General features: G+C 35.8%; 2 protein-coding genes and 1 pseudogene across 7 annotated transcripts; 1 reads left to right on the top strand and 2 right to left on the bottom strand.

Annotated features, from left to right (window-relative positions):
* Window positions 1–35,690: 35,690 nt before the first annotated feature.
* Window positions 35,691–48,100, bottom strand: LOC132273662 (glutathione S-transferase TCHQD-like). Of its 6 annotated transcripts, none has more exons than XM_059774655.1 (5): window positions 47,929–48,100; window positions 44,307–44,434; window positions 44,176–44,233; window positions 37,006–37,316; window positions 35,691–36,533 (listed from the first exon to the last, which is right to left on the bottom strand). In XM_059774655.1, the coding sequence occupies exons 4-5, from the start codon at window positions 37,212–37,214 to the stop codon at window positions 35,939–35,941; spliced, it is 804 nt and encodes a 267-aa protein (XP_059630638.1). In that variant the 5' UTR covers window positions 37,215–37,316; window positions 44,176–44,233; window positions 44,307–44,434; window positions 47,929–48,100; the 3' UTR covers window positions 35,691–35,938. The 6 variants fall into 6 exon arrangements, with proteins under 6 accessions (XP_059630638.1, XP_059630636.1, XP_059630637.1 ...); XM_059774653.1 differs by lacking the exon at window positions 44,176–44,233 and adding an exon at window positions 42,864–43,023; XM_059774654.1 differs by lacking the exon at window positions 44,176–44,233.
* A 3,986-nt stretch (window positions 48,101–52,086) lies between these two features.
* Window positions 52,087–54,751, bottom strand: LOC132272472 (uncharacterized). The gene is made up of 2 exons (XM_059773618.1): window positions 54,380–54,751; window positions 52,087–52,287 (listed from the first exon to the last, which is right to left on the bottom strand). The coding sequence occupies exons 1-2, from the start codon at window positions 54,749–54,751 to the stop codon at window positions 52,087–52,089; spliced, it is 573 nt and encodes a 190-aa protein (XP_059629601.1).
* Window positions 54,752–68,682: 13,931 nt separating this feature from the next.
* LOC132275690 (small nucleolar RNA R71) lies at window positions 68,683–68,781 on the top strand (annotated as a pseudogene).
* The last annotated feature ends 3,308 nt before the right edge of the window (window positions 68,782–72,089 follow it).

The raw sequence follows: 72,089 nt of genomic DNA, 5'->3' as shown, positions 1-72,089 counted from the left end.
TATGATTCTTTAAACTCATACATATACATATATATTTGTATATGATGTGGGACAAAATTCTGCACAGTTCGACAAACAGTCCAACAAGTCCGTTTTTGACAAATCAATAGTGTTTATTTGGGTGAAAATGACGTATTGAGAAAAACCCACCAGTTTAAGCTTGTGGGCCATGCTGGTTGTCGGCTAAAAACCTTCGTAGGGCTCCGAAATCGCATTTATTGTGTTATAAGAGGCCTGCCGATTATTTCGGGATTTTTGTTCGATGCCTTAATGAAGTCTGAATGCTCTGAGATTTTGTATTTAGTAGTTTTATTTTATTAGGTTTCTTTCTCTATTTTTCCAGAATTTTTAGAGAAAATTTATTTTTAGACTTATTTCTAGGATTAGTTTCATTGTGTTTTTAATTTCCTTCTAGTATTGGGGTTTCTCTATTATAAATATTCATGTATTACAGTAGCAAATTATAACCTTTTATTAATCATATTTCAGAATTCTTTATGAATTTATCTCTTATTTTGTGGATTCAAAATACCTACTTTGTGGATTCAAAGTAACATGTTCCTTGTGAACAAATTTATCACTTCTGCTTACGTCAGTTAATATCAGAACCTTGTCGTACCCTAGTCTGATGACAATTGCTCGTTTTGGTAGCTCCCAGTTTGGCGACGATTATTGCAGAGTGAAGTTCCCTTGGGTAGCCACGCATACTCAAGATCGGTTCATAGCAATTGGTTTTGGAATTGGTGGCAACCAGGTTCGTGGTTCAGTTTGAGTTCGCGCTGATGATGTGTCTCACAACCAACCGAATATGGGTTATGTTCATGTTTATCCATGTAAGCCACTAGCCGATGCTGATTATTTCATTGATTCTTCTGATGATGAGGAGTTCGTATTCAGTGATCAAGTTAGATGCAATAATTGTGAATTTCGGGTAAAACTTGATCTACTTATTTTTCATGTAAGTATTATTATTGAAGATGTCTTGGACTGGCTTGAAGAAGTTGAAGAATTTTTCAAGTATTTTGATGTACCTAAAACCAAGCAAATTCCTCTTGTTGCCTTCAAGCTTAAAGGAACTTGTTGCCTTCAAGCTTAAAGGATGGGCTTCAGCTAGGTGGGAACAAACACGGATTCACCGAAGGAGGCAAGGAAAACAACTTGTAAAAACATCTTTAATAATTTTTCCAAATCAGATTTCCAAGGAATGTTATTTTATTTAAAAACAAAATGTGGTATGAATTCTTTCATACCACCTTGGACATCTAATTTGGAAAAATTATTAACCCGCTGATTATCAATTAATTCTTGTTACTTAATTTCAACATCGAACTCTGTGTCACCATCTTCTTCTTTTGTTGTACTAAAGTGCATTTCTGTATCAACCAACTCTTGCGAATGAATTAATGTTTTTACATCCTTGACTTCATTTTCTTCAACCATAATAGGTGAATCAACAACAATTTTCGTTTGATCATCCTCAATAATGCCAGCCATTGCCTCAACAAAATTATTATTATTCTTGATGCCACTATCTTTCTTGTAAAGTTTCTCTGTAAAATTTTTGACAGATGGGCTCTCTTTCTGACAATTCTGATATTTTTGAAACATCAACTCCTCATAATTTGGTGGTAGGTATTTAGCCATTACTAACCTTTTCATCTTATACCAAAACCACATAGGCTGTTTTCCTTGCCTCCTCCGGTGAATCCGTGTTTGTTCCCACCCAGCTGAAGCCCATCCTTTAAGCTTTGAAGGCAACAAGTTCCTTTAAGTTTGAAGGCAACAAGAGGAACTTGCTTGGTTTCAGGTACATCAAAATACTTGAAAAATTCTTTAACACTTCAAGCCAGTCCAAGACATCTTCAATAATAATACTTACATGAAAAGTAAGTAGATCAAGTTTTACCTGAAATTCACGATTATTGCATCTACCTTGATCACTGAATATGAACTCCTCATCATCAGAAGAATCATCGAAATAATCCGCATCAATTGGTGGCCTACATGGATAAACAGGAACATAACCCATATTCGGTTGGCTGCGAGACACATCATCAGCGCGAACTCAAACTGAACCACGAACTTGGTTGCCACCAATTCCAAAACTAATTGCTACAAACCGATCTTGAGTATGCATGGCTGCCCAAGGGACTTCACTCTGCGATAATCGTTGGCAAAGCAGGTGCTACCAAAATGAGCAATTGTCATCAAACTAGGGTACAACAAAGCTCTGATACTAACTGACATAAGCAGAAGCGATAAATTTGTTCACAAAGAATAGGTTACTTTGAATCCACAAAGTATGTGTTTTGAATCCACAAAATAACAGATAAATTCATAAAGAATTCTGAAATATTATTGATAAAAGGTTGTATTTTGCTATTGCAATACATGAATATTTATAATAGAGAAACCCCAACACTAGAAGGAAATTAAAAACACAATGAAACTAATCCTAGAAATAAGTCTAAAAATAAATTTTCTCTAAAAATTCTAGAAAAATAGAGAAAGAAACCTAATCAAATAAAACTACTAAATATAAAACCTTGGAGCATTCGGACTTCGTTAAGGTATTGAACAAAAATCCCGAAATAATCGGCACGCCACCCATAACACAATAAATGCAATTTCGGAGCCCTAAACGAAGATTTTCAGCCGACAACCAACATAGCCCACAAGCTTAAGCTAGTGCGTTTTCTCAATACGTCGTTTCCACCCAAAAAGCACTATTGATTTGTCAAAAACGGACTTGTTGGACTGCTTGTCGAATTATGCAGAATTCTGTCCCACATCATATACAGATATATATGTATATGTATGAGTTTAAAGAATCATAAAATGCAAATAAAAGAGATGAAACTCAAAATTGTAGAGAGGTCTTTATGTCATTTAAGATTAAAGATATTTTGTATTAAAAATTTGACAGTAAAAGGGTCAATTCGCATGTGTTTGAAGCCAAAAAGTAAATTGGGGTGTAAGTAAAAGTTAAAACCAAAATTTTCATCTAACTGAAAAATGACCAAACCTCAGAAGGTGTCTGTGTAATTTGCCCTAAAATATTTCATATGCCTGTTAAATCTTCTTCATTGGGTTTCTTTATACTACGGAAGGAAATGTGTTTTATTTTACGTCATTTTGTTTTGTTGCCTTTGATTTCCTTGGAAGTTGAATTCCTTTTCAATTATTTAGTTTTACTAAAGGGTAAATGTGATTGCCCTTTCTGATACACGTACCATAACTAATCAACCAAGGCCAATGTGTTACCTGTAATTTTATCCAAAAAGGTAAATTGATTAAAATAAGAGAAAGAAGAGAGTATTTAAGAGGAAAGAGAGAGAGAAGAAAAAGAGTGAAGGTATAAGTACTTGTGTGTTTCTTGAATTGGCGTTTCTAGAATTACAAATTCATTTAAATCAATGAAAATGTAAGTTTGGTTAGACAACAAAAATTATTGCTAATTGTGTTTTTTAATCAAACAAAATGTAAACTGCCTATTGGTTCTTGCAGTTGGCAGCGGTAGAGGAATACTTCCAGCTGGAAGAGGTGGGGGATTTCAGAACAAGGGTGGCAGATTTGGCCGTCAAGGTGGGATATGAAGTAGATGATTGAAATATATTTTATAGGATCTATGTGAAAGGAGTTGTTAGACTAGAAGGGAACAAAAATATGAGGTTTCAACAATATAGAAATATATATTTTATATGATTCATGTGAAAGGAGTTGTTAGACTAGAAGGGAACATAAATACGAGTTTTCAACAATATAGAAATATATATTTTGTATGATTCATGTGAAATGAGTTATTAGACTAGATGGGAACAGAATTACCAGACTTGTAACTAAAGATTTGTTTTCCCTTACAGGTGAATTGGTGATGGAACTTTTTTTTTATCTTTGTTACTCACTCCCTTTTTGCATGTGTGGGCACACACGCACAGAATCACATTTTGATGAATTGTTCATTTTGACTTGTGCATTTGTAGGCTATCAGCCAACAAATTTCTTACTGCAATTTTATTGCTTTCTTTATTTTTTTATTTTTTTTTTATTTTTTATTTTTTATTTTTTATTTTTTTATTTTTTTGTACCCTGGCAAACATAAACAAGTAGCACAAATCAAACCATACAATCTTTAGCTGCTAGAAAAAGAATCTCAGAAGGAATATGGGCAAGAGCAACATCCTTAGGCAAGTGATTTCGGGAAAGCACTGCAAGAGCATTGGCCACCTCATTGCCATGCCTAGGAACATGGCGAAGATAAGATGAGGCGAAGCGCCAGCCGAATATCAAAGGAAATGGCTTGAATATCAACAGGCCCTGGATCAAAGTCAAACACAGCCTTAACCAAAGCCAAAGAATCTGATTCAAACCAAACCATAGCAAAAGGGACAGATAACGCCCAAAAAACTGCTTTACGTAGACAGATAGCCTTAGCTGAAGTCGCACTTAAAGTAGGGAATTCATAAAAAAAACCACAGCATGTAGAATAGAGCCCGACGAATCGCGAAAAACCGCGCCACCGCCCCCCACTTGGGAAGATTGAGAAAAAGACGCATCCACATTACACTTAACAATACCTAGAGGAGGAGGCAGCCATCTGGACAAAGAAGATGAGAAAGGCTGAGGGGAGAAAGAGTGAAGCTGACCTCAGGATAGACGCAAAAACGAAACGTCTAATCCTTCCTTATACTCTTAGAATGAAGAACAGGTCAAACTAACAATCTTCACCGCATCCCAAAGCTCTCCACGAAAACCAAAATAATTTCTAGCCTTCCAAATAAACTAACAACAGAAAGCAATAAAACCCAACACATCCGATCCCCCCTACTTATGCCCCCACTGTTTAGACAAACGTAACCACTAATCCGCAAAGAAGGAATGATGATCCACAGCAAAGTCCAATCGAAACGGGGAAAGCTTCCAAACCTGCACAGAATGGGGACAGTGGAAAAGCAAATGTTTAATAGATTTCTCAGCTAAACCATACCTAGGGCATACAATATCAACATCAAGACCATGAACGCCTAAGCGTTCACGGATAGGAAGAGCACGCTTACAACATTTCCACAAGAAATCCTGTATTTTTGGCATAGTCCCACAAGACCAAATACTATTCCAAAAAGACTTACTGCCAGGTTATAACCTAGGACCCACCAAAGATCGATCCCCCCTTCCAAAAGACCATACTATCAACATCAATCCAATGGTATGTTTTCAGTTTCTTAATTTCATGGATTGTTTTTCGTACATGCTATCCTTTTGTTCTCCAAAAAAATATTCCTTTAATTAAGCACATTTCGTTGTATTGACTTGATAATTCCACCACCACTACCGCCGCCTTCCACCATTGCCACCACCGCCGCTTTCCAACACCACCACCTACACCACTACCGCTTTCCACCTCCACCACCATCATCACCACCATCCACCACCGCCACGGCCACCATTTATTTTTAAATTGTTTTAGAGAATGTCATTTTGTTAATTTTATTTATTTGTTACTAAGAGGGATATTTTGGAGAATTTAATTTAAAATTTATTCCATTCACCACCTTCCACCACCACCACCGCCACCGCCATCGCCTTCCACCACCACCACCACCCCGACCTCCACTACCTTCCACCACCACCACCACCATAGTCACCTCCATTGGCTTTCACCACTGCCACTTACACCACTATCTTCTTTCACCACCACCACCACACTACTGCCACCGCCTTCCACCAACACCAATGCCATCTTCCACCATCGCCGTCGCCGCCTTCCACCATTGCCACCATCGCCACTTTCCAACACCACCACCTAAACTACTACTGCTTTCCACCTTCACCACCATCATCTCACACCCGCCACTGCCACCATTTATTTTTAATTTTTTTTAGAGAATTTCATTTTATTTATTTGTTACTAAGAGGGATATTTTGGAGAATTCAATTTGAAATTTATTCCATTTTAAATTTTAAATTTGTCCAACCAAACACTAGAATTATTTTTATCATTTCATTCCTACACATTTTATATTTACAACCAAATAATAGAATGAGAATGGCCATTCCATTCCATTCCTATGCATTCTCATTCCATTTCTTTCCATTCCTGCACACCATACGCAGTATTAGAGAAGTCCCAACTCCTTTTAAATACATCATTAGAAAGTTGAGGGTTCAAGTTTTCGGGATAAATGAATATGTTAAATATATTTCTTGTCAAGGTATAAAAAAAAATAAAAAGGAATAATCAAACTTACCTTTCTTATAGATTGTTTAAATGAAAAAAACATGGTATATAATTTTAAAAACAACACTAACCTCCCCTGTCACTGCTAACATTAACCCAATTGTACTTTTATTCAAGACCTATGTGGATTCTACACCATACCTTCCTCTAGGAATGAATTCATCCAATGGGCAACCAGGAACATCACTAATTCTATCAACAAATTGGCCCTTTTAACAGCCATATACCGAATTTGGACTGAGAGGAACTCACGAGTCTTCAAGGGATTGTGTAACTCCCAAAACTCAATTCTCCAAAAAACCAAGAACTATGTTAGAGAGTGACTTCTCCCATTGTCAAGCAAGGACGGTTTGGCTGCTAAACGTCAAGGCTGGCCCTGGGCCTAGGTAGCCTAGGGAGTCGCTTAGGACCTCCAATTTGAAAGAGCCTCAAATTTAGCATATGGGTAAAAAAAAAAAAAAAATTATTCGTTTGGATAAATAGGAGAAAAAAGAAAAGAAATGATAACATTAGTTATGAGATAAAAAAAAAGAAAGGATAGCAATAACCTCTATACATGTTTAGATAAATTATGAAGAAAAATAAATAAAATTATAGTATCCTTATTTGGAAAAGGTAATGAGATAAAGAAAAGAAATGATAACAATCAAATTACTATCATACTATTTTTTAAGATACTATTTTTTAAGATAGGACTTGAGTGTCATAACTTGTTTATTCTTTCAATTGTTGAGGTTACTTTGGAAATTATGAAAGTATTATTTATTCAAAAAAATTTGGAAGGATAACATATGAGGGAATTGAAGGGAGAGCTATCTCTCAAAATCTCTCACAATCCTTTCTTTTCCCTCCAATTAAAACAACCCAAACACACTTTACACTATTATTTCTTTTCTTTCGTTATCCCTCCAAATCATTGAATCCAAACATAGCCAAGGTCCCAAACACCCTATGTATAAAGAGCTTTGTATTTAAAAGTTCATCTAGAACCTTCCAAAATTTTAAAAATCTCAAGACCAACCCTGCTCTAACATGCTCGTAGTGTTTGGAATCTTATTTAGTCGTTCATTAGACCCACCTCCGCGCCCTCCGCCTGCAGCCGATTGAGCTTTTATTAGCTCTTGATGGTTGCCAGAATTATGGCTTGTTCACCGAAAGAGATATTGTAATAGTTAAGGAGGTTTGAATTGCGTGGTATTTTGGGTTGGAGACTGTTTGGGCCACTGTGCCTCTTCGGGTTATGGCCCAATGGCCTTTTTTGGTTTAGGCCCAATGGTTACTTTGGTTCTTTATGAACCTGGTACAGTTTACATATATATTTAAATTGTTTAACCTTCCGAAAAAAAGAAAAAGAAAAAAGAAATTAGTGGCTCAATGTGCTTGTGAGAATAATTTACAAAAACTTCTTTCTTTTTATCATTATTTCATATTTTCATTGAATATAGTATGATTTGATTGATGGAGACTCAATTAATATTTAATAGGAAAGATGCATATATGTAGCAAATTAAAGAAAACTACTGAATTTTTTAGGTTGATTGTAAAGTCGGCCAAGACCAACGAATGTGGATTCCTTAAGGCTGGGAAGTGTCAAATATATTTAAAAAACAAATTAAAAAGAGAAATTTTAATTACATCCTTTAAAATCCATGTTTTGCAAATGTTATTGTTTCGAGAAAATTTCCTAAATCTATATATTATTTTTGTTAGATATGCTCAATAAAGTAATAATTAAAATAAAATAGGATAAGATTGATTCAATTTTCAAATAACAATTTCAAACAGTTGCTCTAAGAGAAAATTATTTTCATACTTGTTATTAGAAAACTAAAACGAAACAAGTTTTTGTGTAGTTCTTTAATTTATAATTACACAATTCTAAACCGTTGTTCTAAAAGAAAATTACCTAAAAGCATTTTCATAAACAAGTTTTTGTGTAGTTCTATAATTTCTAATTACACAATTCCAAACAGTTGTTCTAAAAGAAAATTATTAAAAAGCATTTTCATAAAAAACTACAACAAAATAAATTTTGTATAGTTCTCTCATTTTTAATTATCTAAAAGCAGAAAATTTTAGAAAACCAAACCAAGATAATTTTAGAAAATTTTAGAAAGCAGAAAATTATTTTAGAAAATTTTGTAGTCTTTCGGAATCTCGGAATTGTATGAATTATCGTAATTATGTACTGAACAATATGACTATTATTCTGTCCAAATTATGTTTATCCCAGATTCAATTATGGGTCGTCCAAAAGTCGCGTTGGAATGTTTAACCCGTTTTTGCATTAAATTGCTACATAGGGTATTGTTTCCAGTAAATCGTTGACAGACGAGTAATAGAATCTCTCTTAAGCAGAACGACGACAGAATAGTAACTTACTGTTCACTATATAATATTATAATATTTATACTATGCAGACCTTAAAGTATTAACAATAATTAACAGCCATGTTACAACCATCTTCGTCCTCCTCTTCAGGACTACAGGACAACCAGGATTCAGAACTGGTAAAAAATACTGAAGTAGTGGAATGGACCAATGTTCAAAATCAATTGAACAAATGGACTATCCCTCCAGTAAGTGCAAAAAGCATTTACAAAATCGGAATGCTTAATTTAGCTGATCTATGGACTATTAAGACCATGGAACAGACCATTCAATTAAGCACTAAGGATACAATAATTAAATTATTGTCTTCCCGTGACCTTCAGAGGCACATGCATAAATACAAGTACATCCATATAGGTTTAATTCAAATTGCTTTTAAACCTTTAACCTTGTTAGGTATGGATGCCTGTATTCAAGCAACCCTTAGGGATGCTCGATGTCTGAAATTTCACCCTTCATTGATGCGTGCACTGGAAACCAGTCTATGTCATGGACCGGTTTATTTTGATGTTTATCCTAGTCTGAATTTATCTTTAACAGATAAAAATATCCATGAGGCAGTTAGTCTTAGGGTACAGACTTATGGATATGATTACTTACCTGGATCGGAAGTGATAAGTGTGATTTATCGCATCCATTACAAAGTACTTGATACTATGTGTCCCAAGGCCATACGCAAAGACTCTAAAGGAGTAACAGCGTTATGGGATACTAACATGTACACATCAAATGTTGCCACAAAAAGGATGATCCCTTGGAGTGAGATAACATTTCCTGAACACTGGACGATTTCTAATGCCGTCCCATCACAGCCAATTGCCAATCATAGCTTAGACTGTGTGATTCAGGACCAAGATGGTGATGTTTTTCTGAACTTCAGAAAATCGATAGATCTATCCAGATCTGCATCATCTAAAGGAAGTCATCTTCCTTATCGTGTTTCTTACCCTCCTTCTCGACATTCGATCTCATCAGATTACCGAAAGGAAGGACTCCCTGAAGCAGTTGATTCCAAGCTCAAGCTGAAAGGAATACAACAATCTCCGAGTCAAATTCCAAGAGGAGTATACGAGAAAGCACCAATAGGTATGTCTCGTCGCCAATTTGGGATTGAATTCAGCCCAACTCCATCTGAAATGGGAATCGGAAATGAATCTGTCAAGGATCAGTTTGAAGATCCCACCGACATCAATGACCCTCATGAATATTAGTTTTAATGGATTTTTTCCCTGATAGAATTGCCATTAATACTGAATTTCAACAGGATCAATATAAAGAATTCAGAAATTGGTATTTCAAAAGTTTTGACCAAAATCAATTACAACTTTTTAAAACCCAATTTTATGACTTTCTACAAGAACGCAAAATGGTTATACCTTTTGTTTCTTGGTTCTACATGACCAATCATTCTCTTGTTAATATCAACATATTGGATGATTTCCTGAAACCATGGACTACATCTGAAGATAAGGTTTTCCACTCTGTCCATCCTCCCCCTGAACATTTAATTCTGAAAAGAATTGACCCTGACAGTGGTGCTAAGGTGGAAACCAAGGCTTATAGCCAACCTAGAATAATTGATTCATCCTGTAATGCTACAAAAACGAACATTACTCATGTTTACAGGCAGAACAATTATACTAATGTTTGCTTACCAACGATAGGGTCCCAGCTTGGGAGAATTGAAACAGGAATAGACACGGTATTAAATACAATTAATACTAAGTGTATTTCTGTCAAAACTTCTCCTCCAGAAGCTTCCTTATCCACAGCATTGGTGAAACCTGCAATTGAAGTTCAAGGCTTCAATCTGACACATCCTAAGAAGAATGAAGAATTTCTTACTCTTCTTACTCAGAAAATTCAAGGACTTAAAATTCAGACTTTATCCCATGATGAATCTGAAATTGGTTCTGATTCTGAGAATGTGTTACCTCATATTGAGGAAGTTCTCAAGGATCTTGCTCAGTTACCTGAGTTCAACAGAATTGTCTATGATAAGAATATCCACTCAAATACAGCCCCTGCTCCGAGTCGATATTATTATCCCAGACCCACACCTCAAGATATCTTGTATGAAGAAGATTATTTTCATACACAGAAATCTTTTCATGGCAAGACCATTTATGAATGGAACATAGATGGCAAATCTGATTATCAGATTTACGAGGTTATTCATCAAATCCTGATGTATAGCCAAGTTTGTAAAATCAACAACAATACTGACCCAACCATTGCTAAGTTTGTCGTTGCTGGTTTTACAGGAATCCTTAAAGGATGGTGGGATAATGTTCTCACTGACATTCAGAAAGCTGAAATCTTTTCTGCCACCAAGATTGTTAAAGATGAAGCTACTCAACAATCAGGCCCTGCTCCTGATGCGGTTTATACACTCATTACCACTATTATCCAACATTTTGTTGGCCCTGAAGGTGCTAATAGTGAAAGGAGTCGTGAACTTCTACAAAATCTAAGATGTCCATCTTTAACTCATTTTCGGTGGTATAAAGATGTCTTCTTGGCAAAGGTTCTCCAACTCAATGATGCAAATCATGAGCACTGGAAAGCCAAATTTGTCGATGGTTTACCAACCTTCTTTGCTGAAAGAATCAGGAAAAAGCTTAGAGATATGAATAATGGTATCTCTATCCCTTACAGAAACTATACCTATGGTGGATTAGTCAACATTGTAATCCAGGAAGGTCTAGCTCTCTGTAATGATCTGAAGTTACAATCCCAGTTAAAATCCCAAAGATTAACTGGTCGAAAGGAAGTAGGTGAATTTTGTGATCAATTTGCCTACCAGACTCCCTTATCTTATCCCAAACCAAGGAAAAGAAATAAGGTTGAAAAACCTTATAAAAGGAAGTATTCCAAACGAAAGAATTATTCAAAGGAAAAGGATAATTCTAGACAGTATACTAAGCCTAAAAGGAAATATATTCCTAAAGCAAAGGGTAAAGGAAAGCCCAAGGCTGAGGCTAAATGTTTCAAATGTGGACGTATTGGCCACTATGCGAACAAATGCAGAACTAAGGAAAAGCTCAGTAGTCTTCACATAGAAGAGGAACTGAGACTTCAATTAAGTAAATTGTTACTTAATACTAGTTCTTCTGAACCAGAATCATCAAGTGATTACGGCGATGTTGTCATGGAATTACAATCTTCTTCTTCCTCTGAAGCAGAGATTGAAAACCCTAGATGTTCCTGTAATCCTTCGCATGATGATTATTATAAGGCAATTGTTGAGATGAACGGGTTAAGCTTAAATGTTTTAACTTCAACTCAACAATCCTTATTGGATCTTATAGATCATATCCAAGATCCTCAAATCAAGATGAAAGTCTTTGAAATAGGTTCTGCTCTGGCACGATCTAATGAGGATACGGATAATCCAGATTTTCTGCGAGCAGAAAATCATTACAGTATGAAAGAAGTTCTAAGCAGATTAGAACACCAAGGACAAAATTCTCGTCCTGCTAATCTCCCTGATCTTAAAATGGAGATTAATCTTTTAAAATAAGAAATTCGTCAATTAAAGTCTCGACAGACGTCGATGGATTTGGAAATTACTCTTTTAAAAGCAAAATCTGCAATCCCATCTTCATCATCCAATAATGAAGTTCCTCAATCAGAAGGTACTAATTATCTTCAACTCTTGAATCAAGTTACTTACCAAAAATGGTACATATCTATCAATTTGGTAATTAATCAAGAGTACACAATCACTAATGCAATTGCCTTAGTTGATAGTGGTGCAGACATGAACTGCATACAGGAAGGATTGGTGCCCACTCAATATTTTGAGAAAATCACTCAAGGCCTTACCAGTGCAAGTGGCGGTAAGATGCAGATTAAGTATAAACTTAATCATGTTTTCATTTGTAAAGAAGGTATTTGTCTCCCATCTACTTTCTTACTCATCAGAAACATGGCACAACAAGTTATTTTGGGCACTCCCTTTTTAGCTTTGATTATGCCAATTGAGAAAATTGATTCTCATGGAATATGCTCTACTTTACATGGTCAGTCAATCACTTTCCAGTTCTTGACCCCACCAGTAAATAAGCATATCAATGCTCTTAAAGATAACATTATCTTTAAGGAAAAACAACTGAATTATTTGCAAAAGGAGGTATCCTCCTTAGCAATTAATCAAAGATTGGTACAGCCCACTGAGCAACAAAAAATTGAGTCACTCCGACAACACTTTCTAAAGGAAATCTGTAGTGAGATTCCTAATGCTTTTTGGTCCAGAAAGAAGCATATTGTTTCTTTACCCTATGTAAAGGGGTTTACCGATAGCATGATTCCTTCTAAAGCTAGTCCCAGCCACGTGAAGGCTGACTACTTGGAATTATGTAAGACTGAAATCAGCTCTTTAATGGCTAAGAAGCTTGTCACTACTAGCTACTCCTCCTGGAGTTGCAGAGCTTTTTATGTCAATAAAAATGCTGAAAAAGAATGAGGAATTCCTCGATTGGTTATTGATTATCGACCACTTAATCTTACTTTAAGTTGGATCCGATACCCAATTCCCAACATCAAAGATCTTCTAGATAGGTTACAATCTGCTGTGATCTTTTCTAAATTTGATCTTAAATCTGGATATTACCAGGTACAAATTGCAGAAGAAGACAGGTACAAGACAGCCTTTTGTGTACCTTTCGGACAGTATGAATGGACAGTGATGCCATTTGGGTTAAAAAATGCTCCTTCAGAATTTCAACATATTTTGAATGACATATTTAATCCTTTCACTGAATTTTCTATTGTTTATATTGATGATATTCTTATATACTCAAAATCAATTGATCAGCATTATAAACATTTGAAAATTTTCAAAGATGTCATTTACCGAAGTGGTTTAGTAGTTTCTGCTCCTAAACTCAAATTGTTTTTAACTAAGGTCAGATTTCTTGGTCATGAAATTTGTGATGGGAAAATTAGACCTATTGATCGCAGTATTGAGTTTGCTTCTAAATTTCCTGATGAAATCAAGGATAAAACTCAACTTCAAAGATTTCTGGGTAGCTTGAATTATATTCGAAGTCACTACAAAAATCTTGCACAGGATACAGCAATTTTGTACACCAGGTTAAGGAAATCTCCTTCCCCTTGGACTTTGGATCACACCAAGGCAGTCCAGAAGATTAAACTCAGAGCCAAACAAATTCCTTGCTTAGCTCTAGCCAATTCTTCATGGTTCAAAATTGTGGAAACAGATGCCTCCAATATTGGATACGGTGGTATTCTTAAACAGAAAAATCCAACTACAGGAACAGAGGAGCTTGTTCGCTTCACTTCAGGAACTTGGAAAAATGCACAATTAAATTATTCAACCATAAAAAAGGAAATTCTTTCTTTGGTTAAATGCATTTATAAATTCCAAGATGATTTACTCAATCAGAAATTCTTGTTACGCATTGATTGTAGTGCTGCTAAACAAGTACTGGAAAAAGATGTAAAAAATTTAGTTTCCAAACAGATATTTGCTGGTTGGCAAGCTGATTTATCTGCTTTTGATTTTTCTATTGAATATATTAAAGGCAGTTCTAATTCTTTACCTGATTTTCTAACTCGTGAATTTTTGCAGGGTTCATGAATCAGCCCCCCCATGGGCAGGGCCGGGGTAATACTCCAAAGGCTCGTGGCAAAAACAAGGCTAAGGCCAAAGTGGTTATACCACTCACTGATGATCAGTTTCCATATTTCGAGCATGTTGCTGATCTGCTCAAAACTCCTTCCAAAGGAAGCAGCAGTACCCAGCAAAACCAACAGAAACCAACCATGAAAGAGGTTCTTGAACAAGAAACTCCATGGATACCTAATCAAAGGTATATTCAAACAGTATTGGTACTGGATTCTCAAGATGAGCAATGGATGCCAGATCCTTGGGAAGTAAAATCCAGATATTTCCAAACTCAACAATATGCTGCACCGGATGGTCGCCATAGATATATCTATGAAGCCATTCTTACTGAAACTTCCTCTGTGGAAATCAACCACACGAAGCAATTTCCGAATTCCAAAGATAGTCCTCTTACTTATAGTAAAGCTATCTTTAAGAGGCTTATACGGCCTAGTGACTGGGGATTAAATCCCAATTTGCCAAGGAAAATATCTTATGGTCACAGTTACAATTATTGGGATTATATCTCAGCATGGACATATTCGTTCTTTTATCAAAATCCGAAGCATAGGCATTCTTGGTTCTTCAAGATATGTCCTCAATCAGTTAAGGCTGATTTCCCCAACTGGGTTATACCCTGGTGGGCTATATTTGGCCCTGATCTAGATATGTTGCCTGAAACAATTAGTCAATTATATTTGCCATGGCAACAATTTCATCCTCAATTAAGAGGACAGGATAATATTCCTGTAGGGAAATCCACCCTATTGTTCTTTACTGAATTTGGAATTCCTTGGATATGGAAATGGGATTTCCAATGTGGTTATACCACTGACAAGTTACCAGTCCTTCAGAGGATCTTTTATTACCGATGGTGGTCCGGCATGACTCAAGAACCTATCCAGGCCCTCCTCCATCAGATCAGAAAGAAAACACTGGAATATATGGATAAGATTCCAAAGTTAACTATTCCAGAACCTGAAATCTTTAACCCATTTGAACTTGTTAAAGATATGATCAGAAAACAACAACCATTAATTACCGAAGCTGATTTAATGGTTAAATGCATGGATTTCATGAGAAATAAATTTGTTAAATCTTTTGAATCCTCTACCCCTACAGTACGAGATGATGCATCCATGGTATCAGTCTCTAGCCAAACCAGTCAAGACGGCAATCAGTTTTCTTGTCTAGCAGGTTATGCTCAAGATCCCAATGAAGATCTTAATTCTGAAGATGAGATCACAATAGCAGATTATTGGGACTCTCTCACAGGACATTTGAAAGACAGGATGAATCCACCCAAAAAGTAAAGATTCCTCTTATCCTGCCGACAGAAGAAACCAAAGAACTTTTCCCAAAGTCTTTGATTCAACAGTATTTCCTTCATCAGATGTCAATTATCCATCAGATAAGGAGACAGCACTTAGTGGTGGGCCGACCGACTGCATTATTCTAGCACACGATCCCATGTACTATGCGGACTTCAAACTGATAATTTCAAGTCCATTTTATGTATAAATAGAGGGCAATGTTTCCCTTCAATGTATCTTTCAATTTTTCTTTTCTCTCTTTTGTAATATTTCTCTGTAATAGCTTGGACGATTAAATAAAGAAAGTTTTCTGTAAGTCTGTTATCTATCCATCCTTTGCACATATTATATTATTATAATATATTATTATAATAACAAACATATTATATTATTATTGTGCATATATTTGATATATTTATTGTGCATATATTTGGTATCAGAGCCATGTTGGCTTAATTTGTTATTGTTAATACTTTTTAGGTTCTGGTAGCATGATTATTATCGTAATTATGTACTGAACAATATGACTATTATTCTGTCCAAATTATGTTTATCCCAGATTCAATTATGGGTCGTCCAAAAGTCGCGTTGGAATGTTTAACCCGTTTTTGCATTAAATTGCTACATAGGGTATTGTTTCCAGTAAATCGTTGACAGACGAGTAATAGAATCTCTCTTAAGCAGAACGACGACAGAATAGTAACTTACTGTTCACTATATAATATTATAATATTTATACTATGCAGACCTTAAAGTATTAACAATAATTAACAGCCATGTTACAACCATCTTCGTCCTCCTCTTCAGGACTACAGGACAACCAGGATTCAGAACTGGTAAAAAATACTGAAGTAGTGGAATGGACCAACGTTCAAAATCAATTGAACAAATGGACTATCCCTCCAGTAAGTGCAAAAAGCATTTACAAAATCGGAATGCTTAATTTAGTTGATCTATGGACTATTAAGACCATGGAACAGACCATGCAATTAAGCACTAAGGATACAATAATTAAATTATTGTCTTCCCGTGACCTTCAGAGGCACATGCATAAATACAAGTACATCCATATAGGTTTAATTCAAATTGCTTTTAAACCTTTAACCTTGTTAGGTATGGATGCCTGTACTCAAGCAACCCTAAGGGATGCTCGATGTCTGAAATTTCACCCTTCATTGATGGGTGCACTGGAAACCAGTCTAGGTCATGGACCGGTTTATTTTGATGTTTATCCTAGTCTGAATTTATCTTTAACAGATAAAAATATCCATGAGGCAGTTAGTCTTAGGGTACAGACTTATGGATATGATTACTTACCTGGATCGGAAGTGATAAGTGTGATTTATCGCATCCATTACAAAGTACTTGATACTATGTGTCCCAAGGCCATACGCAAAGACTCTAAAGGAGTAACAGCGTTATGGGATACTAACATGTACACATCAAATGTTGCCACAAAAAGGATGATTCCTTGGAGTGAGATAACATTTCCTGAACACTGGACGATTTCTAATGTCGTCCCATCACAGCCAATTGCCAATCATAGCTTAGACTGTGTGATTCAGGACCAAGATGGTGATGTTTTTCTGAACTTCAGAAAATCGATAGATCTATCCAGATCTGCATCATCTAAAGGAAGTCATCTTCCTTATCGTGTTTCTTGCCCTCCTTCTCGACATTCGATCTCATCAGATTACCGAAAGGAAGGACTCCCTGAAGCAGTTGATTCCAAGCTCAAGCTGAAAGGAATACAACAATCTCCGAATCAAATTCCAAGAGGAGTATACGAGAAAGCACCAATAGGTATGTCTCGTCGCCAATTTGGGATTGAATTCAGCCCAACTCCATCTGAAAAGGGAATCGGAAATGAATCTGTCAAGGATCAGTTTGAAGATCCCACCGACATCAATGACCCTCATGAATATTAGTTTTAATGGATTTTTTCCCTGATAGAATTGCCATTAATACTGAATTTCAACAGGATCAATATAAAGAATTCAGAAATTGGTATTTCAAAAGTTTTGACCAAAATCAATTACAACTTTTTAAAACCCAATTTTATGACTTTCTACAAGAACGCAAAATGGTTATACCTTTTGTTTCTTGGTTCTACATGACCAATCATTCTCTTGTTAATATCAACATATTGGATGATTTCCTGAAACCATGGACTACATCTGAAGATAAGGTTTTCCACTCTGTCCATCCTCCCCCTGAACATTTAATTCTGAAAAGAATTGATCCTGACAGTGGTGCTAAGGAGGAAACCAAGGCTTATAGCCAACCTAGAATAATTGATTCATCCTGTAATGCTACAAAAAAGGACATTACTCATGTTTACAGGCAGAACAATTATACTAATGTTTGCTTACAAACGATAGGGTCCCAGCTTGGGAGAATGGAAACAGGAATAGACACGGTACTAAATACAATTAATACTAAGTGTATTTCTGTCAAAACTTCTCCTCCAGAAGCTTCCTTATCCACAGCATTGGTGAAACCTGTAATTGAAGTTCAAGGCTTCAATCTGACACATCCTAAGAAGAATGAAGAATTTCTTACTCTTCTTACTCAGAAAATTCAAGGACTTAAAATTCAGACTTTATCCCATGATGAATCTAAAATTGGTTCTGATTCTGAGAATGTGTTACCTCATATTGAGGAAGTTCTCAAGGATCTTGCTCAGTTACCTGAGTTCAACAGAATTGTCTATGATAAGAATATCCACTCAAATACAGCCCCTGCTCCGAGTCGATATTATTATCCCAGACCCACACCTCAAGATATCTTGTATGAAGAAGATTATTTTCATACACAGAAATCTTTTCATGGCAAGACCATTTATGAATGGAACATAGATGGCAAATCTGATTATCAGATTTACGAGGTTATTCATCAAATCCTGATGTATAGCCAAGTTTGTAAAATCAACAACAATACTGACCCAACCATTGCTAAGTTTGTCGTTGCTGGTTTTACAGGAATCCTTAAAGGATGGTGGGATAATGTTCTCACTGACATTCAGAAAGCTGAAATCTTTTCTGCCACCAAGATTGTTAAAGATGAAGCTACTCAACAATCAGGCCCTGCTCCTGATGCGGTTTATACACTCATTACCACTATTATCCAACATTTTGTTGGCCCTGAAGGTGCTAATAGTGAAAGGAGTCGTGAACTTCTACAAAATCTAAGATGTCCATCTTTAACTCATTTTCGGTGGTATAAAGATGTCTTCTTGGCAAAGGTTCTCCAACTCAATGATGCAAATCATGAGCACTGGAAAGCCAAATTTGTCGATGGTTTACCAACCTTCTTTGCTGAAAGAATCAGGAAAAAGCTTAGAGATATGAATAATGGTATCTCTATCCCTTACAGAAACTATACCTATGGTGGATTAGTCAACATTGTAATCCAGGAAGGTCTAGCTCTCCGTAATGATCTGAAGTTACAATCCCAGTTAAAATCCCAAAGATTAACTGGTCGAAAGGAAGTAGGTGAATTTTGTGATCAATTTGCCTACCAGACTCCCTTATCTTATGCCAAACCAAGGAAAAGAAATAAGGTTGAAAAACCTTATAAAAGGAAGTATTCCAAACGAAAGAATTATTCAAAGGAAAAGGATAATTTTAGACAGTATACTAAGCCTAAAAGGAAATATATTCCTAAAGCAAAGGGTAAAGGAAAGCCCAAGGCTGAGGCTAAATGTTTCAAATGTGGACGTATTGGCCACTATGCGAACAAATGCAGAACTAAGGAAAAGCTCAGTAGTCTTCACATAGAAGAGGAACTGAGACTTCAATTAAGTAAATTGTTACTTAATACTAGTTCTTCTGAACCAGAATCATCAAGTGATTACGGCGATGTTGTCATGGAATTACAATCTTCTTCTTCCTCTGAAGCAGAGATTGAAAACCCTAGATGTTCCTGTAATCCTTCGCATGATGATTATTATAAGGCAATTGTTGAGATGAACGGGTTAAGCTTAAATGTTTTAACTTCAACTCAACAATCCTTATTGGATCTTATAGATCATATCCAAGATCCTCAAATCAAGATGAAAGTCTTTGAAATAGGTTCTACTCTGGCACGATCTAATGAGGATACGGATAATCCAGATTTTCTGCGAGCAGAAAATCATTACAGTATGAAAGAAGTTCTAAGCAGATTAGAACACCAAGGACAAAATTCTCGTCCTGCTAATCTCCCTGATCTTAAAATGGAGATTAATCTTTTAAAAGAAGAAATTCGTCAATTAAAGTCTCGACAGACGTCGATGGATTTGGAAATTACTCTTTTAAAAGCAAAATCTGCAATCCCATCTTCATCATCCAATAATGAAGTTCCTCAATCAGAAGGTACTAATTATCTTCAACTCTTGAATCAAGTTACTTACAAAAAATGGTATATATCTATCAATTTGGTAATTAATCAAGAGTACACAATCACTAATGCAATTGCCTTAGTTGATAGTGGTGCAGACATGAACTGCATACAGGAAGGATTGGTGCCCACTCAATATTTTGAGAAAATCACTCAAGGCCTTACCAGTGCAAGTGGCGGTAAGATGCAGATTAAGTATAAACTTAATCATGTTTTCATTTGTAAAGAAGGTATTTGTCTCCCATCTACTTTCTTACTCATCAGAAACATGGCACAACAAGTTATGTTGGGCACTCCCTTTTTAGCTTTGATTATGCCAATTGAGAAAATTGATTCTCATGGAATATGCTCTACTTTACATGGTCAGTCAATCACTTTCCAGTTCTTGACCCCACCAGTAAATAAGCATATCAATGCTCTTAAAGATAACATTATCTTTAAGGAAAAACAACTGAATTATTTGCAAAAGGAGGTATCCTCCTTAGCAATTAATCAAAGATTGGTACAGCCCACTGAGCAACAAAAAATTGAGTCACTCCGACAACACTTTCTAAAGGAAATCTGTAGTGAGATTCCTAATGCTTTTTGGTCCAGAAAGAAGCATATTGTTTCTTTACCCTATGTAAAGGGGTTTACCGATAGCATGATTCCTTCTAAAGCTAGTCCCAGCCACATGAAGGCTGACTACTTGGAATTATGTAAGACTGAAATCAGCTCTTTAATGGCTAAGAAGCTTGTCACTACTAGCCACTCCTCCTGGAGTTGCAGAGCTTTTTATGTCAATAAAAATGCTGAAAAAGAACGAGGAATTCCTCGATTGGTTATTGATTATCGACCACTTAATCTTACTTTAAGTTGGATCCGATACCCAATTCCCAACATCAAAGATCTTCTAGATAGGTTACAATCTGCTGTGATCTTTTCTAAATTTGATCTTAAATCTGGATATTACCAGGTACAAATTGCAGAAGAAGACAGGTACAAGACAGCCTTTTGTGTACCTTTCGGACAGTATGAATGGACAGTGATGCCATTTGGGTTAAAAAATGCTCCTTCAGAATTTCAACATATTTTGAATGACATATTTAATCCTTTCACTGAATTTTCTATTGTTTATATTGATGATATTCTTATATACTCAAAATCAATTGATCAGCATTATAAACATTTGAAAATTTTCAAAGATGTCATTTACCGAAGTGGTTTAGTAGTTTCTGCTCCTAAACTCAAATTGTTTTTAACTAAGGTCAGATTTCTTGGTCATGAAATTTGTGATGGGAAAATTAGACCTATTGATCGCAGTATTGAGTTTGCTTCTAAATTTCCTGATGAAATCAAGGATAAAACTCAACTTCAAAGATTTCTGGGTAGCTTGAATTATATTCGAAGTCACTACAAAAATCTTGCACAGGATACAGCAATTTTGTACACCAGGTTAAGGAAATCTCCTTCCCCTTGGACTTTGGATCACACCAAGGCAGTCCAGAAGATTAAACTCAGAGCCAAACAAATTCCTTGCTTAGCTCTAGCCAATTCTTCATGGTTCAAAATTGTGGAAACAGATGCCTCCAATATTGGATACGGTGGTATTCTTAAACAGAAAAATCCAACTACAGGAACAGAGGAGCTTGTTCGCTTCACTTCAGGAACTTGGAAAAATGCACAATTAAATTATTCAACCATAAAAAAGGAAATTCTTTCTTTGGTTAAATGCATTTATAAATTCCAAGATGATTTACTCAATCAGAAATTCTTGTTACGCATTGATTGTAGTGCTGCTAAACAAGTACTGGAAAAAGATGTAAAAAATTTAGTTTCCAAACAGATATTTGCTGGTTGGCAAGCTGATTTATCTGCTTTTGATTTTTCGATTGAATATATTAAAGGCAGTTCTAATTCTTTACCTGATTTTCTAACTCGTGAATTTTTGCAGGGTTCATGAATCAGCCCCCCCATGGGCAGGGCCGGGGTAATACTCCAAAGGCTCGTGGCAAAAACAAGGCTAAGGCCAAAGTGGTTATACCACTCACTGATGATCAGTTTCCATATTTCGAGCATGTTGCTGATCTGCTCAAAACTCCTTCCAAAGGAAGCAGCAGTACCCAGCAAAACCAACAGAAACCAACCATGAAAGAGGTTCTTGAACAAGAAACTCCATGGATACCTAATCAAAGGTATATTCAAACAGTATTGGTACTGGATTCTCAAGATGAGCAATGGATGCCAGATCCTTGGAAAGTAAAATCCAGATATTTCCAAACTCAACAATATGCTGCACCGGAAATCAACCACACGAAGCAATTTCCGAATTCCAAAGATAGTCCTCTTACTTATAGTAAAGCTATCTTTAAGAGGCTTATACGGCCTAGTGACTGGGGATTAAATCCCAATTTGCCAAGGAAAATATCTTATGGTCACAGTTACAATTATTGGGATTATATCTCAGCATGGACATATTCGTTCTTTTATCAAAATCCGAAGCATAGGCATTCTTGGTTCTTCAAGATATGTCCTCAATCAGTTAAGGCTGATTTCCCCAACTGGGTTATACCCTGGTGGGCTATATTTGGCCCTGATCTGGATATGTTGCCTGAAACAATTAGTCAATTATATTTGCCATGGCAACAATTTCATCCTCAATTAAGAGGACAGGATAATATTCCTGTAGGGAAATCCACCCTATTGTTCTTTATTGAATTTGGAATTCATTGGATATGGAAATGGGATTTCCAATGTGGTTATACCACTGACAAGTTACCAGTCCTTCAGAGGATCTTTTATTACCGATGGTAGTCAGGCATGACTCAAGAACCTATCCAGGCCCTCCTCCATCAGATCAGAAAGAAAACACTGGAATATATGGATAAGATTCCAAAGTTAACTATTCCAGAACCTGAAATCTTTAACCCATTTGAACTTGTTAAAGATATGATCAGAAAACAACAACCATTAATTACCGAAGCTGATTTAATGGTTAAATGCATGGATTTCATGAGAAATAAATTTGTTAAATCTTTTGAATCCTCTACCCCTACAGTACGAGATGATGCATCCATGGTATCAGTCTCTAGCCAAACCAGTCAAGACGGCAATCAGTTTTCTTGTCTAGCAGGTTATGCTCAAGATCCCAATGAAGATCTTAATTCTGAAGATGAGATCTCAATAGCAGATTATTGGGACTCTCTCACAGGACATTTGAAAGACAGGATGAATCCACCCAAAAAGTAAAGATTCCTCTTATCCTGCCGACAGAAGAAACCAAAGAACTTTTCCCAAAGTCTTTGATTCAACAGTATTTCCTTCATCAGATGTCAATTATCCATCAGATAAGGAGACAGCACTTAGTGGTGGGCCGACCGACTGCATTATTCTAGCACACGATCCCATGTACTATGCGGACTTCAAACTGATAATTTCAAGTCCATTTTATGTATAAATAGAGGGCAATGTTTCCCTTCAATGTATCTTTCAATTTTTCTTTTCTCTCTTTTGTAATATTTCTCTGTAATAGCTTGGACGATTAAATAAAGAAAGTTTTCTGTAAGTCTGTTATCTATCCATCCTTTGCACATATTATATTATTATAATATATTATTATAATAACAAACATATTATATTATTATTTGTGCATATATTTATATTATTATTGTGCATATATTTGATATATTTATTGTGCATATATTTGGTATCAGAGCCATGTTGGCTTAATTTGTTATTGTTAATACTTTTTAGGTTCTGGTAGCATGATTATTATCGTAATTATGTACTGAACAATATGACTATTATTCTGTCCAAATTATGTTTATCCCAGATTCAATTATGGGTCGTCCAAAAGTCGCGTTGGAATGTTTAACCCGTTTTTGCATTAAATTGCTACATAGGGTATTGTTTCCAGTAAATCGTTGGCAGACGAGTAATAGAATCTCTCTTAAGCAGAACGACGACAGAATAGTAACTTACTGTTCACTATATAATATTATAATATTTATACTATGCAGACCTTAAAGTATTAACAATAATTAACAGCCATGTTACAACCATCTTCGTCCTCCTCTTCAGGACTACAGGACAACCAGGATTCAGAACTGGTAAAAAATACTGAAGTAGTGGAATGGACCAATGTTCAAAATCAATTGAACAAATGGACTATCCCTCCAGTAAGTGCAAAAAGCATTTACAAAATCGGAATGCTTAATTTAGCTGATCTATGGACTATTAAGACCATGGAACAGACCATGCAATTAAGCACTAAGGATACAATAATTAAATTATTGTCTTCCCGTGACCTTCAGAGGCACATGCATAAATACAAGTACATCCATATAGGTTTAATTCAAATTGCTTTTAAACCTTTAACCTTGTTAGGTATGGATGCCTGTATTCAAGCAACCCTTAGGGATGCTCGATGTCTGAAATTTCACCCTTCATTGATGGGTGCACTGGAAACCAGTCTATGTCATGGACCGGTTTATTTTGATGTTTATCCTAGTCTGAATTTATCTTTAACAGATAAAAATATCCATGAGGCAGTTAGTCTTAGGGTACAGACTTATGGATATGATTACTTACCTGGATCGGAAGTGATAAGTGTGATTTATCGCATCCATTACAAAGTACTTGATACTATGTGTCCCAAGGCCATACGCAAAGACTCTAAAGGAGTAACAGCGTTATGGGATACTAACATGTACACATCAAATGTTGCCACAAAAAGGATGATTCCTTGGAGTGAGATAACATTTCCTGAACACTGGACGATTTCTAATGCCGTCCCATCACAGCCAATTGCCAATCATAGCTTAGACTGTGTGATTCAGGACCAAGATGGTGATGTTTTTCTGAACTTCAGAAAATCGATAGATCTATCCAGATCTGCATCATCTAAAGGAAGTCATCTTCCTTATCGTGTTTCTTGCCCTCCTTCTCGACATTCGATCTCATCAGATTACCGAAAGGAAGGACTCCCTGAAGCAGTTGATTCCAAGCTCAAGCTGAAAGGAATACAACAATCTCCGAATCAAATTCCAAGAGGAATATACGAGAAAGCACCAATAGGTATGTCTCGTCGCCAATTTGGGATTGAATTCAGCCCAACTCTATCTGAAATGGGAATCGGAAATGAATCTGTCAAGGATCAGTTTGAAGATCCCAACGACATCAATGACCCTCATGAATATTAGTTTTAATGGATTTTTTCCCTGATAGAATTGCCATTAATACTGAATTTCAACAGGATTAATATAAAGAATTCAGAAATTGGTATTTCAAAAGTTTTGACCAAAATCAATTACAACTTTTTAAAACCCAATTTTATGACTTTCTACAAGAACGCAAAATGGTTATACCTTTTGTTTCTTGGTTCTACATGACCAATCATTCTCTTGTTAATATCAACATATTGGATGATTTCCTGAAACCATGGACTACATCTGAAGATAAGGTTTTCCACTCTGTCCATCCTCCCCCTGAACATTTAATTCTGAAAAGAATTGACCCTGACAGTGGTGCTAAGGTGGAAACCAAGGCTTATAGCCAACCTAGAATAATTGATTCATCCTGTAATGCTACAAAAAAGGACATTACTCATGTTTACAGGCAGAACAATTATACTAATGTTTGCTTACAAACGATAGGGTCCCAGCTTGGGAGAATGGAAACAGGAATAGACACGGTACTAAATACAATTAATACTAAGTGTATTTCTGTCAAAACTTCTCCTCCAGAAGCTTCCTTATCCACAACATTGGTGAAACCTGCAATTGAAGTTCAAGGCTTCAATCTGACACATCCTAAGAAGAATGAAGAATTTCTTACTCAGAAAATTCAAGGACTTAAAATTCAGACTTTATCCCATGATGAATCTGAAATTGGTTCTGATTCTGAGAATGTGTTACCTCATATTGAGGAAGTTCTCAAGGATCTTGCTCAGTTACCTGAGTTCAACAGAATTGTCTATGATAAGAATATCCACTCAAATACAGCCCCTGCTCCGAGTCGATATTATTATCCCAGACCCACACCTCAAGATATCTTGTATGAAGAAGATTATTTTCATACACAGAAATCTTTTCATGGCAAGACCATTTATGAATGGAACATAGATGGCAAATCTGATTATCAGATTTATGAGGTTATTCATCAAATCCTGATGTATAGCCAAGTTTGTAAAATCAACAACAATACTGACCCAACCATTGCTAAGTTTGTCGTTGCTGGTTTTACAGGAATCCTTAAAGGATGGTGGGATAATGTTCTCACTGACATTCAGAAAGCTGAAATCTTTTCTGCCACCAAGATTGTTAAAGATGAAGCTACTCAACAATCAGGCCCTGCTCCTGATGCGGTTTATACACTCATTACCACTATTATCCAACATTTTGTTGGCCCTGAAGGTGCTAATAGTGAAAGGAGTCGTGAACTTCTACAAAATCTAAGATGTCCATCTTTAACTCATTTTCGGTGGTATAAAGATGTCTTCTTGGCAAAGGTTCTCCAACTCAATGATGCAAATCATGAGCACTGGAAAGCCAAATTTGTCGATGGTTTACCAACCTTCTTTGCTGAAAGAATCAGGAAAAAGCTTAGAGATATGAATAATGGTATCTCTATCCCTTACAGAAACTATACCTATGGTGGATTAGTCAACATTGTAATCCAGGAAGGTCTAGCTCTCTGTAATGATCTGAAGTTACAATCCCAGTTAAAATCCCAAAGATTAACTGGTCGAAAGGAAGTAGGTGAATTTTGTGATCAATTTGCCTACCAGACTCCCTTATCTTATCCCAAACCAAGGAAAAGAAATAAGGTTGAAAAACCTTATAAAAGGAAGTATTCCAAACGAAAGAATTATTCAAAGGAAAAGGATAATTCTAGACAGTATACTAAGCCTAAAAGGAAATATATTCCTAAAGCAAAAGGTAAAGGAAAGCCCAAGGCTGAGGCTAAATGTTTCAAATGTGGACGTATTGGCCACTATGCGAACAAATGCAGAACTAAGGAAAAGCTCAGTAGTCTTCACATAGAAGAGGAACTGAGACTTCAATTAAGTAAATTGTTACTTAATACTAGTTCTTCTGAACCAGAATCATCAAGTGATTACGGCGATGTTGTCATGGAATTACAATCTTCTTCTTCCTCTGAAGCAGAGATTGAAAACCCTAGATGTTCCTGTAATCCTTCGCATGATGATTATTATAAGGCAATTGTTGAGATGAACGGGTTAAGCTTAAATGTTTTAACTTCAACTCAACAATCCTTATTGGATCTTATAGATCATATCCAAGATCCTCAAATCAAGATGAAAGTCTTTGAAATAGGTTCTGCTCTGGCACGATCTAATGAGGATACGGATAATCCAGATTTTCTGCGAGCAGAAAATCATTACAGTATGAAAGAAGTTCTAAGCAGATTAGAACACCAAGGACAAAATTCTCGTCCTGCTAATCTCCCTGATCTTAAAATGGAGATTAATCTTTTAAAAGAAGAAATTCGTCAATTAAAGTCTCGACAGACGTCGATGGATTTGGAAATTACTCTTTTAAAAGCAAAATCTGCAATCCCATCTTCATCATCCAATAATGAAGTTCCTCAATCAGAAGGTACTAATTATCTTCAACTCTTGAATCAAGTTACTTACCAAAAATGGTATATATCTATCAATTTGGTAATTAATCAAGAGTACACAATCACTAATGCAATTGCCTTAGTTGATAGTGGTGCAGACATGAACTGCATACAGGAAGGATTGGTGCCCACTCAATATTTTGAGAAAACCACTCAAGGCCTTACCAGTGCAAGTGGCGGTAAGATGCAGATTAAGTATAAACTTAATCATGTTTTCATTTGTAAAGAAGGTATTTGTCTCCCATTTTCTTTCTTACTCATCAGAAACATGGCACAACAAGTTATTTTGGGCACTCCCTTTTTAGCTTTGATTATGCCAATTGAGAAAATTGATTCTCATGGAATATGCTCTACTTTACATGGTCAGTCAATCACTTTCCAGTTCTTGACCCCACCAGTAAATAAGCATATCAATGCTCTTAAAGATAACATTATCTTTAAGGAAAAACAACTGAATTATTTGCAAAAGGAGGTATCCTCCTTAGCAATTAATCAAAGATTGGTACAGCCCACTGAGCAACAGAAAATTGAGTCACTCCGACAACACTTTCTAAAGGAAATCTGTAGTGAGATTCCTAATGCTTTTTGGTCCAGAAAGAAGCATATTGTTTCTTTACCCTATGTAAAGGGGTTTACCGATAGCATGATTCCTTCTAAAGCTAGTCCCAGCCACATGAAGGCTGACTACTTGGAATTATGTAAGACTGAAATCAGCTCTTTAATGGCTAAGAAGCTTGTCACTACTAGCCACTCCTCCTGGAGTTGCAGAGCTTTTTATGTCAATAAAAATGCTGAAAAAGAACGAGGAATTCCTCGATTGGTTATTGATTATCGACCCCTTAATCTTACTTTAAGTTGGATCCGATACCCAATTCCCAACATCAAAGATCTTCTAGATAGGTTACAATCTGCTGTGATCTTTTCTAAATTTGATCTTAAATCTGGATATTACCAGGTACAAATTGCAGAAGAAGACAGGTACAAGACAGCCTTTTGTGTACCTTTCGGACAGTATGAATGGACAGTGATGCCATTTGGGTTAAAAAATGCTCATTCAGAATTTCAACATATTTTGAATGACATATTTAATCCTTTCACTGAATTTTCTATTGTTTATATTGATGATATTCTTATATACTCAAAATCAATTGATCAGCATTATAAACATTTGAAAATTTTCAAAGATGTCATTTACCGAAGTGGTTTAGTAGTTTCTGCTCCTAAACTCAAATTGTTTTTAACTAAGGTCAGATTTCTTGGTCATGAAATTTGTGATGGGAAAATTAGACCTATTGATCGCAGTATTGAGTTTGCTTCTAAATTTCCTGATGAAATCAAGGATAAAACTCAACTTCAAAGATTTCTGGGTAGCTTGAATTATATTCGAAGTCACTACAGAAATCTTGCACAGGATACAGCAATTTTGTACACCAGGTTAAGGAAATCTCCTTCCCCTTGGACTTTGGATCACACCAAGGCAGTCCAGAAGATTAAACTCAGAGCCAAACAAATTCCTTGCTTAGCTCTAGCCAATTCTTCATGGTTCAAAATTGTGGAAACAGATGCCTCCAATATTGGATACGGTGGTATTCTTAAACAGAAAAATACAACTACAGGAACAGAGGAGCTTGTTCGCTTCACTTCAGGAACTTGGAAAAATGCACAATTAAATTATTCAACCATAAAAAAGGAAATTCTTTCTTTGGTTAAATGCATTTATAAATTCCAAGATGATTTAATCAATCAGAAATTCTTGTTACGCATTGATTGTAGTGCTGCTAAACAAGTACTGGAAAAAGATGTAAAAAATTTAGTTTCCAAACAGATATTTGCTGGTTGGCAAGCTGATTTATCTGCTTTTGATTTTTCTATTGAATATATTAAAGGCAGTTCTAATTCTTTACCTGATTTTCTAACTCGTGAATTTTTGCAGGGTTCATGAATCAGCCCCCCCATGGGCAGGGCCGGGGTAATACTCCAAAGGCTCGTGGCAAAAACAAGGCTAAGGCCAAAGTGGTTATACCACTCACTGATGATCAGTTTCCATATTTGGAGCATGTTGCTGATCTGCTCAAAACTCCTTCCAAAGGAAGCAGCAGTACCCAGCAAAACCAACAGAAACCAACCATGAAAGAGGTTCTTGAACAAGAAACTCCATGGATACCTAATCAAAGGTATATTCAAACAGTATTGGTACTGGATTCTCAAGATGAGCAATGGATGCCAGATCCTTGGGAAGTAAAATCCAGATATTTCCAAACTCAACAATATGCTGCACCGGATGGTCGCCATAGATATATCTATGAAGCCATTCTTACTGAAACTTCCTCTGTGGAAATCAACCACACGAAGCAATTTCCGAATTCCAAAGATAGTCCTCTTACTTATAGTAAAGCTATCTTTAAGAGGCTTATACGGCCTAGTGACTGGGGATTAAATCCCAATTTGCCAAGGAAAATATCTTATGGTCACAGTTACAATTATTGGGATTATATCTCAGCATGGACATATTCGTTCTTTTATCAAAATCCGAAGCATAGGCATTCTTGGTTCTTCAAGATATGTCCTCAATCAGTTAAGGCTGATTTCCCCAACTGGGTTATACCCTGGTGGGCTATATTTGGCCCTGATCTGGATATGTTGCCTGAAACAATTAGTCAATTATATTTGCCATGGCAACAATTTCATCCTCAATTAAGAGGACAGGATAATATTCCTGTAGGGAAATCCACCCTATTGTTCTTTACTGAATTTGGAATTCCTTGGATATGGAAATGGGATTTCCAATGTGGTTATACCACTGACAAGTTACCAGTCCTTCAGAGGATCTTTTATTACCGATGGTGGTCAGGCATGACTCAAGAACCTATCCAGGCCCTCCTCCATCAGATCAGAAAGAAAACACTAGAATATATGGATAAGATTCCAAAGTTAACTATTCCAGAACCTGAAATCTTTAACCCATTTGAACTTGTTAAAGATATGATCAGAAAACAACAACCATTAATTACCGAAGCTGATTTAATGGTTAAATGCATGGATTTCATGAGAAATAAATTTGTTAAATCTTTTGAATCCTCTACCCCTACACTACGAGATGATGCATCCATGGTATCAGTCTCTAGCCAAACCAGTCAAGACGGCAATCAGTTTTCTTGTCTAGCAGGTTATGCTCAAGATCCCAATGAAGATCTTAATTCTGAAGATGAGATCTCAATAGCAGATTATTGGGACTCTCTCACAGGACATTTGAAAGACAGGATGAATCCACCCAAAAAGTAAAGATTCCTCTTATCCTGCCGACAGAAGAAACCAAAGAACTTTTCCCAAAATCTTTGATTCAATAGTATTTCCTTCATCAGATGTCAATTATCCATCAGATAAGGAGACAGCACTTAGTGGTGGGCCGACCGACTGCATTATTCTAGCACACGATCCCATGTACTATGCGGACTTCAAACTGATAATTTCAAGTTCATTTTATGTATAAATAGAGGGCAATGTTTCCCTTCAATGTATCTTTCAATTTTTCTTTTCTCTCTTTTGTAATATTTCTCTGTAATAGCTTGGACGATTAAATAAAGAAAGTTTTCTGTAAGTCTGTTATCTATCGATCCTTTGCACATATTATATTATTATAATATATTATTATAATAACAAACATATTATATTATTATTTGTGCATATATTTATATTATTATTGTGCATATATTTGATATATTTATTGTGCATATATATATGTAGAAGGTTTTAGAGTTTTTCATAGTTGTGTGGTGTAACATAGAGAGTGTTAAAATATTTTTGGAATATGAAGAGTTTTAAAATATTGTGTGGTGTAATAGTGAAGGTTGGAGAAAGTTTACGAGAAAAGATTACATATTTCTTGTATAGTTAATAAAAGTGTTCTCCTTGGTTATTGGTCCCTAGTGTGTGTGAATGCAAGAGAGAGCCACCAGAGCGGTGCTAAAACTCTAGGCCTGATAATACCTTATTTTCACTCAAGGATCCTGAAAATAGATTATGGAATTTGTTATGGTTATAAGTGTATGGAATACAGGAAAAATAGATTATGGAACAACAAACCTCCCTGTTACTTTGTCAATTTTTTTCACATCTATTTACACAACCGAATCCGTATAATTCTCAAATATCATATGTAAGTTGTCGAAATCATGATTAATTTACTAATCAAATTTCAATCCAACCAAATTTGGTATAAAAATTTAAGTTGACACAGAATACTCAAACAATGCAAAAACCATTCAGTTTTTCTCTTTGAAAAAAAAAAAAAAAAACAAAAAACAAATTTTTACTACATCTGATTTAAACTCAAAAAATTAAAAAAAAAATAAAAATTAAAAAAAAAAATTGAAAAACATATATAGAAGGTAATAGAGATGGGGTGGCTCAGATTGGGCTTTGATCAGACATTGGGCCACACCGCAACGGCTGCAACTGCAGTTGCCCAGTGAAAGAAAGAAACAATTTTTCACAGACCCTCAGAGTTGCCTCGCCAATATACGATCTAGCGTCCGATTTATACAAATACATAATAAAATATCATCACAGCCTCACCATACAGTTTTATAGAGAGAGAGATTTTTTTATATATATTTAAAAACAGAAATAGAAGTTATAGAAAAAAAAAAATTTGTTTTGCTGAAATAAAATGTAGATTACGTCGATTACCTCAAAATTATTTTAGATTGGGCTTTAATCAGACATTGTGCCACACCGCAATGGCTGCAACAACAGTTGCCCAGCAAAAGAAAGAAACAATCTTTCACAGACCCTCTGAGTTGCCTCGACAATATACGATCTAGCCTCCGATTTATACAAATACATAATAATATATCATCACAGCCTCACCATACAGTTTTAGAGAGAGAGAAAGAGAGATTCAATTTATTATTTATATATATATTTAGAAAAAAGAACAAGAAAAGAAAAGAAGGGTTGTTGATTTAACGGTCACTGGTTTGTTTCAAATCATCGGCTCTGTGGATGATATGATCATGTCAATCATCATCATTTGACAGAGGGGCAACCACCCTTTGAAACTCCCCATCTCTCTGTGCAGCGAGCCTCATTCTTAAACTAATGAGTTTTGAAACCCTTGCCCTTTACCTTTGCCCTCTATTTGAATTGCCCTTGGTTTGCTTTGTTCCCTGTTTTACCCCTTGTATTTGGTAGGTCCAGGTCAGGGAGCTGGGTGTTTCTGTCATTTTGCAAGTGGAAACCAGTCTGCTCGCTAAGAGCACCCGTATTGGACTCGCTGAACCCATTTCTGCGAGCCCAATCTTCTTATTCCGCCAATCTTGGGCCTGTGCATGCGGGCCCAAAACCATTTTTTTTTTATAAAAATTTGGCAAAAAAAAAAAATTTTGAGGTTAATTTGAGTACTGTGCAACACATCTAAGGGCCTGTTTGGCTAGAAAAATTATCAATTTTTTTTTTTTTTTTTTTCAGCATAACACTGAAATTAAGCTTAAATCTTACCGGAGCAGTGTGGAGGTGGAGCTTTGCATGGTGTCTCGAAAATTTAGTAAGAGCAAAGACGTCGATACCGCATTTGGCTAAGAGGGAGTGCCGATATCCGTTCTGTTATTAAAAATAATTTTAAAAAGTTAAATATAATAGTTAAAATGATATACGTAAAAAAAAGATTGAACAGAAAATTCATGTATTGGTCATATGAGATTAAGGCAAGGACGAGACGATGATAATTTTAGAGAAAAATTATCTTTTACCATCTAGCTAATGTCCTCGTAATCCATGTCATTATTGGAAGTTTTATTTTTACATAAACAATTGACATAGTTAACTAACTAGGTTGACGCATGCACTTTTTCCTTAGGCACTGTTTGTTTAGATAGAAATAAACAAGAAAAGAAGAGAAATAAAAAATGAAAGAAAAGTGATTTTATAGCAAGCATTTGGTTAGCATAAAAATTTATTCAGGAAAATTATACGAAAGTATTAATTTGTTAGTTTGAATAGTATGAAAATAAAAAGAAAGTAATTATGCATACCAAAATTATCCATATAATTTTAAATACTAAAAAATAAATGAATTTGTGTTCGATGATGTCTATTTTTAGCAAAGTTTTAGTAAAATGATGAATTATTAAATTTAATAATATAATTATTTATATTCATTTATATTGTTTAAATTAAAGCAATACTTCAAGACTTCTTAGTAGAAGTAGAACTAACTATTAATTTAAGAGAAACAAAGAAACTTAAAAATGCAAAAATAAAAAATTGGGCTATTGGGCTTTCAACCAGAGAGCACAAAAAGAGCCTAATGTATATTATTCTCTGTATATATAATAGAGGTGTGTGTATATATATATATTAGATACAGTGTATATACTTGGAACAAAAAGAAATCCTCCAAACAGTATTGCAAGAGAACATATTTAGAGAGAACTTGCCTCTTTGAAACTCAGTTAAAAAAAAAAAAGAAGTTGGTTATTTTACATGATTCCGTTGTTGGATAAAATAAGAACGTCAAATAAAAAATAGTTTTTACTAAAAAAATATTATTTTCGGGTGCAGGAAACTATATTTTCTATTAAGATTCTTTTTCTATCTATCCAAATTCTAAAAAAATTTAAAAATTTTCTCTGTACTTTCTTTTCTAGTTGATTCATCTAACCAAGCGAAGCCTTAGTTTCTTTCATTTCTCTCATTTCCAATGATTTTCTTTGTGCTCATAACACAATTGATCATTTATAAGTTCTCAAGGGTGCCAAGCATAAGGGTTTCTTAAAGATTAATCAAATATTAGTTGTCAAACAGATATCTTTTTGTTATTACCATCTTTTGAGATGTTGGGTTGCGTGAAATTAGTTTCTTGAAAAAAAAAAAAAAAAAAAAAATTAATCCAAATTTTAAACAAATTTTTTTTTTGCCAATCCAAAACTCCAATTTCATCGAAGTAATATAGCCATATTTTAATCACTCATTACTTAATTGTCAATAAAAATGTGTGTTTTTTTTTTGGAGTTGCACAAGTACTCACACATTTAACAAATTGCCCAGTACAGGGCTCCAACAGCCCCTCATGTCATACCATTAGGCTCATGGTGAGTTCATGTTTTTCGCCTTAAAAAATAATAATAATAATAATAATAATAATAATAATAAATAAAAAAAGAGCCGTTGAGAAGAAAGAGGTTTCAAATGTCTTAACTCACCCATTCGAATAGAGAGGATTGACTGTACATTCGAATTATCTCAAATACTTTCACAAATTGCAAAATTTTCCTTTTTGAATCAAGCATAAAACAACAACTAAGACAACTGACCTAGTGGTATTTTATTCCTTTTTAAGCAGAAAGTAGAGCATTCAGGTCCCTTGAGAGTTTATTTGCCAAGAAAAAATTTTAAAGTAAAAAATTAAAAATAAAATTAAAAATTAAAAATAAAATAAAATAATAAAATAAAATAAAATAACACTAAGGTAACACTGGTCAACCTTCTTTCATACCAAACAACTTTCTATTTTCTGAAGAATTGGAGTTGCCTATCTTTAAGATTTCCATTCAAAAGTTCTCATGTGTCTCCACACTCCTTCAAGGCCTCCAAAAACTAAATGTTGTTTTAAATGAACTGAACATAGATTGGTTGGTTCCTTCGAGTCCCTAAACTGGATCAACTTCTAACCTGATCAGACAGTCCTGAACCTAATCAAGTTTCACAGTTTTCCAAGCAGCCATAACCAAAAACTTGAATTTGTTCATGGAAAGACCTACTCCACAGACTAGAAACACGCTATTACTCCAGCCTAACATTCAGTCAAATCCTATTAAATGACCTAAAATAAACACAGAGCAAGAACAAGTTGTCAGAAATGCTGTACATTGTTTGTTTTTCTAAGTTATTTTTTAGCTCGGGATAAAATTCTCTATTTGTTCGTATCTCGAATATTGTTACAAGAATCCTTCTCTTGAACAGACTGAAATTGGCAACTGCTAGACTTCCAAATCCGTAAAAGGTTTACCTGGGCAATGTATCCAACAAGCGAAATCATATGTAGAATAGACATTGGCAGAGTATGCGCGGAATTTATGGACTCCTTTCTGCACCTAGTTACAAGTAACAAACATGATTGATAAGATTAGACATAACTATTAGCAAAATTTCAATCTTATTGTTCTACAAAGAGAAGAAGAACATAGGTGAGAAAACCGATTCCCTCATCCCTCACCAACCCCAGAAACAAAGGCCAACAAAGAAAAAGACACATTTGTACCTTACTCTACACAATTGAATTACCTCCCTAGTATACAAGTCAGATTTCCTTTCCCCTACATTCATGCATACCCTAGGTAAATAAACCGTTTGTATTCTTGATCAATATCTTTTCAGCAGATTTCTAAGGCGTACCAAGCACCAGGTTTTTAAAAGAGTTTTATACTTCTTCCAGCCATTAAAGTACCTCCCAATCACCTTCTTATAACTAGGTCTCTGCTGCACAGAATTCCAATACTCAGCAATATTTGGCCGGCTATTAATATACTCATCTTCCAAATTCAAGATTACTAATCGAGCCAGCACAGGAATGAACATCACATCTGCCATGGTGAACTCTTCCCCAACCAAATATGATGTTTCACCAAGTCTTGTTTCCACATCATCAAGAAGCCTTACCAGGTGTTCCTTGCTTCGTTTCAGAACCTCTGGGTTTCTCAACTTCTCTTCTATCTCATATTCATCTCTTAGCTTACGGTGGTAAGCACTTGCTAGATCAGGAGACTCAGCCATCCGAGCAATTACCACTCGCCTTATGAATTTGGAAATGAAAATACGATACTTGTCAGGGGTGTGTGAGAGCGTGAAGAACTTGGGGTTCCAGTCTTGTATCTTATTCATCCATTCCACAACTTCTCCGCTACTAAGGGGGATGTTATTGCCGCCCGAAGAGACAACTGCAATTCTTTCTATATACCTGTAAAATTCTAAATAACTTTAGATTTTTCCTTTGTCAACTGTTAAAAGGGTGTTTGTAAGCAATTTCAAGAATGTATGGCTTCTTACACCCCCTTGAAAAAAGTTGGGGTTATAAACTTCTGCTTACAGTTCTATGACATTTTTTGTTTCGCTTTCATGCACATTTCTAAATCATGCAAATTATAATAAACTCAATGTCATCATTAAAACTAATTCTAATAGAGTAGAGAGCATTTGCTTATGTAGAAATACTACTTAAGGCCAAAATTTTGGGAGTTCAAAAGAATATATTGAATTGAAGCTTATTACATATTTCCATAACTTACTATTTTTTTCTAAAAGATATTAAATAAGGTAATAGAGATCATTATTAGTGGCCATCCACCGGCCACTCAAGTTTAAAGTTGCTTCTGAGCACAGATAAAATTCTAGAGAAAAGAAACAAATGAAGCTAAGTAGAGGAGACGTACTGGATTATATCTATTGTGTTGAATATTATATGGGAACCATTCTGGAAAACGGGAAGTTTAGCAGTTGGGTTCATCCGGAAGAATGACAAGTTCATGTTCTTGCCCGTGATAGGATTGACATGGTACGACGTATAATCAATGCCCCTTTCTTCCAAAGCAAGCCTCACCTTTTGGCTGTCCAGGGAATATGGGTGATGATAAAGCTGCATAGTTTTAGTAACATGAACTCTCGAGATATATTACTGGCAGTGAATCAAATTCCAAGCTCTAGCAGATGGGGATCCATAAAAGAGAATATGTTGGGTCAGCACCTGAATGGAACAGAAGGGGCTGATAAGACTTCTATGTTATCAAATCCAATTCGTAATAAATAACTTAAACACCATGCATGTGTGAGGTTGCTGGCTAAGCCAAGAGCACAAAAGACAATTAATGATGAAAGAGAGAGAGAGAGATAAGAGGCTGAATTTCAACGGTATTAAATAATGCAGAAGAGGTAAACTAGAAAAACTAGTGGCCACAGTAACCCTGCTACTTGTGAACAGTAACCACTCGGCACTACAACATTGTATTAAAAAAAAATATTACAATTAGAAATCACCACTACAAATTCTGTTGCTGTCATATTGAACATCAAAAATCATTACATACAAATACTAATTAATAATAATACTGAAAAAGAGAAAAAAAGGAACAATTATATACTTGTGTGCTGCCAATCCACAGGTTGTATCCAAGTTGATCTTTGCAAGAGAGACAGATACATGTGTACAGAGAGCAAGAAAGAGGAAGAAGGAATCTAGAGAGAAATCTGCTCATATGTGATTTAATACTTCATCTAAGAAGCACGGACACAGACACAGACACAGACACAGGACACGGGACACGGATACAACACAACACGGGCACGGCGACATGGCAAATCCTAAAAAATTAGGACACGGATACGGCGAGGACACAGCGAATAATATATATATATATATATATATATATATATATATATATATTTATATATGCGATGTAGTACTTTAAAAATCAATTGTTTTACTATTTTTCATCAACCTCACAATGAAAAAAATACACAAGTCATAACTAATGAACTATAAGAGAACAAAGTCACTAAATCATAAACCAAATAAAAAACAAGACATTTGAATGATAACTTTTTATCATTTAATCATCATTGCAACTTTACTCCAAATACAATAGCATACTCATAACATTTGTGATTGTTTAACCATAGTTACAGCAGTCAGCAAAAGAAAGAACAGCAGTCAACGACTCAGTAAAGAAAGAATGAAATAAATTCATATGTTTTACAAGTCAGTAAGTCACATACTCACAGCAGCTGAAATTAAATCAAGAATTAATTCATATTTCATCACAAGTCACGTGCAACAGCTGAAATTATATCAAGAATGAAGAAGAGGAAAACAAATTCATCAAAAAAAGAGGAAAATGAAAAAAAAAAAACAAAAAAAAAAGACACGTGTGTCGGACCCCCCAAATAGGACACACGGACACACTGCAATGGCGTGTCTGCGCAGTGTCCGAAAATTCCAAAAAAAAAAAATCCCAGACACAGATTTTGGCACACGTGTCAGACACAGATTCTTCGCCATTTTAGGCATGTCGGTACCAGATCCGCTTAAGCTGAAGTGCACTGTGGTTCCAACAGGGTGAGCCTGCTATAATGTGATCGAAGGACACAGGTTCAAAATATAGATCCTAATAGTCATAATTCTCATCAAGCAAACAAATTTCCTGGGATAACATTAACTCAATTAAATTGAAACAAAGTTTCAATAATGCCCAAAGGATAATATAATTTCTGGTGTTATAAATGATAACAATAGATGTGAGAGACTCAGTTCTTTCTATATGTCACCAACCATATCCCTTATTAATTGTTTCTTTTTTTCAAATGAAGTTCCCACATTCAAGTCAAACAACTATAAGGTTTTTTTGAGGTGCCAGCTAATTTGGAAGAGAGGGAATCTGAAGGTATAATTTTTGCCTTTCCACTAAATTGTTGCATGGATACCAACCTAGAGTGAAGCATTGACATATGGAGACGTATAGGGTAAATCACGGTTGTCAAAATCGCGATCCTGGATTGTAGAATCGCACGATTCTACAATCCCACCAACCCAAAATGAGTCCACTCGTATAGAAATCATTCCCCTGTGCAGAATCGTAGTAGAATCGTGTAGAATCGTAGTAGAATCGCAAGATTCTACAAGATTCTGACATTTTTTTGTTTGGGCTTACTTTTTTGTTGTCCTAGTTCACTTCTTATAAGTGTTGGGTTCCCTAAATAAGAAAGGTCCACAGTTTTGGGGCCCAAAAAAAGTCCATATAAATAAGAAAAAAACACTATTTAGCCCTAATCCCCAATTTTTTTTTTTTTTTTTTCTTTTTTTTTTAAGCATGAAGAATGGACTCTTTAATTCGGTTCTGTTCTTTACTTCTTTACATTATGTTTTGTAACTATGTTTAGTTCATTTTCTATTTTATTTGTGTTCTCTTCTTTTAAGGGAGCTTATTGGAAGTTTGGATTAGGATTTGGGATTTGTGAACTTATGTTATGGATTTGTATTCAAACCTTCATCTTCTCACACACAACTTCACAACTTACAAATTGCATAGTTGTCAAGAGAGCTCTACCTTTTGAGCTACATTCTCTTTTATATTATATTTGAACTTTCGAATGGTACATTTTTTTTTTTTTTTTGGGCCTTATTCTTGCTATATTTTACACATTATATTGTTTAAGAAGTTAGTTTGAATTATTTTTTTTACTAGTTGGTAGAATCTTACGATTCTCGTTCCGATTCTACGGAACCCAAAACGATTCTACATAGAATCCTGATTTTAACAACCTTGGGGTAAATCAGTCCCCTCCAGACTTGAAGCCTTTGTGGATCATCACTTAGGACGATTAAGCTAACTCATTTAGTGGGTTTCTTTCTTCTTCACAAATTCAAAACTAATATATGATATGATTTTGAGAACTCTCCTCTGTGAGCATTAATCACTCACCTTTAAGACCACAAATTATGGCTAGTGACCACATACTGCTATTTTATTCAAAAAGAGGAATGACTTGTCAAAAAAAATCAAATAGAGGAATGGCCTAGGTAGTGATTGGATTCACGATTCTTCTCAGGTTCATATAGTGGGTATGAGCAAAAAAAGAAAAAGGAAATGAGTGTTTCTTAATCAGGAGCTTTGTAAAGCATTAAAAGTACAATCTAAGATAAATTTAAGGAGAGCTTCGCAGTGCAGACCGTTGCTTAACAAAATATGTGATGGTGACCACTCATCTTCAAGGGTCCTTTTTGGTCAGTAGGACTTAGGTTGGCAAGTTTCATAGAACAAAACTGGAGTCTATAACTTTTGTTTTAATTTCTAATTTAGATTAGAAATTTTTAGCGTTTGTTTTAATTTCTAATTTAGATTAGAAAATTTTAGCGTTAGTTGTCACCTCCTACTCATGGTTGAAGAAGGAAATTGAAGCAACAGTCAAGTATATATGTGTAACCTTCTTCCACAAGAATTAAAAGGTAAATTGACACATTAATGCACTCACCAGATTAGGTTAGGGTTCATGCATAGATTATATGTTTCAAAGTCTCAAAATATGCATAAAGGTATTTTTGGAAACTTTTTATTCTAACAGTAAACTTTGATTTATGGAGAACCACTGGAGTGGCATCAAATGATCAAACACCATGAAAAGTCAGTATTCTTTTAGAATTAAAAACACAACCAACCCAATTCTCGTTATACTTATATTTTGCCTACAAATATACCAGGGTAGGACAGAATACAACACAACTCATAAATCTAGGGGACCTGCAGAGAGAGCTTAATTGTAATTTCTAGAGTTGCATTATTATTATTATTATTTTTTCTTACATCATTCTTAGAATTGATGAGTGTTCTTCATTGTGTGTCAACATCTATCGATACAACAACAGAAGAGTTCAACATAATATTCAATCCATTCGGTCAGAGATTGAACTGGACGACTAGTGGCTAAGACTAGTAGCAGTGGTGGAGAAGCAGATTCATGAGAAGCAAAAACTGCTGACTAGCAGATTGTGTGCCTGGAGACTCTAGGAAAGTTTGGGAATGGATCTGTGTCAAGGTAACTAGGGTTTCCTAGAATATTAGGAATCAGTCAACCTGGGTTGTAACCCTTCTTTCTCATAGTAGATTCAGTTTTCTAGGATTAGGTGATTTTCCCATTTGAGTTTTCCACATAAAATTCTCTGTGTTCATTATTTTTATTGCTTTATTTGTTTATTATTGCATGCATGAAGGATAGATTGAGTGATTTTAATTTTCTGTTATGAATTGAATTTCAAAGAGGGCAGCCCTTGGCGCAACGGTAAGGTTGCTCCATTGTGACCTAGACGTCACAGATTCAAAAAGGGAAGCAGCCTCTTTGTATGCTGAGGTAAGACTGCATACATCTAATCATCCCTAGACCTGCAATGGTGGGAACCTCGTGCACTACGCTGGCCCTTTTTCTTTTAATTGAAAAGGTTTTGTTAGCTGTTGAAAATGGTTGGGCTCTTCCTACTAAAGATGGAATCCAAAATCCCATGATAGATTAAATATAGGAGGAATTTTGCAGAGGCAAATTATAAAACTAAAGCTTTAAACACTATCTTTGCTGATGAGACCCCTACCAGATTTAGTAGAATTACGAAGTGCACTATTGCCAAGGAAATTTGGCAAATTTTAAGAAAAGTACACGTAAGGCACTACCCCTGCTCAAAATTTCTATACTTCAATGCTGACCAATAAGTTTAAAAATCTTACGATCAAAGAACAAGAAACGTTTGATGCATACTATATTAAGATCAATGACATTGCTAATGGTAGAACTATGTTAGGCGAAGCTATTCCAGAAATCAAGGCGGTCAGAAAAATTCTCAAGTCTCTACGTCAACGATTCAACCTATGGTCACTGTCATAGAAGAAAGCAAAGACAGAGATAATATTTAACGTAGTTGGTTCACTAAGCTTCTCTCCTCCTGCAAAGAGCCAGGGAATAGCACTTAAAGCAATAAGGGAAAAGTCTAGTGAAAACTCAAGTAGTGAGACTGAGGAAGAGATAGGTGCACTTACTAGAAAGTTAAAAAAATGAAAAAATCAAAATTTAATGCCAAATCTAGTAAGAAAGGAATTTAAGAAGATACTAAGAAAGATAAGAAGAAACATTCTAAAGGAGTCAGTTGGTGGAATTGCAGTGAGAAAGGGCATGTTCTAGGTGAGTGTCCTAAAAAGTCTAAAGGAAATAGGAAAAACAAAAAGGAAGGCCAAAGGCCACTCTTTGATTCCTCTAAATCGAAGAACGATAATTCTTCTTGTGAGAGTGATAAGGTGTCACAAGTTGCTTTGGTAGCAATTGTTGATCCTCCGAATACCTGGAGAGAAAAACTAGTGATCTAGAGAATGAAACCACATGGTTTTACTGGGAGTGAGTACGAAAAGGATGATGAAGATACTAATAAACTTCAGTCAGCCTTCAATGATTTATCTGAGAAAACAATTCAAGCAAAGTTAAATAAAACCTTGGAAGGATAAAATTAAAAAACTTGAAAACACATTCGAAGAGAATAAGAAAGAGAAGGCTAAGAATTTCTCTTTAATTAATGAGCTTAAGAATGAGAAAAATAACATGCTTAATAAGATAAAATTCTTTGAACAAAAAGCTAGTGAAGCTTTAAATCTTAAATCAGTGTATTTGAAGGAAATTGAAGACTTAGAGAAAGAGTTAAAGAATCTAAAGATATAACTTCTAAGTTGACAGATAGTATACAAAATTTGGATAAGCTACTCACTATAGGAAAGTCTTCGAGTGACAAAGCTGGTTTAAGGTAACCACATGCTTCCACTTCTAAAGTTGTTTTACCCACTCCCCTGGCATTAGTAAACCAAAACAAGTTTCTAATCCACCTCCGAAGAATGAAAACAAGCAATCTAGAACTCCCCAAATTCTTCCTAAAAATAACGAGAAGAAAGTTGTTCACACTCAAAGAAAATTTAATCTCCCACTTTATACTGTTCTTATTGCGATAAAATAGGATTTATTGCAATCAGCGTATGAGAATGTTGAAAATAAATGATATTGCAACAATATGAAATATCATAACACACAAAACAATGGTAATCAAAGAAGGGTAAACAATAAGAAGAATGGTAGGAAGAACAAGAAGAAGAAGAATCAAGGTAATAAGTCTCCTAAAAATACTCAAAAATCTAAATAATACTTCTTCTTTGAAAGTTTATTCTGTCTGGATGAGTAAGGAAGACTTGAAGAGTTTTATTAAAATTCCTTTAGATTCCTTGGCATCAAAACCCTGAAAAATTAGTGATTTATGAAGTAAGGAACATAGCCTTAGGATAATTACATTGCAAATTATTAAAACCTACGACTATATGATGATATATGTATTTATTACTTTAGTGTACTTATATTTATTTAGCATTAGTTTAATAATGCCTTATTTCATGAGAATCATGATAAAGGTTTAAATCAATTTTAAACATGTAGGACACAAAATTTCTAGATTGAAGTCTAGATAATTATAAAAGTTTAATAATTTTGAAGTAAAAGTTGGTTTATTTACTTTTGGTTAGTGGTTGATTCAATGAATCATTCACAAACACACTAACTCACACCCAAATGTACACATGAATAATGTGTGACTTAAACTTCAATAAAGATTAACTCATCGAATTAGAAGGCTTTTGATATGTGTTGAGTATAAAAATATATAAAAAAATGTTGTGTATATATATAAAGGCATGTTTTTCATGAAAAGAGCTACCTATGGGATTTGCGCGGCTCTCTATCAAAGCCTCGAGTTCCAGACCATACTTTCAGGTCCAAATTCTAAATAACTTGAGATGAAGTCTTACAAGAGAAACGAGATCTCATGTTTGGAAAATGATCCATTCAATATACACACAATTCCTAAATATCTGTAACTTCAATTTGGAGACGAAACCTCTCACCTCTTGCATCATATCACTATCTTCGATGTTTTCCTAATAATTTTTTAAATATTCTTAGTTGTTTAGTAAGAAAATCGTTATAATGCTTTTTTTTATACACACGGCAATAACTGACATAAAAGGAAAGAAGATTACCAGATGAAGTAACAAAAATTAAACCAAGAATAGAATCTATGTTGCTCGTGGAGTAACTCTGCGGGTAACAGGTCAAGAACAAGATTTCATAAGTACCAAAAAATCAACAAAAAAGACCAGTGAACAAATACCTTTTGCCATCTATCAGATTATCTGAGTTCAATCAAGTCAAAACCATTTAAGACATAGTTGGATTGTGAGGTTTCAAGAATGCTGAGCAAAAATTAGAACACACAGATTCATGATGACAATCTTTTATCTGCATAACAACAATACAGTGAAGTATTTATTGGAAAATAGAGTAGACAACAAGAGAAAAATCTGAGACACGTGTATAGGATACATCTTAATTTTTAGAAAGCAAGTGATACAAATAAAAGGAACCCAAACAGCCACTTCCCAGAAATGGACAATATTGTCTACTATTGAAGGATTTAAATATTAAAGTGGCACCCTCTCTAACAGCTTAAGCTTTTAGAGTAGATGGTTGTTAACATGGTATCAGAGCTAAAGGTCTCGTGTTCAAACCTCACTGTCACCCTAATTAAAAAACACTACAACTTAGCATTCAGAAACCTAAATGCTATCCCGGAATATACTAGTGAACTTAGGAAAAACAAAAAACTCATAAAATGTGAGCCAAAAAATAGGCTTGAAATATCTGTTCAAGATGGAAATCATCCAAATGTCATAGGACACGTTCAAAGTGGCAAAATCCAATCTATGATCCTAGAAAAGGAAAATTTGTTGTCAGTTTCTTCAGAAATAGCATACTCACACTCTAAAATCACACTAACTGCTGCTAATTCACCGCATAAAACTTGCCAAAGTGAATTACTGATTAATCGATATCAACCACTGTCTTCTTCCCTTACTTAAAGATAAAACCACTTTAACTCCACTTTTTCATAGTTCTTGTAAAATTTATAAGAACCAAAAAAGAGATAACATGCTAATGCTGATCCATCCTCATCTTTACTTTTGCAGAAAAGGTTAAACGTAAAGTTCTTGTGCAGAAAAGGTTAAACACAAGGCTGATAATATTAATGATCAATCGGTTGTTACTTGGCAGTAAAGGCCTAAGAAATGACATGGCAATCAAATAGGTATCTTTTACACCCCTTGACGAGTGTAGAAAATCACTTGAAGAATTGCTTTCTAGTGTCAATTATATCTTCAAGTTGCACAAGTGAATGGGTCCAGAGTAAGTGTGTGTTAATGTGTGAATGTTTTTTCAACAACGTAGCTCCATAAAAAATTAAAATTAAAATTAAAAAAGAGAGAAAATGAGAAGGAATAAAACATCATAACAAGAGACTAACACTTGCTTTTATAGAATAATTCAACTTGTTACAACCATCACTTGAACCCAATCAAAAAGTGAACTTTTAAACACCAATAAGAATTTAATAAGCAAACATACAAACCACAATGTAACTCGGATTACAATTTTAAGACCATATTACTCCAAAACCCAAAATAACAGTTAATTGCTCTCAGAATTTGCAACCAGATCTCCCAGAAACCCTCAATATCACAAAGGTTCAAGAATCACAGTCAAATCTAACGACACAATCTACCCATTTTGCAGAAGTAATTCAACCCAACATCTATGATCCAACGAACTAATCATCACATTATAAACTACTTGGTTCAGAGAAAGTAATTAATCAAAGAGATGTCGATTAAAGCATAGTTAATTAAAATTAAGAAGAAATTTCCAGGAGGCTTACCAGAAAATGGGAGGTTAGAATTGGGTTTTTTTCTGTTTTCCTGGGATTTGTGGGTTTTCGGAGATTTGGGTGACGCAAGACAGAATAAAGCAAACCTTTTGGTGGACAACGATGAAAAAAGTTTTACTGTATAATTTATGTGCATTGTGTGTGAGAGAGAGAGGGGAATCCAGAAAAGGTGAACTCCTCTAAAATGGTACGTCAAACAGCATGTAGAAGCACTAGCTCGAGTGCAAAGACTGATTATATTTGCCGGCTGCAACTTACACGTGTCCATGTCAGAAAACTTCTGCCAATAGGAGCAAGATTTTCGAAGCAAATATTTAAAATTTAGAAACTTAACCGTCTAATCAATAGGGATAGAAAATAATAATACAAATAAAAAGGATAACAGCATTCCACAACTAAATAACTAAAATCAATGTGAATTAAAATAATACATAGTAATGAAATTTGATAAAGAAGAGATGGTATCAGGTTAAGTTCATGTGAAGATGAATCATTCACTAATCACATCATATGATTAGTCTAAACTTTGGCATTGCTCTTTGTCTCAGTTAAATGCTAATGCTGATCCAACCTCGTCTTTACTTTTGCAGAAAAGGTTAAACGCAAGGCTGATAATATTAAAGATCAATCGGTGGTTACTTGGCAGTTAAGGCCTAAGAAATGACACACCAATCAAATGGGTATCTTTTGTTAGTATTTCTCAAATTAATCATAGTGCTTTTGTTCGAGGTAGAGTTATGAAGAGATCCTTGTTCGAGGTGGAGCTATGGAGAAGCACGTAAAGATTGAATTTTAAGCCAAGGTGGAGATTGTTGGGTTTGTGACTCAAAATTTGTGTGTAGAAAATTGGTTTCCTTTTTCATTTTGGAAGGTTAAAATTTGTGGAAGAAATTATATCCCATTAAGTTTCTATTTTAGAGTTGAGATTGATATGGTAACTCCTTGTATGCAAGTTGTGGAATACTTATTCAACAAGGAATTGGGTTAGAAGACTCTATAAATAGAGATGGGTATGAGAGGTTTAGAAAGAGAGAAGGGAGAGAAAGAAAATATGTAAGGGGTTTAAGGGTGAGTGTTATGAGGAGAGGGAAGAGTATATATAATTCCTGAGTGTATACATGTAGCCTCAAAAGAGATGATGAGTGAGTGAGTGGGATTTTGACATGTGGTTGTATATTCTCTTCCTTGATTCATAATAGTGAAATCTCTCTCTCCCATGGACGTAACCTAGAGTTGAGTGAACCATGTAAAATATTGGGTTGTGTGTTGATGTGTATGATTGTTATCTCTATATATGCTTATGCTAATGTGATGTGATGATGCTTCCGCTGTGTGTGATGAAGGAGGGATTTAAATCTTAACAACAGCCACCCGTTGAGTCCGTTGAGTGGGTTGAAGGGACTTAATTTTCCCCAACATCTTTTACACCCCTTGACGAGTGTAGAAAATCACTTGAAGAATTGCTTTCTAGTGTCAATTATATCTTCAAGTTGCCCGAGTGAATAGGTCCAGAGTAAGTGTGTGCGCTAATGTGTTTAAAAAAAAAAAATGAGACTAACACTTTTTTTTATTTTAGCCAAATCAACTGCAAATAGGAATGGTAAATAACAAAATAATTCAACTTGTTACAAACATCACTTGAACCCAATCAAAAAGTGAACTTTTAAACACCAAAAAGAATTTAAAAAGCAAATATACAAGCCACAATGTAACTCAGATTACAATTTTAAGACTATATTACTCCAAAACCCAATATAGCAGTTAATTGCTCTCGGAATTTGCAACCAAAACTCCCAGGAACTCCCAATATCACAAACATTCAGAATCACACTTAAACCTAACAACATGATCTACCCAATTTGCAGAAGTAATTCAACGTAACATCTATGATCCAACAAACTAAACAACACATTATAAACTACGTGAATAAAGTAAAAAATTCTATAATCAAAGATATGTCGATTAAAGCATATTTAATTAAAATTAAGAAGAAATTTCCAGGAGGGCTTACCAGAAAATGAGAGGTTAGAACTGGGGTTTTCTTTCTGTTTACTGAGATTTGTGGGTTTTCGGAGATTTGATAGACGCAGGAAAGAATAAAGCAAACCTTTCAGTGGACGACGATGAAAAAGGTTTTACTGTATAAATTATGTGCGTTTGTGTGTGTGGGGGAGAGAAAGAAGAATCCAGAAAAGGTGAACTACTTTCAAAATGGTAAGTCCAAATAGCATGTAGAAGCACTCGCTCGAGTGCAAAACTGAACATACTCGCCGACTGCAATTTACACGTGTCCATGTCAGAATACTTCTGCCAATAGGGGAAAGATTTTCGAAACACTTAGAAAAAATATTTAAAAACTTAACTGTCTAATCAATAGGGATAAAAAAATAAGGACTAATTTCAAAAAAACCCACTATTTTCAAATTTTAATCATAAATCTCCAATCTATTTTAAAAAATCCATCAGAGCATTTCCAGTGATATGTTAAAAAATATTTCTAGCGATATGTTAAAAAATATTTTGTGTAAAATATACACTGCTACATAAGAATTGTAAATTTTTTTCATCTCCAACGGTCTATTAGTATACACTGCCACATCAACAATGTGTAAATGGGTTGTGTATTAATACACAACCCTTTTACACGGCCACGTAAGAATATTTTCTCTTTCTTCCCCCTTTCCGACCCGTGTTTCTCTTTCTTCTCTCTCATTCCTTCATGCCTCTTTGTTTCCCACTTTTGTAAAGCACCATAGAGAAAAATCTGCAACTGGCGACAAGGTAAGAACTGCTTGAACATCTTTTATTTATTTATTTATTTATTTATTGATAATAAACATAGTTTGATTTGTCACTTTGTTTAATTTTATCTTCTGCAATCATAAATTCTAGGGTTTTTTTAATTTTTAGATATATATTTTAATCACGTTTTATATAATTGTTGTCAATCGCAGTTATACAAATTATTTTCTTTTTTCTTTCTTGGTGATTTAGTCAATTAAACCCTAAATCGTATGCTGGTTGTAAGTCACACCCAACTCAAAACTAAAACCAATAGCAATGCCCCTCAACACCATCTCCAGCATCGCTGCCCTATACTATGTCCTTAACGGTGCCCGCAGGCTATTAAAGGCCGGTCTAATGCTTCCATTCTTCTCCTCTTTCTCGTGCGATAAACTTGATGCCCTTAGCGCCATTGGGGATACCGGAATTGTGAGTCAATGGCAAATCAAGGATTTTTATGCCAATCCTTGTTGGAATCATTGTTTCTTAGCACCAAATTTGCTTGGTAGGAGGTGGTAATTTTGCATAGTACATTCAAGTTTGGGTGGATTTTGAGAGGGCATAGTAAATGTATGATGGTATTTTTAGGTGGGAAGGAAGTGGATGAAGGCGGTTGTTCAACTCTGTGGGTGTCTTCTTTTGGGCTACCTAGTGCTGAATTGTTGGTGATAGTACTAGTTTTGGGTTTGGTTTTGTGACTCCAAATTTGGGGTTACAATTTTTTTTTGTTAAATCTGCAAATATGAGGCGCTTTTCTAATGGTTTGTCATCTAAAGGTACGCTTTTTGTTTGTTTGTATATGTGGTGTGTTTCTGGTTTTGTTTCATTTTCTCGGTACAACTTATTTTTTCCTTTCTGTAGTAAAAATAGAGTATGACTTCTTGTCGGGTGACTTCATTTCATGAGTCAGGTCGCATGGATGTCATTGTTTGCACTTTATTTTCCTGGGTTGCTGTCTTTTTCATTTATATTCTGGGATTAGAGTAAATATGTAGCACTTAATTCAGCTGCAAGAGTTAATTGTTTTAGCTTATTGCTCTAAACTGAATTGTTGGAGTGAATTCACACTATGTTTTTGGGATCTGAGACATCATTAGCAGCACTGTATTTGGTCGACTAATGCCATTCGTGAACACCCAAATTGTTGTAGTGAATGTGCGGTTCAAGAAAAGCCTTTTGGGTCAAATTTAAATTTATAAAAACCACTACCAACACTACTACTAACGTAGCAAGAGTGAGTAGGGATCGTCCCAAGGGACTGTGAGGATCGAACAATGTCGTGGAATCACAATTAGGGCTAGTAGGTCGAGTGATCAAACAATTGGTTGGTTGGTTGATTAAAGAGCAACTAAATTAAACTAAGTAATAGCAAAAGAGTGCAGTTAAGAGTAAGTAAGAGAGAGAGAGAGAGATCTTGGGGTTTAGAGATCACCACCAAGCAATGCATTTCTATATCATTGACAAGTGATTAATGAGGGCAAATAATGGGTTACAATATTGGTGTGTGTGTATTTGGTTGATTCAACAAGCAAGAATGACTAGTTAACCATGTATTGTCTAAACATCATGTGAAAGGTACAATATATCTAAGCTATGAAGCATATATTGTCTAAACAATATATGAAAGGCACAATAAATTAAAACAAGTCATTAATCATTTCATTAAGCTCACAATCCAAATACAACACAAGGATAGAGACATATGCTAATTGCATTCAAAAGCTTGGATCATCAAACAACAAGCATAGATTGTCCTCCCATTTAACACTACACTACAACTACACTACATCTACACTACTAGCATGAAAATAAACTAGGGGAGAGGCACAATCCATCAAGAGATAAGCATGAACCATCAAGAGAATCACAAAAGTATTCTTTTAAGTACAATGTTTTGACAATCTCTAAATTTATAGCATCAATACACATAGACATGCATCAATAACACAAAATCTAGAGATAAACACATGAACATCTATTCTAGCATACATAGACATATGCATAGAATGAAATGACCAATTGGAAGCATTAAACTACATAAATCATTGAATAAACAAGATATATATATATCAAAGTGTCAAAACATCAATTACAACACTAATCCCTCAATAATATACAAGATTAAGATATAGAAAGCATGCTTGGGGCTAACTCTAGCCCCAAGAGGATGTCTAGTCACTCATGGTGATGATGCTCCAACCCTCAAGGGCTAACTCCATGGTTAAAATCTGCTCCTTCTTGATGAAGAGTCTCCAATGGTGTCTCTAGCCTCCTCCTCCTCTAAACTTCCTCTCCAAGAGATGATATGAAAATAATGTTGGCTCCCTCTTGAAAAAACAATCCTTATCCTTATATAGGTAGGTCAAAATGACACCCAAAATGAGCTGGGGTCGTACACACAATATTCCCTAATGATTGGATAAAGGACAACTTTCAATAAGATGAAATTTTAACTTTTTCGCACTGGAGGAAGTTCGATCGATCGAAAGTAAGTGAGATCGATCGAAAGTAAGTGAGATCGATTGAACTTAGGCTGGATCGATCCAACTGGCTGAGCTTTTTGGAAAAAGACAAATCCGTGATATTTATGAGAGATATTTATAGGAAAGGACAAAAGTGGTTAGTGGGTGGTACAGCTGTGGATAGGATCAATCATTTGAATAAGGACAAAAGTGTTCGATCGATCGAAGGATGGTGTTGGATCGATCGAACTTTTGGAACTTTATGCTTTTGGGTCAAGGCTTGGATCTATCTTGAAGTGCTGAGATCGATCATTGTTTGATTGATTGAACCTTGAACTTGGATCAATCGAACTTTGCTGCTTGCCTCCTTTGGCTTTATTTGCTTCATTCTTTCTCCACTTTGCTATTTTCTTTGATTAATCCCAGAATTGCTTCAATTAAGCTCTTATTTGGCTGAGTTAGCTTATTTTCGGGATAAGTGCCAGAAAATGGAAATAATACGAAATCAATCTAAAACGGTAAAGTAAGACAGATAAAGGTACTAGAATGCCTAAGCTTAAGGGGTTTAAATACGCACTTTTCAGTGCTCATCGGTATTTCTTAGGTTTCTGTCTTTTTTTCTGGTTCTGGGTTTTGTTATGTCACCTTCCCTTCATTCAGGTTCAGAACATTTAAATTTCATATGTTCATGGTCGCCTGGAAGTTTAGGGATTATATTCTTTTCTCTTAACTTTGGCAATCTATTTATTTTCTATGAGATACATTATTGTGATAATCTCCTTAATGTTATTTCATGTGATGTATCTTATAGGTGTTGTGATTAATATCCATGGATTCTCAATCATCCCAATCCGAACAAACATCCCAAGCTGAACAAACATCCCAATTCCAACAAGCATACACATTCTCACCATCATCCCAATCTAAAAAAACTCCTGAATTTCCACAAGCACACCCATTTTCATCAGCATACCCATCTCAATCCCTATCTCAAAAATCATACTCGTTCCAATATGAACCCCAATTGCAACAATCATACCCATATTGTTTCCCATCTTCACCACAATTGTCACAAGCATACCCATTCTCATATGCACCCCACATTCAATTCCAACAACCACCATCTGAAGCACCATGCCAATCTAAAAAAACTTCAAACTCTAAGAAGGCCCAAAAGGTTAGTAAAAAGGGACGGATGAGAAATTTTACTTCCACGGAAGATGAGGCACTTGCAAGAGCTTGGGTAGCAGTATCGGGAGATGGAATTGTTGGTAATAGCCAATCTAGAAATAATTTATGGATTCGAATTTACAACACATTTAACGAACTTATGTCCATCACAACTCCGGCCGAAAATTCTAATAGAAATCCAAATTCATTGTCATGTCATTGGCATATCATACACCGTCAAGTGAACAAATTTTGTGGATATTTTGCTACCATTGATCGCAATCCAAAGAGCGGCACAAATTTTGATGATCGAGTAAATTATTTCATTAATTTAATATATTAATTGATTTTAAGTTTTAATGGTTAATTTATTCAATTCATATGTTCATTAACTATTAATATTATATAGATTGAAGATGCAAAAAGACATTCCACTATTACGAAGGAATTGATTTCACGCTGGAAGAGGTGTGGAAGATCTTGAGAGCCAATCCTAAGTGGAATGAAAAACATAGTAATCAAAGAAAAAAAGGTGTGGAAGTCCTTGCTCCCCCAAGATTTGATGGATCCTTACATGACATTGATAATACTTCGCCGTCATCTACTCCAATCACACCGGGTTCTTCAATTCAACTAGATTCGGGTGGTGAAGATTTAACTCCAGGCACAAATGAAGATGGAGTACAAAGGCCAAAGATAGGAAGAAAAAACATCTAAAGAGAAAGGGAATGACCGTTGATGGGTCATCCACACTAGTGAAAGAATTCATGAAAAAGTTTGAAGCTTCAGTGCAACAACAACTTGAACAGTCTGAAAAAGAAATTAAGAGCAAAGAGGAGATGCATCGCAAGGAACAAGAACTTAAAGAGCGTCTCCTTAATTAGAAAGATGAATTGCTTCATCAACAAGCCCAAAAGATTCGACAAAAACAATGGCTAGAAGAGAAGGAGATCTTAATGAAGGATTTTAGAGAGATAGAATCTCACCAAGTCGAAATGTTTCGTAAAATGCAACATGACATTTGGGAGAAATGACAACAAGAGGGCACACTACCATGATTTGGAAAAGCAATTTTGTGCTAACCTAGATTTTTATTTAGTCTTTTAATTGTGTTTAATTGTTTGATTAATTATATTGTAGACTTTTATATAGTAATTGGGAGTTTTGTGGACAATCTAGTTAATGGGGCTTATTAAAAGTAGGATTTTTCTCTTTGATCGGTTTATATCTCTATTTGTGGACAATTGCTAAAGTATATACTCCTTATGAAAAGATCAAATCAAACTTAAGAAAGATTGATTAACCAAGGCCATTGCTTCCGTATTAAACCAACATGAACTTCAAAAAAAAAAAAAAAAAAAAAAAAAAACAAAAAAAAACACGAACTTCAATTTTAATGCTACAAAATCCTCAATGGTTCATATAAAACAAATAGAGATGTAATAGATTTAGAGATGGGTTTTTAGTTCTGAGTCTGGGTAAGCATATGTTTGGAATTCAGATTCATACATCCCACATTTTAGAATATTGGAAGTTGAACAACTACTTTAAAAAATTGACATGAAACTGGTATAAAATTAATTGACCAAAAAATGATAATTACTTCATTATTTTATCCTAAATTGCAATTGGTTCTGGGAAATATACAAATGGACTACTTAACAGATGGCATAAAAATGGCAATTTAGGAGTGTCGCAAATCAATTCCGGACAACTACAAAAGTATTGTTATGTCTGCTTGCCGAAGGGGTTTTTTATCTCTTTATCTCAGGAGGGAAAACTGAAGATTGTAGGACCTTGAAGAGACTTGCATTACGTAGTTTGACAAACTCTAAGTGGGTGCAATAATACAATATGCCAAAGAAACTGGTAGCAATTGGAACCATATTAAACCAGAAATTTTTGTTTTTGAAATTCAAAGAATTACATTCAAAATACTAAACACAATTAATCATGAAATTACATTAGTATTCCATTGCCGTATTGAGTCCAGATATGCTCGATGAGGTCAATATTAAGGCTATCATGAAGTGTCGTGTCACGAACCTTCATTAATTTAGCAATCAACGTTGCTGTAAGAAAATTTTCATCATGTTCCACTTCCACGGTTTGTGGAGCCTCATTTGTAGCGGGTTGCCATGCTTCAATTTCTTCATCACGTTCATCTTCAACAATCATATTGTGCAATATAATACATATTTTCATAACTCGAGCTAGGTCTTTTGGATTCCACATACGTGCCGGGACTTTGACAATAGCAAATCTTGCTTGCAAGACCCCAAATGCCCGCTCGACATCTTTCCTAGCAACTTCTTGAACTTTAGCAAACAAGCAATTTTTTGGACCAACCGGTTCAGCAATTGTTTGTATAAGAGTGGCATAGTTGGAATAAATTCCATCAGTGAGGTAGTGGCCCATAGTGTATTGATGATCATTAACTACATAATTACAATGAGGAGCCTTACCATTGATAATATTGTCAAACAACTGAGAACGGTCTAATACATTAATATCATTATGTGTACCTGACATACCAAAGAAAGCATGCCAAATCCATAAATCCTTATCAGTAACCGCTTCTAAAATTAAGGTAGGGGCATTGTGTGGTGCTCCGGAGTGTGTTCCATACCAAACAGTTGGACAATTTTTCCAAATCCAATGCATGCAATCTAAACTACCAATCATCCCTGGAAAGCCTCGTGCCTCCCCTTATGCAAGGAGACGTGTTATATCGCTTTCGTTGGGCCTCCTCATGTACTGATCTTCATATAGACCAATGATTGCATCATAAAAATGCTTCAAACTCTCAATTGTCGTGCTCTCTCCAATCTGAGTGTAGTTATCAAGGTTATCAGCTGAGTAACCCAATGCAAGCATTTTAATTGATGCCATCATCTTTTGTAAAGATGACAATCCTTTCCTTCCAGTAGCATCACAACGTTGCTTGAAGTATGGTTCGTACCTTTCAATATCATGAAGGATGCGAAGATAAATCTACGACGAAAATAATATAATGGGTACTTTGCATTGTCTACAAAATAGTTTGCCCATATTCGATCATGTGCAAGCTCCCCCTAGCAGCTATAGGTTCTCCTCCCCGGTACAGATCCTCCATGAAGGCATTTTTGAAAATTATTTTGTTCTTCCTCGAGAAGCATAGGCAGAAATGGTGCTGCCATCTTCGTGATGTTGCATAGACATCTCAGACCAACGCTTTCCCCATAGTAATAAATGAAACTATTTTCAAAATTGTCATCCAAATCATTAAAATCGTCATCATCATCAAACCAGAATTCAAAACTAGAAGATGAAGACATGGTAGATAAGGAATTTAAAACTAGAAGATGAAAAACACGGAACACACTTAGAAATTGGTTCGATGTTTCGACGCTGAGATGGAACAAATTTAAAAATCAAATTCAAATAAAATAGAAATTTTAAACATCCGAGATGGAGCAGACTTTTATTTTTATTTTTATTTTTTTTATTTTTTTTCCTAAACGGAGGAAATTTTTCTATAAAATGACACAAAATACAGAAGGAGGACTAAATGCCCTTTATGAAACACAAAAGCGTCTGGGTTGGCTAAGAAACTACAAAACAAACATAACCCAATCAACCTTGAAATTTGTTTCTGCAAAACTTCCTATATCCCTCTCAACTCCAGGAACATCAATAATTAAAAGCCTTCAAATAGGCAAGGGACGAACAAAGAAGACCAAGTCTGACCCAAGGATAACAAGCATTGATACCCACGCCCCACATAGGCAAACCCACACCACCAAAACCTTTGATTATGTAGTTAAGTTAGAATTTGGGGTGGGCGGGAAAGGTATGCTATTGGCGGGATGGGAAAGTGAAATTTAGGGGGAAATTAATTGTTTTTTTTTGTAATTGAGGGGGATTGGGTTTTGAATTTTTTACATACTGGAATCTTGTTTTCTTATTTGTTATTAAGTTAGAATTATGATGGTGGCGGGAAAAGTATGTTATTGGCGGGATGGGAAAGTGAAATTTAGGGAGAAAATAAAAAAAAATTCGTAATTAAGGGGATTGGGTTATGTAGTTTTTACATATTGGAATCTTATTTTATTATTTATTTTTAAGTTAGAATTCTAGTGGGAAAGTATGTTTTTGGCGGGATGGGAAAGTGAAATATAGGTTATTTTATTATTTATTATTAAGTCAGAATTCTGGTGGGAAAGTTTTCTTTTGGCGGGATAAGAAAGTGAAATATAGAGGGAAATTATTATTTTTTCGTTGATTGAGGAAGATTGGGACTTGAGGTTTAATCGCCAAAAAGTAGAGTGAATCAAGTAGGTTTGTAAAAGTTATATAGGGCCTTGGGTATGACACGTGGTGGGTTATTATTGGAGGATATTTTTTTACACAAAAGGTATAAATAACTGTTGGAGCTAAAAATAGGTAGTAAAAATTTTTTGTGTAAATCTACTCTGACACGTCAGATTTACACAAAAATATATACACTACCGCTGTAGATGTTCTTACACTTTAAAAAATGATCACATTGTCCCAATATTCATTTCTAACCCATTAACCGGGTAGTGAAATGACAAATTTGACCTTACCATTTAATATTAAATTAAAAATTTTAAATTATTATTTTAAAATTACAAAAATACCCTTAATGTTTTCGTGTTTTCCCTCTCTAAAACTCTCAAGGTTCACCCTCTCTAAAACTCTCAAGTCTCACCCCTCTCTAAGACTCTCTCTCTGTCTCTAAAACAGACCTAAAACCAAAACCACCAGCCAGCGCCAAGAAATCCTTTGTTCGTTTGCGCCTAAAAAAGGACATTGTACCAAAGCCTTATTTCTTACTAGGCTTTCACATGATGTTCATAGGTAGCGCTTATCTCTAATTGGATTTTCTTTTCTAAAGGTGTTATGATTAATGGATCACTCGTTGTGAACTACCGTGTATCAACGCCGGGTAGTTTTCTTACAACTGCACTCATTAGCCACACTGTCCTGAAGCACTCTGCAACACTTGGTCTGAATATTGCCAACAACTCACCCAAATTCAGCGACCCACTGCATGAAAACCAACCTAAAGGTCGTTGCTCTATGTTACATTAACCAGGTCACTGGAGTAGCGACCTGTTATCCTTCTCTCTTTGACATATATTGCCAGAGTTAATGGATGTATATGTGGTCGCTGCTCTTTATTCCATTAACCAGGTCGCCGAATGGGGACCTGTTATCCCCCTCTCTTCGACATATATCGCCGGAGTTAATGGATGTCTGGTCCTGCAAAAAACAGCTATCCATCTTCCATTAATTATACTGGGAGCAAACTTTGGTTGTTGCCTTTCTTCTTTAATCACCGGGTCGCCAGATGGCAACCTGGTTTCCATGTCTGACCAGTTAACAGAGTTGTGAATTGACAAATGGTCGCCCTTAATGTCTTCGTCGCCATCGGGTAATACAAACAGGTTGGACATGGATATTGGGGCAATGTGATCACTTTTTAAAGTGTAGGGGTTTTTTTGAAATAGGTTGGGAGTTTATGATCAAAATTTGAGAGTAGTAGGATTTTTTTGAGATTAGCACAAAAATAATGATACAAATAAAAATGGTTAATAATACCCTAAGTCACATAAAGGAATTCAAGAGCACGAAAATGGTAAAATTTAAGTCACATGGAATGGGAATGAGAGCGAGTGTACACACAAATTTTATATCTGTAAAATAAAGAACACAATAAGGAACAAATAATCAATTTTATTAATATTTGATAAGCGGGTACAATTCTCTGTAATATTCTTTACAAAGAAAGAATGTCCTTTGATTTGATCTCCTAAATCTTCGATGCAAATGCTTCAATATTTGATGTTGAATCAGCTGCAACAACTTTCTTCAAATCTCCGAGAAATGAAGGAATTTTGGATTGATTTCTGATTGAGAGCCGTGGAAGCTTAATCTTAAACGGTTGAATGAAAAAATTTGAATAGGGCCGGGACTTGTAGAACGTGCTTATAGTCCTTTGTATTCAAAGTGTTGAGTCTTCAAAGCTTTAAGTGGTGAATGGGTGTAGAATTCAACAGAGCTTTCTTCTTCTCTTTGGATTCCCTTTTTCCTTCCCCCTTCACTTCTATTTATAGACTTCATGAAGGGACATAATAGTAATTTGAGACACTATGGATAATTATCATAATTATAATTTGAATAATTATCATAAGTGATAATTATCCTCAAACATATATATATATATATATAAGAATAATTATAATTTTATTTAACTAACCTAATCTTCAAGTGGGCCTGGTTAGTTAGCAATTTGGAATTGGCCCGTTAAAGTAGGTTGGGTCAATTGAGTTATTTGGATTGATCCATGACCCATATTTGGTAGTGGGCTTAGGTTGTTTGGTTAACCGCCCATAATTTAAAGTGACCTAGATTGATGGTAAGCCCAAATTATAGCTTAAACCCATCATGTGAATTTTTCAGTCTCTATAAATTGCCCCCACTTCAAGTCTCAGATTTGCTCATACTTGCTAGGTGCAGAGGGCTAGACTTGAAGATGATTTTGTTTTATTTATTAATTTTTTTTGTTAATCCGAACAAATCAAATTAATAGCCCCCAATGTACATGGTTTTGTCATACACGGATTAGTTAGTAATGATATGGATAGTTTAGTTAAACAATGATTCTAAACCATCATTTTTTTTTTTTTTTACAACATTTGTCTTCTTTCAAATACTTAATAATATAATAAAAGAATTGTACATGCAAATTTGGAATGCGATCACCTGAAGACAAAATCAGCCAACTAACCATGCATTACATAACAACTGCTAACAACTCCTCAACAAAGTCTACTTGTGATATGAACTTGATTTATCCGAATTTATTTGAAATGTGGCATATCCTTAGATGGACTCCATCTCTTTAGGATTTCAATACCCCTTAGGATTGCTTCCTAACGTCTTGAAATTATCTCCTTCACAATATTTTTTAAACGCAGATGCAAGTGAGTGTAAGAAATATCAAGAGAACTTCTGTATAAGGAGACCTCTATCTATATACATCCACATACATATATATATATCTGGGTGATGAGGGAGAGAATTGCACACACGTTGGAGAAGTCTCAGGTATGTAAAACGGCTTGCTAGCTGTTTATGCCTTTCATTCTTTATATATGTGTGTGTGTATTGGTGGTTGTTGTACCCCGACCTAAAGTTTGTGCACTAAAAGATAGTAGTGTAGAGCTATGATGAATGTGGCTAAATTTTATATTTAGAAATTGCCACTACTACCTTTCACTAAAAATATAGCTAGGATAAGTAGGGATCGTCCCAAGGGATTGGTGGGTCGTACAAGGTTGAGGAATCAAGATTAGGGTTAGTAGGTCGAGTGATCAAAAGATTGGTTGGTAGTTGAATTATACTAAGATGCAATTTAAACTAAAGTAGGCAATTAAATGTAAATGAGAGAAAATAAGAGAAAGAGATCTTGCGGTTTAGAGATCATCACTAAGCATAGTTTTCCTACACTCTTAATGAATTATTAATGAGGGGGAAAACATGTATTGCAACAAAGTGTGTGTGTGTATGGTTGTTTCAACAAACATGGATGGCAAATTAAGCATACATTGTCTAAGCAACATGGTGGATAGCACAATATATCAAACTAAGTCATTAATCCTTTCTTTAAGCTCACAATCCAAACACATCACAAGGTTAGAGATATGTGCTACTTGCTTTCATAAGTATGAAACATCAAAGAACAAGCATGGATTGTCCTCCCATTTAACATCTAAACTACAACTACACTACAATTAAGCTAATGACATGAAATTAAACTAAGGGAGAGGTACAATCCATCAAGAAATGAGTATAAACCATCAAATAAATCACAAGAACATTCTATTAAGCACTATGTCTTGACAATCTCTAGATCTATAGCATTAATACACATAGACATGCATCAATAACACAAGAAATAGAGACAAACACATGAACATCTATTCTAGTATACATAGATATATGGATAGAATGAAATGATCAATTGGAAACATTAAACCATATAAATCATTGAATAAACAAGATCTATATATATAAAACTGTCAAAACATGTATCACAACACAAATCCCCTCAAAAATACATAAATCAAGATGTAGAAAGCATGCTTAGGGCTAACTCTAGCCACAAGAGGATGTCTAGCCACTCATGGATGATGTCCTCTAACCCTCAAGGGCTAACTCCATGGTAGAGATTGCTCATCTCTTTGGTTGATGGAAGAACTCCAAGCTTGTGTCTTTAGCCTCCTCCTTTATTTTCTTCTTCACTAAGAATATCAATATTGTGCCTCTCAAGTGTCTAAAAAGTCTCTCTCAAAAAGTGGCTCATATTCCTTATATAGGTAGGTCAAATATCACCCCAAATGAGCTGGGCTCGTACACCAATATTCCTCCAATGATTGGATATGAGACAACTTTTAATGAGCTGGAATTTGGATTTTCTCAGAATTTGGGAAGTTCGATCGATCGAACTTGTGGTGAGATCGATCGAACATGGCTGAGATCTATCGAATTGAAGCTGGATTGATCCTCTATGGCGGCGCCTTTTTGGATAAAAACAAATCTGAGATATTTTGAAGATATTTTTGGGAAAAAGACAAATGTGGTAGGTAGGGTGGTACAAGTGGATAAGATGGAATCTTTTCGGTCGATCGGAAGAAATTTGGATCGATCGAACTTTGTGGGATCTTGGATAAGGACAAGAGAGCTTGGATCCATCTTGGAATGCTGAGATCGATGAAATTTTGATCGATCGAATATATTGTGAGATCGATCTAACATGCTGAATTTCCACCACTTGCTTCCTTTTGCTCCCACTTTACTTCTTTCTTTGATTGATCTCAAGATTGCTTCAATTATGCTCTTATTTAGCTGAGTTAGCTTATTTTGGGGATGAGTACCTGAAAATGGAAATAATACGAAATCAATCTAAAGTGGGAAAATAAGATAGATAAAGGTTCTAGAATTCTTAAGCTTAAGGGGTTTAAATGTGCACTTTCCAGCGCTCATCACACCCCCAAACTTAAATATTGCTAGTCCCTAGCAATGAACTAGAAAGTAAGGGAATGAAATGAATAACTATATAACTATGAACTAGAAAACAATGAATGGATAACGCCACTTTCGTAGGGAACACGATTACATTTAGCATGTGCAACAAGTCTTTTAAACCCCTAGGTTACCCTTAGTGGACGAGTGAAGTCTTGTGAGGGTTTCCAAAAATGATACCCACAAACATTAAGCTCATTCTTTCAAAAGAGGCACCAATATTACAAACAAACATTGGGAGAAAACTACCTCAAGTATGCAATTTTTCAGACATTTCCAAGCAATCTCCCAAAATCTTAACATCAAGCAAAAAACTATGGTCCTCCACGCATCAAGAAAATGATTATGAAAATGAAAACAACTCTAGAATCCTTTTTGAGTGGACCGGCATCAAGTATGTTGATATCTTAACCAATTAAAGAAATGATCACATCCTTATGGTCAAACTAGCACACAAATTTAGTACCGATCATCAAGACAAAAAGTGGACCTTTTTTAAAAACTTTATTGTTCTAGGTGCACTTATTTTTTTCACTCGATTTTTTTTTTTTTAAGGATCAAAGATGGAAGCATAGTGCAATGTGTTGATCTATTAAGCTTTCTAGCGATCCATGAGGTCAAGCGTTAGGTCAATGATTCCCAAACCAGACGGCTTTAGGGCACTAGGTGTTCAAACACCCCAAAGGACTTACAAGCTCAAATCAACTAGGCTACAAATCAAAACAACCTCCATCTAATCATTTCCCACTTCTCACCTTTTTGGGAGAAGTCCTCACTTTTTATTGCTTTTGCAACTTTTTTTTTTTTTTTTTTTTTTTTTTTAAGTTCAATTATTAATCTAGAGTTTGGGTCCTCCACCTTTTGGCGCGAGAAATTCAGTGCTTGATGAGGCTAGAATCCCGGCTACTCAATGAAAAGGGATTGTTATCCACTTTTGTCAAAATGAAAGCTTTCAATGCACTACTAGCCCAATTGGGATATAACCAATTCAATAATCAACAAAGCATGTACCCCACAAATGAATGCTAGTGTGCGCCTGTGCTAGTGTAGAATACTAGAGTGAATTTCAAAACAATTATAAAATCAAGATGATGTGGACCATAAGTGTAAGCATGATATCAATCTTTCGAAAAATTTACCCCTAAATGGCATCCACAAGGCATACAAGGAATATTAGACTCTCAAGTCAAACAATTTTTAAATTTTAAGCAACATAGTCCTCCAAAGATCAAAATCATAGTTAGTTATGGACCAATCATAGAAAATCTCTCAAATACACAAGTTATGCTTAAAATTTTGAATTTAAAGCAAACATTGTAAATCACACTATTACCCCCAAACTTAAATGGTACAGTGTCCTCAATGTGCAAAGAGAACAAAAGGAAAGAGTATAGCAGTGCGACTATAGCAAAGAATAGCCGGAACAGAAGTATCCAAAGTAGGTGGCATAGCCCCCACAAACTTGGGATTAACTGTGGTCCTAAAAATTTAGCACTTGGATAAAACTCATCAGATAACAAAAGGGATAATAACAGTGCATAGTGGATATGCAAGTGTAAATGGGATAGCAACTGAAAATAGAGAGAGGTATACGGGTGGTCCTGAAAATTTGGGCAGTACTCTCTCTCACTGAAGTCACTGGAATACACCTGATGGAGTCAATCATAAATAGATATATCAATACAAGGTATGACATCCAATAAATAGCATGTATAAACAGAAATAATATATATCATAGCACAGTATCAGGGTCAACAGATTGGCCGCAAAAATAGAGTAACAGTAATAATGTATCACAGATATATAAAATGACAAGAGTAAAGGGATAGAGAGATCAGGAAGAGGAGGTAGGACGGGCAGGGAGTGCTCTGCGGATATCTCGAGATAAGTCTCGCAACGCAGCCATGACATCGATACGGAGAGATGTAATGTCAGCTCAGATGGAGACAGCATCCTCTCGACCGTGTCGGTGCGGATAGATACTACAACATCCTCCAAAGCCTGGAGTCGCTCTCCAAAGCCGGGTGTCTGTACTGGAGCCTTAGGTACCGCTGGAGCGGGAGAATGATGATCCTGAGCCTGCTCCTCATCATGAATGGGCGACCCAGCCGGAGAGTGATGCTTCTGGTCCTCTGTGGGCTGCTCCAAGTCAATATCCATGTGCATGGCAGGCGGATCGACTGGTATATCATCCGCCGCCTGTGCTGCTACAGCTGCCTGATCCATCTCCTCTCTCTCTAGCTTTTCAGTTGTCTCGGCAGCGTCATCCCACAGACTCTTGATAAGAGCATTGTAGCTCTTATCCCAATCATTCTTCTTGAATGAACAGGCCCTGGACTCAGTATGTTCCCGTGGCTGGAAGGGATAGCGTTGGTCTCTCAGAATCTGTGTGATGAGATGGCCGAATGGGAGATACTTAGCCCTTTTGGGCTTGGCCTTGCTAATATGGTCAACATACAACTTCATCATAACGCTCCAGATGAGCGCAGGAATGGACAGCCAATGCCTTGTATAGAAGGCGTATAAAGCTGTAAGATAGTCATCGCGCCTCTGTGTCTTGTGGCCGGCCATAAGAACATTTCGGTATAGCACCAAATCGAAGAACCATAGGTCGTCTGACAGATAAGTCCGGGTGGCGAAGGTCTCGCCAACGGCATAGTGACCTGTGAGTAAAACAACCATGTCTGCATATGTGGGCCTCCATAGAGTAGGATTTGTATCCTGGAGATCGAGAGGGCAGACGTGTGGACAATGGCAGGATCTGGAAAGAGTGTCCACCGTGATACTGATAGGGTGGCCATTGATGGTAGTCCACAACTCCGCCAGGTTACTCGGGGCAGGTTGGAGGTTCTGGAAGAACATTTGGACCAACCTCGGGTATACTGGGTATGTGACAGGGGCTAGCATGGCTGAGATGCCTCTCCGGTCTATACCGTCATATGCTGCTCTGGTAAGAACAGACTGGGAGAAGTAGTCTATGTCAAAGACTGACTCGTGCGCCACCCGAAGGCGTGAGTATCTCGGTAATGGCAGGTTTAAGTACTGGGCTGGCTGAGCTGGCGGTGGTGATGGGGATGGTATGTGCTCAGCCTCAGCGTTAGCCTGTGAAGAAGATGCCTCGACTGAAGACTGTAGTCGATTGTCAGATGGAGACTGAGGTGGAGTGGGCTCTGCTGGCTCCTCATGAATGGGGTCCTGGGCGTGAGATGGACCTGCCTCGTAGTCCAAACTCTGCCTGCCCTGCGGTGAGAGTGTCCGTGAGCAACAGTCTTGACCCTAGCCATGGCCTGCAAAATAAAAGGAAAACTTGCGAAAAAGAAGTCAGTGCCGTTATAAGGAAGTAAAGCACAATTGATAGAATCATGTATGTCAAATAAGATAGACACAACAGATATGGAACATGAATCTATGCAAGTGACAAGGAATGAGTGACATGATGTGAAACATGCTAGACAGTATAAGTATGGAATGCATCCAATGTGGAAAACACATGCATTGGGCATTTATAAGAAAGCATGAAACACAAGAGATGGTGTGTGAAATTGTGAAGTATATCTGTGAAGTTCGATCGATTACAAAAATGTGAGATCGATTCAAGTTAGATCGATCGAGAATAAGTGAGATCGATTTATTACAGATCGATCGAATAAAAAGTTCGATCGATTGAACTGTGAAGTGAAACTCGAAAGGTCATAGATCTGTGACGTGGATGGCACGGGGCCTTCACGAACATGGTTGTGGGCCTATCTACATAACAAATCAACATATTTGGTCACTTGGTTAGTCCCGTAACACCCAAAATCAAATCAAATCAAGCACTATTCAAAAACATATATTCATATATATACATAGAGGTTCGAAGCTTCATCTATGGTGATATGCATCATCAAAACAACATAGATCTAACATGTAAAGCATGGATTCATCAAATCGAAGCTTAAAGTCACAGATGAGATCTCGGATCTTACCGGAATCGAAAGAGAAGGTGAGATGAAGATGAGATCCTAGATCCGAGAAGAGAGAGAGATTCAGGATGAGATGAAGATTGCCGGAGTTTCGCTGGAGATGGAGAAGAGTTGGGATGCAGTGGCGAAGGGTGAAACAAGGGTTTGAGATCGATTTTTGTGAAATCGACCGAATGACCCTAAATCGATTTTTAAAAACATTCCCCTGCCAGTTTGATTGATCGAACTTAATCCTCAGATCAATCGAACTGAAATCGATCTCTCCTCTTAAGTGACAAAATATTTTTGGGATTTTTGAAAAATAAAAATAAAAATAAATAAAACAAATAAAAGTAAAAGTTTTTTTAGGATTATTGAAAAATATTTATTTATTTATATTATTTATATATATATTTTTATTATTACTATATTTTTATTTATTATTATTATTATTTATTATTTTTATTTAATTAATTAATTAATTATTATTTTTTTTATGGAAAATAAAAATAAAAATGACAATAAAAATTAAATAATAAAATATTTTTTTGGAATTTTTGAAATTAAGAGTTTAAAACAAAGTCAAAATTGAAAATCAAAGAACAATGATCGATTTCTCCAAGATCGATCTCAGAATACTTTTGATCGATCGAGAATGCATAGATTTGAAGAAATGTTCGATCGATAAGACAGAGAGGCTTTTGGATGCATGTGGATGCAGGTTCAAAAATTTTTTAAGTGTTGAAACTGCAGATCGATCCAAGATGAAGTTGGATCGATCTAAGAACTGAAGATCGATCTAGGAACAAGTTTGAACGATGGGACAGAGAGATGAAATATGCAGGTTTTGTTTGAACGATTGGACAGAGAGTGATTCGGATGCAGGTTTGATGTAGGTGGGAAGTTCGATCGATCAAACTCATTTTGAGATCGATTGAACTTATGCAAAATGCTCAATTTTAATATAAGAGTGCATGCAATCCTAATCACAGTTCCTAGCAATGCGTATGAACCCAAAGCCAATATCTAGACTTTGCAAGAAATGAAATTAAAGATAGAAATGAGGGAGGAATAGGGTTTTGACACCCTACGAATTGTCTTGCTAGTCTTTAACGTCTCTAGCAAGACGTTGGGCTCTTTTAGCCCGGATCAAACATCTTGTAGTGCATCCCCTCCTTGATGGGGTGATAAGTGCTTCGAACTTCACCCAACAAATGGTTCTTTAAGGAACTTGTTGGATTAAGCTCAAAAGACATTTTTGGTCCTTGGTCAAAACAATCTTTGGCCTTCCATGCCCTTTCAAAGTAAGAATTTGAAACAATTTTCTTAGAACGCAGGGTTGAAGATGAACTTTTTGAAACTTTGGTCTCACACAAAAACTCAATTCCTTCACATTTAAGGTCATGACATTTCTCCACAACATTAACTTCTTTATGCTTGTCAAATGAATTGGGGGTTAGATTGAAGATATTTAACTTTACCTTCATGTGGCCAAATGAGATCTTCATTATCCCCATCTTACAATTAATGTTGGCATTCGCGGTTGCCAAGAAATGACGGCTAAGGATAACAGGAATTTGGCTCTTAGGATTCGTGATCGGTTCTGTGTCAATGAGAAGGAAATCAACGGGGAAGAAGAATTTATCAATCTTAATCAATACGTCCTCAATGATACCCCTAGGCTTTTTGATGGATCGGTCGGCAAGTTGCAAAACCACTAACGTCGGTTTCAAGTCTCCTAAGCCTAATTTGATATATACCGAGTATGGAAGAAGATTAACACTTGCTCCTAGGTCAAGAAGAGCCCGATTAATGATATGATCTCCAATGATGCATGAAGTGGTAGGTGAACCAGGGTCCTTAAACTTCGGAAGAGTGTTATGTTGCAAAATTGAGCTTACTTGCTCGGTTAAGACCACTTTCCTAGGTGCTTGGCTTTTGTTCTTTCTCTTTTGGGTGCATAAGTCTTTCAAAAACTTGGCATAAGCCGAAATTTGCTTGATTGCATCCGAAAGTGGAAGATTAACTTTCACTTGCCTAAACACATCCATAATTTCATTTGCTTTGGCCTTTTGCTTGTCAATTGAAATGGATCCTTTTAAGGCATCCGAGAATGGAGCTCTTGGCTCAAAAACCTTTTCAGACATTTTCTTTGAAGTCTCTTCAACACAAGAAGTTTTGAAATCATTTTGCACATTTTTCTTTTCAAAATCGCTTTTCAAATCACTTTTCAAGATATTCTCATTTGAAAAATCATGCATATGCAATGAAGGAGGAATATGATGTGAAACGGGACGGGTGTCAACTTATGGTTGCACCGGTTCACTCTCTTCATTGGACATACCCACTTGGTTATCCACAATCTTCCCACTTCTCAAGGTTGTCACCGCATTGACATGCTCTATTGTGTGACCTTCCGATGAGGAATGAGTCTTAACAACACATTGTTACTTTTGTGGGGCATTCAAAGGCATTTTCCCTTTCTCTCTAGCATTCAAAGTACTAGCTATTTACCCTACTTAGGTTTCTAGCTTAGCAATTGATTGAGAATGGGAATGAAGCAATTGAGTATTCGCCTCTAGAGTGCCTAGAGCGGTCAAAATTTTCTCTTCAAAAGCGAGACTCCTAGCATTTCCTTGAGAATATGATGGTTGATTAGGAAAATGAGAATTAGAGAATTGGTTTCCTTGTGATTGAAATGGTTTATATCCTTGGGAACCTTGGCTTTGCATCGGAGGTGGAACATACTTCCCTTGGAAACCACCTTGGGGAGGGTTTGAGCCTTCCCCTTGCTTTTTCTAAGAGAAATTCGGGTGATTCCTCCAACTAGGATTATTATGATTGCCATAAGGGTTGTTCCCTTGATTAACAAAAGCTGCATTGACTTGTTCATGATGCTCATTTTGCATATGTCCAAGGGGACAATTGGAAGTAGAATGTAAAACACTTGAACAAGTCATACATGTCTCATTAGATGCATGATGGGAATGGTTAGGGATGGAAGATACTTAATTTGCCGAGTTTTAGTTGATCAAGAATTGATCAAACCTTTGAGATAAGGATTTCATCTCGGCGGCTATTTCATTGGAATGGTCGACTTGATGTAAGCCAACACTCTTCCTTCCACTTGAATTCCTACCATTCTTGGAAGATAAAGTTCGATGCAAAGAATTCTTACTCATGCTCTCATAAAGACGCCACACGTCATCCTCATGCCTATCAATGTAAGACCCACGCATGGAAGCATCAACCATGCCCTTGTAATTGTCCGATAAGCTCTTGAAGAAATATTGAACTAATTGCAATTTGGTCATGTCATGATGTGGATACTTCCTAAGCAATTCATTGAATCTTTCCCATGCCTCATGGAACGTTTCCCCATCCCCGTGTGAAAACTCTCGAATTGAGGTTCTCATGGCATTGGTCTTAGAAACCGGATAGTACTTCTTCAAGAACTCTTGTTGCATTTCTGCCCAAGAAGTTATTAAAAAAGGTCTAAGATTGTTAAACCAATATTTTACCTTGTCTTTAAGGGTGAATGGAAAAAGTTTTAGCCTTAAGATCTCTTCCGGCATGTCTGTGTATCTAACGATGGAACATACTTCAAGAAACTCATCCAAATGCTTATAAGGTTCTTCACTTGGAAGTCCATGATAGTTAGGAAGCATTTGAATGGTTTGTGATTTGATCTCATAGTGGTGTGCTCTAAATGGTTGCAATAGAATGCATATAGGTGCATTATATTCATTAGGCACATAGTGATCTTTTAAAGCGAGGGGAGGATTAGCAATTGGAGGTGCAACATAGGCACCTTGATTGCCTTGAATGATGGGAGGTGGTGGAGCATAGATTGGCCTTGGCTTTCCAAATGGAACTTGGCCTTGTTGTTGTGGTGGATGAACGAATGGCCTTGGCATGCCTAATGGTACTTGCATGTTATCATGATGCACATTGGGGTGGAGGATACCTTGTTGGTCTATGTGACCGAGGTCCTCCACATGGTCCTCATTAGGTCATTCCATTAATGAAATGGATTGACTAGAACTTCCTCTTCCCCTAGGGTTTCGAACAACGGATTCAAGATGAAAAATTAGAGGGACAAGAGTGGGTCTTAAAGATCTACGACCATGCATACACAATGTAACACAACAAACAATAATGACAAACACTTCACCTTCACAACAAATGAACAATCAACAAACTTCCTCCACATACAATGTTCCCATACTCCCATGCTATCAACAATATGCAAGAAAAGTAAATTACCTCCACGTAGGCTCACGTTTTATCTAAGAATTGAAATATAAGCCTCCACGTGAGCCGACGATTTAACTAGAGATTGAGTTAAGAAAGAGCTCACAAAGGGTCCTTTAGCACTTCAATTTATTTTCAATTTTTAGCCTTGCAAATTTTTAGAATTTTGTCTTTTTCCTTTGCTTTGCTTAGCTCCTTGCTTGGATGCTCCTTTGCTCACCTTCTTAACCGATTGCTCCTAGTCAGACAAGAACCAACACAATAAGTAACCAAAATGAAAACAAAGTAAAGACACGATCAAAAGAGTACTAATTCCTAATTGATTCCACAAATACGATGTTGCCTTCAATCAATCCCTGGCAACGGCGCCAAAAACTTGGTGGTTGTCACACCCCGACCCAAAGTTTGTGCACTAAAAGATAGTGGTGTAGAGCTATGATGAATATGGCCAAATTTTATATTTAGAAATTGCCACTACTACCTTTCACTAAAAATATAGCTAGGGTAAGTAGGGATCGTCTCAAGGGATTGGTGGGTCATACAAGGTTGAGGAATCAAGATTAGGGTTAGTAGGTCGAGTGATCAAAAGATTGGTTGGTGGTTGAATTACACTAAGAAGCAATTTAAACTAAAGTAGGCAATTAAATGTAAATGAGAGAAAATAAGAGAGAGAGATCTTGGGGTTTAGAGATCATCACTAAGCATAGCTTTTCTACACCCTTAATGAATGATTAATGAGGGGGAAAACATGTATTGCAACAAAGTGTGTGTGTGTGGTTGTTTCAACAAGCGTGGATGGCAAATTAAGCATAAATTGTCTAAGCAACATGGTGGATAGCACAATATATCAAACTAAACCATTAATCCTTTCTTTAAGCTCACAATCCAAACACATCACAAGGTTATAGATATGTGCTACTTGCTTTCATAAGTATGGAACATCAAAGAACAAGCATGGATTGTCCTCCCATTTAACATCTAAACTGCAACTACACTACAATTAAGCTAATGACATGAAATTAAACTAAGGGAGAGGTACAATCTATCAAGAAATGTGTATGAACCATCAAATAAATCACAAGAACATTCCATTAAGCATTATGTCTTGATAATCTCTAGATCTATAACATTAATACACATAGACATGCATCAATAACAAAAGAAATAGAGACAAACACATAAACATCTATTCTAGCATACATAGACATATAGATAGAATGAAATGATCATTTGGAAGTATTAAACCATATAAATCATTGAATAAACAAGATCTATATATATAAAACTGTCAAAACATGTATCATAATACAAATCCCCTCAAAAATACATAAATCTAGGGCTAACTCTAGCCCTAAGAGGATGTCTGGCCACTCATGGATGGTGTCCTCCAACCCTCAAGGGCTAACTCCGTGGTAGAGATTGCTCCTCTTCTAGGTTGATGGAAGAACTCTAAGCTTGTGTCTCTAGCCTCCTCCTTTCTTTTCTTCTTCACTAAGAATATCAATATTGTGCCTCTCAAGTGTCTAGAAAGTCTCTCTAAAAAAGTGGCTTATATTCTTCATATAGGTAGGTCAAATATCACCCCAAATGAGCTGGGCTCGTACACCAATATTCCTCCAATGATTGGATATGAGACAACTTTTAATGAGCTAGAATTTAGATTTTCTCGGGATTTGGGAAGTTCGATCGATCGAACTTATGGTGAGATCGATCGAACATGGCTGAGATCTATCGAATTGAAGCTGGATCGATCCTCTATGGTGGTGCCTTTTTGGATAAAAACAGATCTGAGATATTTTGAAGATATTTTTGGGAAAAAGACAAATGTGGTAGGTAGGGTGGTACAAGAGGATAAGATGGAATCTTTTTGATCGATCGGAAGAAAGTTGGATCGATCGAACTTTGTGGGATCTTGGATAAGGATAAGAGAGCTTGGATCTATCTTGGAATGCTGAGATTGATGAATTTTCGATCGATCGAATATATTGTGAGATCGATCGAACATGCTGAATTTCCACCACTTGCTTCCTCTTGCTCCCACTTTGCTCCTTTCTTTGATTGATCTCAAGATTGCTTCAATTATGCTCTTATTTAGCTGATTTAGCTTATTTTGGGGATAAGTACCTGAAAATGGAAATAATACAAAATCAATCTAAAGCGGGAAAAAAGATAGATAAAGGTTCTAGAATACCTAAGCTTAAAGGGTTTAAATGCGCATTTTTCAGCGCTCATCACACCCCCAAACAAAAATATTGCTAGTCTCTAGCAATGAACTAGAAAGTAAGGGAATGAAATGAACAACTATACAACTATGAACTAGAAAGCAATGAATGGATAACGCCACTTTCATAGGGAACACGATTACATTTAGCATATGTAACAACCTTTTAAACCCCTAGGTTACCCCTAGTGGACGAGTGAAGTCTTGTGAGGGTTTCCTGAAATGATAACCACAAACATTAAGC

Source organism: Cornus florida, unplaced genomic scaffold (genome assembly GCF_030987335.1).
Source record: "Cornus florida cultivar Cherokee Brave unplaced genomic scaffold, ASM3098733v1 CherokeeBrave_3.0.0_Hap2_Chr09, whole genome shotgun sequence".
Lineage (NCBI taxonomy): Eukaryota > Viridiplantae > Streptophyta > Magnoliopsida > Cornales > Cornaceae > Cornus > Cornus florida.
This window is presented reverse-complemented; position numbering and strand designations above follow the sequence as displayed.

What these genes read in the sequence shown, in the direction of transcription:
- LOC132272472 (XM_059773618.1), bottom strand. Translation starts at nt 54,751, where the DNA reads ATGGGCCACTACCTCACTGATGGAATTTATTCCAACTATGCCACTCTT. An exon ending in TGATTGCTAAATTAATGAAG is followed by an intron (nt 52,288 to 54,379) that starts GTTCGTGACACG and finishes ATGGTGCTTCAG; the next exon opens with ATGGTGGTTGTTGGAATTGA.
- LOC132273662 (XM_059774655.1), bottom strand. Translation starts at nt 37,214, where the DNA reads ATGCAGCTTTATCATCACCCATATTCCCTGGACAGCCAAAAGGTGAGG. An exon ending in AACACAATAGATATAATCCA is followed by an intron (nt 36,534 to 37,005) that starts GTACGTCTCCTC and finishes AGAATTTTACAG; the next exon opens with GTATATAGAAAGAATTGCAG.